The sequence below is a fragment of the Trichechus manatus genome, unplaced genomic scaffold (assembly GCF_000243295.1).
Source record: "Trichechus manatus latirostris isolate Lorelei unplaced genomic scaffold, TriManLat1.0 scaffold00114, whole genome shotgun sequence".
NCBI classification, from domain to species: domain Eukaryota; kingdom Metazoa; phylum Chordata; class Mammalia; order Sirenia; family Trichechidae; genus Trichechus; species Trichechus manatus.
The window spans coordinates 1091040-1163128 of NW_004444050.1; positions in this window are offsets into that span (position 1 = coordinate 1091040).

A 72089-nucleotide genomic window follows, 5' to 3' on the forward strand; every position below is an offset into this window, starting at 1 on the left:
TGCCTCTCCTGTGTGTGGCAAGTGGCCATCAAAGCACCCGAGTATCCACTATACACAGGGCCCTGTACCAAGCACTGATATGTTAGAGATGAATTTACTTGAAGACAGCGAAATTATGCCCTGATATTTGCATGGATATTATGTATTTATTTGTTTACATTTATTATACACCTACACATTAAGGATGTATGAGCAATGTTGAATACTAATTAGATTACCTTTAAATAGACTTGATTATGTGGACTGAAGAAGAAATTGTTGGTGAGCAGTAGGTGGGTGGGAGGTGGAACACGTCCCGTGCATTCTGGTACCATTCATGAAGAACAAAACGCCTAATTGTCCACACATGCTGCTTTGCCTTGTGGTTTGCTTTCGTGCTATTAAGCGATGCCCACACTCAGCAAGTTGCTTCCCGAGAATGTCATGAACATTAGAGGAGACATCTAAGACCACTCACAGAAAAGGACAATGCAATACAAGCCACAGTGGCTCGAAATGAGAAGAACTGGCTCTGGCTTTAGTATGCAATGATTTCTCAGCCTCTGATATTTGGCTGGCTGTCACCAAGTCCAATATGAAACATAGCTAGTACCTAAATTTCCATTTGCAGTGTTATTCTGAAGAGCCCCACATGACAAACCATATAATAATACCAAATCCACTATAAAGAAGTTATGAAAAGTAGTTGCAATGTGTCTTACTTTGGCAGTTTTTCAAACCTCCATGTCTCTGAGGCTTCAGACTTTTTATTTGAAATACCTGGAGAAGCCCGTTCTGCAGTACATTATCCTTGAAGCAGGCGTCACTGAGGCACTGGGGTTGTGGATTAAACTGCAAGCACATGGATGAGGAGTATGACTAGTATACTGCGCATTTAAGAGATACTGTCAATGGAATAAAGCATTGTCAGAGGATAATGGTTTCCAGCTGCCACATAAATGTCAAAGCAAAGCCAAGGCATTTATTTTCAAAGCATAAGGCAGGGAAGTAATGTGATCCCCAGTTTGCACATAATAAGGCTGTAAATCTATCAGGGCTTTTGATGGCATCTAGCAGTGTGTCTACACTAGGGTGTGCAAGCTGGATTAGATTCCAAGCCAGCTACAAGAGTTGGCAAAAGTGACTAGCCCTTTTGCAAGATGGCTGCCTCTAGAATGGCACTGATGCCTAAGTGAGGAAAGGACCGTGGTTGAAATTCCTCTCAACCACACACCTATAGTAAAGAATGAGAGGGAACCGGGCTCATTTGTTCATCTTTCCTCTGGAATCAAAATAAAGAAGACTTCTCTATCTGTGGAGGTGAATGTGTAAAGGGGGCAGGTATTGAAAATACAGAAATAGAAAATGGTCCCCAATTCCCCTCAGCCCACTGTTTAGGGAGTGGAGAGCTAGCACTCTCCAAGAAAGGCCTGTCTTCTCTTCTGTGTATAATTGCTGCAGGGCAGACTACCAATGAGAGGTCACAGTTATTATTTCTCAGCCTCTCTAGGGAAAAGCTAAACCTCATTTCCTTCCATCAACTGTGCACAAAGATTGATTGATCGATTCCACACATACTTACTAAGCATCTGCTATTTGCCAGGCACTGTGGTAGGCACTGGGATCTACAATCTAGTTAGGAGGATATTGCAGTAACCCAGGGGAGAAAGATCCTGGTGGCAGTGATGAAGAGCAAGGGTCTGATTTAGGAGACATTAAGAAGATGGGTTTGATAGGACTTGATGGTGGATTAAACATGGTGGGATGGGAGGAAAGACAGGGGGATTTTTAGTTCTATTTGACATGATCTGTTCAGTTTCCTGTGAACTATTTAAATGGAAATACTAGTAGACAGTTGGAAATACAGGGTTTGGAACAGAGAACGGGATTTGTGCTGGAGATCCTGACGTAGAAACCATCAACATATATGACAGAAGCCAGGAAGGGAAGAAATTTCTGGGGGAGAAGAGGTTAGGGAAGGTACATCACAATACAAGCCATGAAAGGGGAAGAGGTAGTCTCATCAGAGACTGGGAGAGAGTTTCCAACATATTATTCCCCCTAGAACATGTAGAGGGTAGAAATGACAGTTCCTCAAGGGACTTATTGCCTCCTCACTTATTCCACTCCAGGTTATGCTGGGGCTTCTGTGTTTGAATTCTCGTTCGTTAGACATAATCTACTCATTCACGTTGGAGCTTGTGACTGTTGTTTTACCCTTATATATCCAGAGTGCAACAAGAAGGAGCCAAAAAAAAAAAAAAATGTATCTGCTAGTTTGATATTTACCTTCTAAGGACATGCCAAGTTTCCAAGTATAAAGAAGCTATTTTAAGATCTTGTACATAAAAGCTTCAACAGTGTTTGCTCTTTTGCTGAAAAGCAACTCAATTGATTTAAATCTATTATTTAAAAATGTAGTTGTAGCCTTAAAAATCTCAGAATGAAAATATTTGAGTCCTTTTTCTTTTTCCTTGCTTCTTTTGAAAGCACGTTTGGGGTCATGCCTACCTTAGCTGTCTATGGCAGTGGAAACAGCTTTGTGATGCTTGGCTCTGGTGTTTTGTAAAAGCTCTTGTTTAAATAATATAGTTTTCATTTTTTTTTAATGTTTTACCTTGGAAAATTATATCTTATTGTAAGCAAAATCAGTCTCTGAAGAACTTTGATTCCACGTTGACCTTTTCGTTCAGTGTCATATTCTCCCAAATTATATCAACTGTACTAACCAAGTTTATAGCCAAAATTAAAAACATACATAGTATGTGTGCTGTTTGTCACATTTTTATGCATCTCAGTTCCCCTGTGTGTCATTATTTTAGCAATTCTGAGCAGAACATATATATATTCAACATTTGACATAAGATAATTTGAGCCTGCCGTGTTTGGAAAATAACTCACGTGGGAGAAAGTTGCATTAAATAAATAATAGAGATAAAATTTATACTTCCATATATTTCAAAGCTAATACCGTAACTTACAATGGAATGGTAACATGAAGACACAGTGCTATAATTTGATTGATTTGTTTTGACAGCAGCCAAATAATTGAGAGTGAAAGGTGTCAGCACAGATGAAATATTGGATAAGCCACATTCAGAAGGCAACCCCAGCAGCAACAGCAACTGGAGTTTTATTTCCTTTGATTTTGTACCGTTACTCACTTCCAGTTTATTAGGAAACCATGAAAGGTGCACAACTTCCCCAACTAGAGACACTTTTATGGAGAGGATAGAAGTACAAGTTTGTCAAATACTGGAACAATGGATACAGACAGAAGGACCTGAGATGGCTACAGCATATTGAGCTATTATCTCAACCTTTCCCTTTCTTTGGCAAGTTGTTGCTCTCATGCATTTTACCGCATTTTGAAGTGATTCTGAGTCAGAGAAAATACTAGATTCCATACTCCAGCCCCTTGACTAGAGTTGGGCAAAAGAAGGCCATGCTTAGCACCATCTCTGGACTCAGATAAGGTGTTTAGCCAACTGAAAACCCAAGTGCCAGCAAACCAGATTATTTTCGATTTTGTCTGGTAAGAGTAAGATTCGGGGTGTTCAGTTAACACAGAGGCTAAATGGTCAGGAGAGGAACAATTAGGAGAAAGCTCCTGCCTGTAGGCAGCCACTGAGCGTGAGGATTCACAGAGTGGGCACTGCAATCGCATTGAAATCCTACTGCCATTGAGTCGATTTCAACTCACGGCGGCCTTATAGGACAGAGTAGAGCTGCCCCATAGGTTTTCCAAGGCTGTAAATCTTTACAGAAGCAGACTGCCACATCTTTCTCCTGTAGGGTGGCTGGGTGGGTTCAAACCACCAACCTTTTGGTTAGCAGCTAAGCACTTTAACCCTTGTGCCACCAGGAATTACATTGACCAGGTTTAATTCCAACCCAGAGTCCCTGGGTGGTGCAAATGGTTAACATGCTCGACTGCCAAACAAGGTTGGAGGTTTGAGTTCACCCAGAGGTGCCTTGGAAGAAAGGCCTGGCGATCTACTTCCAAAAAAATCAGTCACTGAAAACCCTAGTGTGCACAGTTCTACTCCGACACACATGGGGTCGCCATGCATCAGAGTGGATTCATTGGCAACTGGTAATTCCAGCCCTACTGCTTGCTAGCTATGTGGCCTTGGGCTAGGCACTCTGATATCTGAGAGTTGCTTCCCTCAGCTGTTTTATAGGTTTATTTTAAGGATTAAATATGGTAATGTGTGGAATATTTAGTGCCCAACACACAGTAAGTGCTACATGAAATGATAGCTGTTTTTATTACCAAAAGCTGCAAAGTTCAGTGTGGTAGCCATAAGCCACATGTGGCTATTGAGCATTTGAAATGTGGCTAGTCTGAACTAAGATATACTGTCAGTGTAAAGCCCACACCAGATTTCGAAGGCTTAGTATTAAAAAAATAAAAACATACAAAGTAGCTCATCAGTATTTTTATACTGATTACATGTTGGAATGATACTTTGAATGCATTGCATTCAATATGTTATTAAAACAAATTTCACCTATTTCTTTTTACTTTATTAAAAATGGATACTAGGAAATTTTAGATTACCTGTGGTAAACGGCTATGTTCATTAAAAATAAAAATAACAATTAGCATACATTTAAATTTGCGCTCTCAAAAAGAAAATCACAAAGGATCCTTTTTGCTAATAAAAAGTGGAGAGTGTATTTTGTGGATTCTCTGCGGTAGTGTAGGAAATGTTTGGGATTGTTATCCATACAGAGAGAAAAAGGATGTAGCATTTATGAGCAATTTCCATCGACCAAATATAAACTCTCTCCTTTTTTTTTAAATGATTATACTCTTTACTTTGACATATTTGAAACAAAGAGAAATGTATAATAGCATGATCTAGAATTAACAGATATTAATATTTTGCAACATTTGCTTTAGGATCTTTTATTTTGAAAATGAGAATATGATGAATTATGCTAAAATCCACCTCTGCTTCTCCCCACGGTTGTTCCATAGCCTTTCTCTCTCCTGGAGGTAACCACTACCCCACTGTGCATGGGTCTATACATTTACTATGTAGGAGCCTGATATATGTAGTATTGTTCGGGATGTATTAAAATTTTACATAATGGTTGTTGTTGTGGTTAGCTGCTGTCGAGTCGCTTCTGATTCAGCAACCTACGTACAACAGAATGAAACACTGCCCGGTCCTGCACCATCCTCACAATCGTTGCTGTGCTTGAGTCCATCGTTGCAGCCACGGTGTCAGTCCATCTCATTGAGGGTCTTCCTCTCTTTTGCTGACCCTCTCCTTTACCATGCATCATGTCCTTCTCCAGGGACTGATTCCTCCTCATCACACGTTCAGAGTATGTGAGACATAGTCTCACCATCCTTGCTTCTAAGGAGCATTCTGGCTGTACTTCTTCCAAGAAAGCTTTTTTTTGTTCTTCCGGCAGTCCATGGTATAGTCAATATTCTTCGCCAACACCATAATTCAAAGGCGTCAATTCTTCAGTCTTCCCTATTCGTTGTCCAGCTTTCACATGCATATGAGGGGATTGAAAACACCAGGGCTTGGATCAAATGCCCCTTAGTCTTCATGGTGACATCTTTGCTTTTTAATACTTTAAAGAGGTCTTCTGTAGCTGGTTTCTCCCAGTGCAATACAGTGTTTGATTTCTTGACTGCTGCTTCCATGGGTGTTGATTGTGGATTTCCATAATGGTAGAGCACTCTATAAATATATTTTTGTACCTTGCCTTTTTTCTCTCAACATTTTACCTTTGAGATTTATCCAGGTTGAGACATGTAGATAATGATATATTTGGATTTATTTTGATCATCTTGTTTTGTGAGTTTGGTTTTTTTTAACCATGCGTTTCTGCTCTTTTTCTCTTTCCTTGCATTCCAATGAATGAATCAAGTTTTCTTTTTCCCATCAACTGGATTAGAAGTTAAATATCCTATTTTTATTCTTTTAGTGGTAACTCTTATATTTTGAACATGTGCTTGAGTTAACAATTCTCATCAGTATTTTCGTCTTTCCTTCCAAATAATAAATGGAATTTAGAATCCTTTAATATTGATCATCCTTCTTCTATCTCCTTCTATTATTATTGCCTAGGATCAGTTATTCTTACTATTGTTGTGTTTATAAGCTCACTTAGCTTTAATTGTTGTTCTTAGTTGCTGTCTAGTTGGCCCCAACTCATGGCGACCCCGCGTACAACAGAACGGAATGTTGCCCGGAACTGTGCCATCTTCACAATGTTGGTATCCTCGAGTCCATTGTTGCAACCACTGTGCATTTTCAGAGCCTTCCAATCTTGGGGACTCATCTTCCAGCACTATATTGAACAATATACTGTTATAATCCATAAGGTTCTCATGGGCTATTTTTTGAAGGTAGATTACTAGGCTTTTCTTCTTAAGTCTTTCTTAGTCTTGAAGCTGTGCTAAAATCGGTGATGGTTATTTGAAATACCAGTGGCATAGCTTCTGGCATCACAGCAGCACACAAGCCACCACGGTACAACAAACTGACAAACGGGTCCTATTCCTTCCTTCTAGAGCCTTTTGATTCTTTTAGTGAAGATATCTTAGTCACAAACAGTTTCATTTGTTTGAAAGTGCTCCTTGTGTTCTTATTTTTTATTGTTTATCTGGGCTTAGAATTCTAGATTAATAGCTATGTTTAGCAATTGAAATTATTCCATTTCACCTGTCCTCTGCTTTTTGTTGACGATAAATGTAATGTCATTCCTTCATAGATAAAATGCCTTTTTTTGTTGTTGTGGTAGATTCTGTTTTTTCTTTGTCCTTGGGATTCTCCAGTTTTACTATGAAAGACCTCAGTATGGATTTATTTTTATTTATCCTGTTTGGGCCTTGTGATTCCTTACATCTTAGTCATTATCTCTTCTCTCCCATTCTCTCAATTGTCTCCACCAAGAACTCCTGTGATGTACTCTGGGTCCGCTTATTCTATCGTCCACGTCTCGGCCTCCGTCACATATTTTCTTTCTCTTTATATTTTGCGCTGCATTTGTGTTATTCCCCTTAGGCCTATCATGCCATTTCCTAAGTCTCTCTGCAGTTGTGCTGAATCTCTGTTTAACCTTAAGGTTTTCATTTAAAGACTACATTTTTTTATTTCTAGATGTTCTATTTGGTTCTTCTTTATGGTTTCGATTCTTATTTAGTTACCTTTTATTATTTTAAATACGCTTATTTTATAATCTCTTTCCGTCTGCCTTTTAGCTTAAGTACTTGAGAAACTAAGCCTTGTTGTCTCTCTCTCCCTGATGGTGGATTATTTCCTTGTGCGGTAAATAATTTTTTTTTTTTTATTTTGAACTCACCTTAAGCAGAGATTGTTTTTCTATGAAATCCTTTAACCTTTGGGTTGTGTTAACTATTGCTAATAAGAGGCTTTGCCTCTGCCTTTGCCAAATGCCCAACAAGTTTCACAGAACAATTTCTCTGCTTAGAGGTATCTGTACTATGTACACTATATAAATTTAGATTCTATGCCATGAAATATTCTGACCTGGGTGTCAATTTTCCACAAACGTTTTTCCCTACCTAGAGCCTTTAAGGTCCCTGGATGGTGCAAATGGTTAAGTGCTCAACTACTAACCAGAAGGCTGGTGCTTCCAGCCCACCCAGAAGTGCCTCCAAAAAACGACCCCGTGATCTGCTTCCTAGAGGTCACAGCCTTGAAAACCTTGTGGAGCACAGTTCTACTCTGCAACACATGGGGTCGCCATGACAGAATCGATTCCACCCAACTGGTTACTGGTTAGAGCCTTTAACAGAGACAGACATCTTTATGAATACCCTTAGCTAGTGAAAGGGGTTTGTCTAATCCCCTTTCACTGATGGGGCGGCCCTTTCAGGGTTCTGGATTTCTATATAGGGATCAGTGTAAACACTCTTCCTTGCCTCCTTGTCCAAGGCCATATATCCTGTCCTTGTGTTAGTGCCCAAATATCAGCCCCAAGCTGTCCAGGCCTGTATCCATGTCCACTTTTAAGGTGCCAGGTGTCAGTTGATAGGATTGCTGCTCAGGTTTTACCCCTCTTGATTTCTGATGCCTGAAAATTTTCCTTTCTGCCTGTATATTTAAATTTTTGACATTTTCCCCACAATGTCTGCATATTGGAAACAGGAAAGATATCCATACTGCATCAGTTCAACATGTTACCGGGAAAAGTCTCTTTCTGCTCCCTTTGTTAATTTCTTTAGGTAGGTCAATAGTTTGAATAATCCTTAGCAGATAGATAATGCCTAAAAATATCAAGCATTCAGTTGAATTGGATAATGCATTTAAATCGAATGTTTTCTGGATCTTACAGAAATTCACCTGAACGCTTTGCAAACAACCTCTGCAAAATTATTGGAAAATTATAGTAAGAAAGCAACAGGCCCATTACAACTCTGTCTGATATTGTGTTCTAGCATTCCCTTCTGGGATATTCTTGAATGATACGTATGCCTATGGTTCTTATTAAACAAACTGAAATCTGTGTAAGCGCCAAAGGGTTTTTTTTTCAGGTAACTTTGTTCTTGAAAATAAATAACTGACAGGGATTACCAAGGAGTTAAGACATTTCTTAATTTTGGGAAAAACATACTGCATATTTTTAATTTATTAAGGATTTAGAAACATACTTCTGAAGGAGAATTTTTGAGAGAGAAATTAATTACCCACTGGCTTCCGATATTGCTTAATCATATTTACGTATAATTCCAAATTTTTAAACAATCATAAGGAGAATGCACACTTTAGAAGGCGTCATATGTCTGCTTCATGCTCTTCACATGGACCAGTAAATATTATAGTTACAGTATTTGTATAATTGTTAGATTTACCTTTTCAGGTGTATACAAATGTGTTGTATACGCAGGTTAAATACCAGCAATATTTGCCATGAAAGAAATTCTTGCAATGCAAATCTTCCATCACAATTAAAGATTTCATTGCACACACACACAAAAGCAACCTATAGATAAAATGAACAATTTCCTTGAAGAAGATTTTCAGAGAGTGCCCTGTTCATTAGAATGCTGACTGGTAGAATTCAACTGAGGTGTTCTTGGGAGAGATTCAGGTTCTCTTTTCCTTTGCAGGATATCTTTTTCCCCCAATCTTGAAATCTTCCATACTTTTGAGAGCTATCTAAGTTTCTTCCTGAATTGTAAGAATTTCTTCCATGCCAAGGTATTGCCTTTTTTCCTGCTTTGAATTCCAAGGATGTTTCTACCATGTTCATGCTTCGGTTTAGTGGGAACTACTGGAGTATGATATGTACTTTTCTAATAAATACTCTTCTCTAGTCCCTGTTTTACTGTAGCCTAAATTTTTATCATTATAAAGGCTTCAAGTTAGATTAACAAAAGCTGATTCTCTTCCTCAGCATTTCTATCCAATCCCATGCAGTTAATATATTTATTACACATTTCTGGTACCTTTTAAAGTTTTAATATGCAATGCAGAGTTTTAAGTCAAGTGTGAACTCAAGTTAGCAGAGCTATACTTGCCTAGCAAGTTTTTTACATTTTCATAATCTACACAGTCTGCCCCATATTCTGGTGGAGAACAGAGTACAGGATAAGGCAGCCAGATCACCTCAAAAGAATGGAGCCCGTGTACAAAGGCCCTCAAAAATCATGAAGGCATTGGTGCTCATAAAACCGTATTGCATACTTTCAGGAGATTAATGAGGGGGTCATAAAATAGCATTAATTTTTTGGCCAACTTCCAGTCAAAAAGTGGTGTGCTTCTCCAATTGCAAAAGCCCCGGTCTGGGAATATGTGTAGTTCAGAACACTAATGCTGTTACATTTCTTTACTTAAAAAGAATAAGTAAATAAAAACAGGAAAAGTAGCTATTGAAATCCATAATTTATCCAGCTGCAATCTAACCTATCCAGCATAGGTTCCCAGGTTCATACCCAGTTATGTCTTTTAGCTAAACTGCAGCTACTCATGAGGAGTAAAGGTGAAGTGGTAAGGATAGAACGCTAATGAGACTCCCCGTCAACACCCCCCAATGGACACATCCAAGAACTACAGATGGCTGCCTTACCTCACCCCAACTAGCAAACTTGAAAATAGAATTTGTTGGTCACAAGAATGATACTACTATGAAATACAGAGGAAAAAGTAATAAAAATCACTGCTACTGGGGAAAAAGAATAATAATAACGCAAGCCAGGTGATCAGCCCCAGACTGTCTGTAATGACTGACCGCCATTCACTTGGGGAGTGAACACAGACAAAGGACATGTCAGTTCTCAGTCACAGCCTTTCAGAAATCCTGGACACCCTCAGTCAATACGGCTGATTCCATAAGTGCAGTTTTCTGTACGAAAGCAGGGACAATACTCCATGTCTGTGCCTGCCTTCTGAATGTTCCAGAATATTATGTGACCATATGATTTACTGATTTACAATCTTCTGTCAACTGTAGTTTGAAAATGAGAACTCAGAGCACTTCTCACCTGAAATATTTCAATATTGTGTTCAAATAGAAATACCATTTGTGAATTTTTTTTAAAAATCTAAACATTTTGACACGATGAATGTAATCAATGTCACTGAGTTGTACATGTAAAAATTTTTGAATTGGCAAATGTTTTCTTATATATATTTTTACCACAATAAACAAAAATGTAAACACTTTGAATTTGGGAAACTGAGTATGATCAAACATAAAACTCTGTTCAATTCAGAATGCCATTACGATCATAGGCTTTTAATTAAGGAGCTGAAACTTGAAATGAGGCCTGGTTTATAAAGATTTTTTTTTGGTCCTTAACTGCTCAACCCTGTCACAAACGAAAGTTGTTTTGATCAGGATATTTCACATTTGCGTAACAAAAGCATAAGATCGTCTTTTCTGTCTGAATATTTCTGAGAGGCCCTCAGTATATTTACGATTTAAATGACTGAGGTTGAAATCCTTCATCTTCCACTGAATGGAAATCTGGGATTCCAAAGCATTTATTTGTTATTTTAAGGCAAAATTTCCACAGTCACAATATTCACAGAATTGTCAGGTATAAAAGAGACACTTATCTAAATCTTGATCTGTAATTCTAGTTGAAAAACTGGACCAAGAAACCCAATACCTGCATGTGTAATATGTATTTGTGTGTGTGTGCGTTTGTCCTTTCTGCTGGTGTGAAATGTTGCCATATTAGAGAATTTTGTCATGACAAATGTTTGACTGCATGTGATTTCATGCCTTAAAAATACATCTGCATTTTAGGCGGGAACTAGGAGGCCTCAGGTCTCGTGCCAGACTTTAATGTAAAATTAATTCCTTTAAAAAAAAAAAAAGATTTTTTAGAAAAACAACATTTTTTCTAATGTACATTAAGGATGTTGGAGAGTTCACTGAAGCATAGGCTCGGAGCTTTCAGGAACAATCTGTAGTCAGGCATTTTAAATGAAAATTGATTTGTGATTTACATGGTCAGTGGAAAGAAAATTAACTTATGGAAGGTTGTAATGAAATATTAGACAAGTAAAAAAGTAGATGGTGATCTGGTGGAACTAAAAGTCCCATCTGGAAGAATTCTGTGACATTTTTACATTTATCTGTGTTCTGCATGAGTTGTAATGTTAGTAGTAATTTTATGGGACTGAACTGAAATGAAAAGGGTGTTATCACAGATTGCCTACAATATAGGATTGTGTTCAGTGGAGAGTCCTGTATCCTTTTCTCCATTTTCTTATAATATGACTCATTGCACTTTTTTCAGCTACTGTTGTTGAATTCATTCAGCCTTTTACTTGAGGTTATTAAAGAAGAACATCAAACGCTCACAAATACAATCTAACAGCACATTTAAAACCCACACTGCCACTTCCTTTGCTCCTGCATTGTTTAGGTAATGTCCAAGAAAGAACCTTCAAAATGTACACGAAAGGACCGAGTATACTGAATGTAAAGCTTTTACCTTCGACCATTTTATTCTTGTCTCAAAAGTATGATTAACAGCTCACGACCTCCCAGAACAGGTTAGCAGAATGGTAAATTCGTATCTTCCTAGAAACTGGCCATTCAGAAGTGGTCCATTTTTCTCCCCTTTTGTTCCAGTTCTGTAAAAACAATGACAATTGTTTCTGTGGCCAGAGGAGTAGGTTGTAGTAAACAAAGGCTAAGACTCTTTTCTATTTGATAAAAGAGAAATGTCAGCCATAAAGAGAAAGGAAGTCCTGATACACGCTGCCATGTGGATGAATCTCGAAAACATGGCACTGAGAGAAGTCAGTCAGTCACCAAAAGACAAGTGTTATAGAATCTCACTCACATGAAATATCTGGAATAGGCAAATGTATAGAGACCAAATTTATTAGTCTTTAGCCGGGGTGGCAGGGAGGGGGAAAGGGGGGAGACTTGTGTAGGAAGCAGGAGTTTCTGTTTATGGTGATGGAAAATCTCACAATGGATATTGGTGATGATTGAACAATATGATTAATGTAATTAGTGTCACTAAATTGTACAGGTCAAAAATCTTGAACTGGCAACTGTGTGTTACATACGTCTTTACAACAATAAAAAAAAGTAAATGGTAAAATTTAAAAAAAAAGAAATGCCCATCTTACTTCAGTATTAATGGGCAGATGTGAATGTTAGAAAAGGGAAATGAGCAGTGGGTTTCATTCCATATACTGTTCTTTTTCCCTTTATATTTATTATATTTGGCAGATGGTCATGACTTTTCGAAGCATATAATTTCTGAATTACTGTACCTTCAACATTTGATATAATTTAAATACTTGGACCCCTATGCTAAAGCATAAGCCATGAAATTATTTGCCTTAGAATTTCAAAATCCATTTTCTGTATCTCTTTTCTTTTCTCTCTTTTCATCTCTTTCTCTGTGAACCACAGCTGAATATAAGTAAAGCTTCTAAAAAATTCTAACGATTATGGCCTTTGGCTAAATTAATACTTAACTTGTTCTGTATTTCAATAAATCCACAAAATATGAGAACTCTTACTTTTATGATTGTAGGTTTGGATTGTCCCATTTTATTGTAACTTTTCATGAAGTATTTTTCATTTCTGAAATTTTCTCACTCCTATTTTTCTCACTATTTTCTCTAATAAGAAAATAGTTATTTTAATAAATTAAAAAATATATCACATTTATTTCCACTAGAATGATAACTTTCTAACTCTGTAACTACAGTGGTGGTTCTTAAGCAGGACTGCTCCTTAGAATCATCCAGGGAGTTCTGCAAAAATATCAGTTCCCAGCCCCATCTTAGAATTCTGATTTAATGGGCCTAGGGTACTCTGGAATCCCTGGGTGGTGAAAATGGCTAACGCACACGGCTACTAACCAAAAGGTTAGAGGTTCAAGACCACCTGGAGGCACCTTGGAAGAAAGACCTGGTGATCTACTTCTGAAACACTGGTCATTGAAAACCCTATGGAGCACAGTTCTACTCTGACATACACGGGGTCACCATGAGCTGGAATCGACTCAGCAGCAACTGTTTTATCTTTTTAGGGTACCTTCTGACATCAAACCAAAAAAACCAAACCCTTTGCCATCGAGTCGATTCTGTCTCATAGCAACCCTGAAGGACAGAGTAGAACTGCCCTATAGGGTTTCCAAGGAGTGGCTGGGGGATTCAAACTACCAACCTTTTGGTTAGCAGCCGAGCTCTTAATCAGTGTGCCACCAGGGCATCAGTCCCTTTTAAAACTCCCTGGTTGAATCAACTGCACAGCCAGCTCTATAAGAACGGGTCGCAGGGAAATCTTTGTAAAATTACTCTATTGTAGGCGTGGGAGGAGAGGAGCGAGTTCTGGGAGTGTGGGCCTGGATTCACCCCTGCTATATAGACAGGCACAACTCCATCTAATTTTCCTGCATGCAGTTTTTACGTTCCAGGAATAATTATTTGATCCACAGTATTTGGATATGCATATTTGATCTAAATACACATACAATCAGGTTATAAGAGAATTCTGCATCGTTTATTTACATGTGTTTTCGGTTGTATCCTCAAAATATACTTTGAATCAGTTGTTTACTATGTTTGAGGACTTAAGATGAGATTTATGTCCTGATTTAAAATAAAATGTTAAAAACCTTACAACTTGCTCCTGAGAGGTGGCTAACTAACAGTGTCTGTTTTTGCCGGCAGAGAGGCTAGCTTACTGCTTTCATTCTTTAGCTTGATTTGTAGTTGTTTCGTTTAAGCTGAAAGCAAATAGCCCCCGACCATGATGTCCTCTCACGTCAGAACCCAAGACGGTGGCTCTGGGTGCTGACGTAATTTAAACAACCATTTGACATCCATCCCTCCTGTCACTTCTGCGGTGCATTCAGTTCATAACATTTCTAGGGGAAAGGTCACAGATCTGTCACCGGCAGTGTTTCTGCCACTCAGAAAATAAAACGGGGTAGTTAATGATTGCTGGGGCAGCCCATGTAATCACAGGACGCTGCCAAGGTCAATATTCCATATTGGTTTTTCATCCTGTCCATCCGAAACAGTATCCTGGAGTAAATGTAATCAGTAAGTGGTTGAAAATGAATCTTAGGGACAAAGGCATTACAGAAACAAGAGATTCAAGAAGAGATGCTAAGTGGATCTTTTGGTTTGTAATTGCAGCCCTGGGAATAATTACCCTAATTAATAGCTGCTAAACCTGGGACCCTCGCTCCCAGGCTCACAGGTGAATTAGCGATTGCTGTTCCAGGAATGTCTTTTGGATTCTGCAGAAAGTGTCGGTGGGGTAAATGGGCCTCGGGGACCAGGCTCAGGCTCTGAGAAGCCTGTGACCCCCATCTTTTACTAACCACAAGTACATCCCTGGTGAGCAGATAACTGTCTCCACAGCCCACAGAGTGGTGAACGGTGGTTATGCAATCGGGTGAGGAGGTCCATTTCAGCCCTAAGTTCCTGTTTAGTAAAGAGAGCCTTAAATATATGCAGCTTCTGGCTGATTGATAGCTCTGGTTAGAAGACAGCAGTCCTCTTGACATTTGCCTGTGAATATATAAAGAGCTAGAGAGACAGAGAAAATAATAGGACAGATTTTGCTTGTGGATCCTCTTAGCCCTACTTTAATAGACTGTCTTTAAGAGCTGGCAGAACTCTTCAGGTCTGAAGGATCAGCCATAGGCAAAACTGTGAACAAGGCCAAGTTTGTTCCAGATCCTCAATTTTCTTTTCCCTCCCCATGACGCTCACTCCCTCTTCCCTCCTCAACTGGAGTCAGCTGTCCAATACTCTGCATCCCTCTTCCTCCTCTTCTATGTCAAAAACCCTGTCAGGAAAGGACCCAACAAACTTGCTCATTTTGAGGTATTGTTTCCCGATAATGCTTCCAGAAACATTTATATTTTATGGGAACACAAAGGCTTGAGCAGGCATCAGTTAACGGGATTTGGGAGTTGTTTTGAAAGGAAGAAAAAACCTTCTCCACATTATGTACTCAATCTGTGGCTTCACTGACTTAATTCAAGGCTTTGGCTACTGAAGCCCTGGTATTGTTGTCAATACATTGAGTGATTTGCTCACTGTGTAAGCTGATGCATGAAGAACTGCTGCTCATCAAAGTTTCCTCAGCAATGATCCAAATATGAGCTACACAAAAGATGTCATTCAAGGAAAGTGTATGTGTTTGAGGACCAGGCAGGCATTTCATAACAGCAGTGTTTCTCCATTTACCTCGCAATCTTCTCTCTAAACAAAGATCCTGGACGTTGTGAGGAAAGGGGAACTATTAACCCAAGCAGTCACAGTTTGAGGATCTTAATGAAGTATTAATGGTAGCACACTGACTCAAATCCAGTTCACATTTAGTGAGCACACACTAAATGGGGAACACTTTCAACACTCATCTGACTTAGTTCTTGTCACAGCACTCTGTGAAATGTGCATTATTCTCCTCACCAGTCAGAGTAGCTAACCAGGACACAATATGATTAAGAGATTTTTTTTCCCAAATAATGCAACTAGGAAGCCACAGAGTCAGAGTTTGAACTTGAGTTTTCTGGTTGTGACATGCCTTGGGGAGTCATGTTTACCTGCCCTTGATCTGGGTGATTTAAAGCTGCTCCACAAATCCTATAAAAATTCAAGATAGCAAGATGTCCTTTCTTTCAGAAGGACAAGGTTGTCCTCTACTGCTTAGACTTAGAGAAGATATGGATATGGCAGGTTGAGAACTATGGATGCATATCTTTTTTTCTAATCTGCTCTTTTTATAACTCATAAGTGATTAGATTTAGAACTTGCTCTACTTAGGTAGGAGCCCTGGTGGTGCAGTGGTTAAGAGCTCAGCTGCTAACCGAAAGGTCGGCAGTTCGAATCCACCAGCCACTCTTTGGAAACCCTGTGGGACAGTTCTACTCTATCCTATAGGGTAACTATGCATGGGAATCAACTAGATGGCAATGGGTTTTCTACTGAGGTAAAAAATCTAATTAACATAACAAAAAACCACAGGTATAGGAGGTATGATCCCAACACATATTTTGGGGGAACACAATGTAATCCATAACAACGTAGTTTGATTATGTAATTCTTGCATGCTAAAACTAATCGTAAACATTTCATAGCACCCCCCTGAGATAACCAAGACATCCAAAGTGTCTCAAAACCAAGGGTTGTGACCACAGTTGAAGCCTAAGTCTCATCTGAAAGCTGTAGTTGGGGCATCTTCACCCAGGAATTTGTTTAATCCATAGTTCTCAACCTGCCATATCTTCTCTGTCTAAGCGTAGATGACAAGCTCGTCGTTCTGAAAGAAAGAATGCCATTAGAGAAGACACCATTTGTTTGATCCTGAGTCAGCCCATCTTTGTGATTAAGAGCAAGGATGATTCAAAACATCAAGACTTGGGTTTGAAATCCAAAGGTAGTCCCCAAGCAAGTCATTAAGTCTTTCTGAGCATTGATTCTTTCATCTGTCAACTGGAGATAATAAATACACCCCCTCCATGGTTGTTGAGTGGAAGAAGCAATAATGCTTGCAAAGTGCTTAACACGGTGCCTGACACAGTTAAACCTCTTGCTGTCGAGTCGATTCTGACTCAGCGACCCTATAGGACAGAGAAGAACTGCCCCATAGGGTTTCCAAGGAGCGGCTGGTGGATTCGAACTGCCAGCCTTTCTGTTAGCAGTAAATGCTTAACGACTGCTCCACTAAGGCTCCTTTGACACAGTCAGTTCCCCAAAAATGCTACAAAGTGGTTTCTTTATTTTATTCTCAGAGAAACTTACCACATTTTAAAACTAGAATTAGACCAAAAAGTAGTCCACAGTGTTGAGATTTAACTTTCGAGCATATCAGAAGGCGAGCCGGTTTCTTCCACTCACTTTTTCCTGCTCAGCACATCACCAACTCCCAGTTCCTCTTATAGAGCCCAGGTGACAATAGGTGCTCAATAAAACTTGCTGAATTGAATTGATTAACTGCAGCAACCACATGCCTCTTCATACAGCATTTCTCCTTCCCACGACAATGGAAAAAAATTGCAAGTAAATCCAGAACGGAGAAGATCATTAGGGGTCCAACAAGGAGTATCGGAACTGATTCAAATGTTTCTGCCATTCTTAAAATTAAATTAACAACTAAAGGGACAATGCCCGTCAATACTGGTCAGTATCCTTAATGTTGCTTTGTGTGTGTGTCTAATGAATATTATTGCTAAACTTTTAAAATTAGAATTTAAGCCAAAAAAAGTAGATCTGTATGCTAATGGGGTAAAAAGAAGACGTTAGACAAAAGATTAGAGCAGGGGTTTTCAACTGGAGGCAATTGTGCTACTCCCCCCACCCCCACCCAAGGACATTTGGCAATGTTTGGAGACACTTTTTTTTTTTTTGGTCACAACTGAGGGTGGTGGTGCTGTGACATCTAGTGGATAGAGACCATGGATGCTGCCAAACACCCTACAAGGCACCGTACAGCCCCCCACAACAAAGATTTACCCAGCCCAAAATGCCCACTGTGCCAAGGCTGGGAAACCCTGGATTAGAGCTTTATGTCAGAAAAAGGAAAACAAATGACAAAGGCTAAAAAAGGTCTGATTGAATTCACAATCTCAAAGTGAAAGTGTCTTCTGGGTAGAAATTGAGATAAGAAAGAGTCTTAATATTGTTAGCTTGATTGAAAAATTATTTCAGTGTCCTTCATATTTTAATGGGATTAGCTTCAAAAGAAACTTCAATCAGAGATGGAAAACAGCAATGATAATAGGTAGCATTTTTGGACCACGTACTGTATTCCAGCCATTTACTTCAAGCTTTCTACACGTATTATTTAATCATCACAACTCTATGAAATATATATAATTATACCCTTTTAAAGAGTCCCTGTGTGGCACAAACAGTTAAGCTCTAGGCTACTCACTGAAACATTGATCGTTCAAACCCACCCAGAGGCAGCTCGGAAGAAAAGCCTGGTGATCTACTTCCAAAAGGTCACAGCCTTGAAAACCCTGTGGAGTGCCATTCTACTCTGTAGCACATGGCGTTGCCATAAGTCTGAATCGACTCCATGGCAACTAGTAGGCAGCATTTGGTTCTTCTAGTCTAGAAACCTCTCCTATCTTAATCGCTCCTTTTTTTTTTTTCGGTGAAATCTTTATAATCTACCTTTGATTTGTGGTTGGAAAGAAAAACAGCTAGTAAGCGTTTAGTTACTATCTGGAGAACATGACAAGAATAGTGTGTATTCACAAGGTAATCATAAAATCATACATTTTTATCTGCTACTAAAATTTTTGAAAATATATACACTCCAAGGATGTATTTGTATCAATTTATAAATCTTCATAATGAGGAAATTCAATGACAGTTGTATACTTTAACTTTTCTATCCAGAAGAAACACAGAGAAAATTATAGACATCTTTTTACATCTATTTCTGAAAAAGAATTTGTACTCTTTTGACAAGATAAATAATCATTTATCTATAGCATAATACAGTAATTATGAACAGGGGCTTTGGGTTCAGAAAAACTTGGGTTCAAATTCTAGCTTTCTTACAAGCCGCTTGTATGAATTAGGGCATGCATACTGCTCTAAGAAACAACCCCAGCATCTTAGAGGTTAAACATGATAAAGATTTGTTTGTCTTTCACGTCAAGGTCCAGTGAACATCAGTGGGGCTCTGCTCCACACAGTCATTCAGGGATCCAGGCCATTCCCTAGGGCCCTGAGTCCGCCAGTGGATCCTCTGCATCTGACCAGCAGCTCAGGGAAAAAGGAGCCTGCTGGGGACTACACGAGAGACCTTTTTAGGAACTAATCCTGGAAGAGCATACACTACTTCATCACTTGGCCAGGATCAGTCACAGAGCCCCACTTAACTGCAAGAGAGGATGGAAAATATGGTCTAGTTTTGTGTCCAGGAGGAAGAGGAAATGGGGTTTGGTGAACATAACACTGTCTTTGCCACACCACTCAATCTCTTACAGCCAGAATTTCATCATATAAAAAAAGATATGTTTTGTTGTTAGTTGCAGTTGAGTTGATTTTGACTCATGGTGACCCCATGTGTGCACAGTAGAACTGCTCTCTATAGGGTTTTCAAAGCTGTGACTTTTTGGAAGCAGATTACCAGGCGTTACTTCCAAGGCACCTCTGGGTAGGTTTGAACCGCCAACCTTTTGTTTAGTAGTGGAGTGCTTAACTATTTGCACCATCTAGGGACTCCTTAAAAGGGTATAATTATACATATTTCATAAGAGTGGTGCTGATTAATTAAGATGTGTAGAATGCCTTTCGGTTAGTAGCGAATGCTTAACCGTTTGTACCAGGGACTCTAAATGCTGCCTACTCTTCCTACTGCCAATCAAAATAAAATACTGACTGTAGATGATGATCAAGGCCATCAAGCAGGAAGACAAGTCACTGCATTTCCAAGCAAGAAAACAAAGGAGAATGCCTATGAGAAGACTATGACCCATGGTCCTTAGATTAAGCACTCCTTAAGAGAAAAGATGTGATTTTATAACCATACTTACAGCTCCCTCTGGCACATGGTGAGTACTCAAATACTTCTTGAAAGAATTTGAATTTTAGTACGTTATTACCATTAGAAGGTCTAATCATATGGAACGCATACTGAAATTGCTGGTAGGTGTTATGGATTGAATTGTGTCTCCCAAAAATGTGTGTCAACTTGACTAGGCCATGATTACCAGTATTGTGTGATTGTCCACCATTTTGTCATCTAATGTGATTTTCCTGTGTGTTGCAAATCCTACCTCTACAATGTTAATGAGGTGGGATTAGCAGCAGTTATGTTAATGAGGCAGGACTCAATCTACAAATTTAGGTTGTATTTTAAGTCAATCTCTTTTGAGATATAAAAGAGAGAAGTGAGCAGAGAGACAGGGGGACCTCACACCACCAAGAAACAAGAGCTAGGAGAATACCACATCCTTTGGACCCAGGATCCCTCCACTGAGAAGCTTCTCGACCGGGGAAGATTGATGACAAGGACCTTCCCCCAGAGGCAACAGAGAGAGAAAGACTTCCCCTGGAGCTAGCACCCTGAACTTGGACTTCTAGTCTCCTAGACTGTGAGAGAATAAATTTCTCTTTTTTAAAGCCATCCACTTGTGGTATTTCTGTTACAGCACTAGGTAACTTAGACAGTAGGTTTCCTTTACCTTCTTGCTGCCAACAACTTGAGTTCAACATACTGAGCAAATATGGCAGTGACAATAATTTTATGTTGCCATGACATGCTAAGATCAAAAGTAATGGCCCATGGCATTTGCCTGAAATGATGTACATACAAAAGACAAGGAATCTTCTGGTGTGGCATCAATTTCCATGGCATTACACTAAGGACTTGCCCATGAAATGACGTTTTGTGCTCTCTCAGGGACATCTACAAAATTTCTTGACTCTGCATGTAATTATTTTCATTCTTTCTCGGAGTATATTTTGATTTTTTTAAGCTTTCAAGTGTATTGTTGATAATATTTTAGCTCATTGTAGACCATATTGGAGCTGATTGTATATTTAAGATGTTTTCTTGCAAATTATGTGCAATTCATTCATTTATTCATCAGACATTTTATTAATTACCTACTCCATGCGCTGCTCAGGGGATAACCGTTATCTGGCATCTTGACCCAAATTCTCAATATTACAATATTCTCACATGAGTAATACAGAGATCACAGTTTGGTGGGAAAGGTAGACGTATAAACAGATAATTTACAAAATAATTTGATAGAAAAATGAGCATAAAATGGGAACTGAGAAAATGATGGTTTTATCTGTCTTATCAGAAAGATATTTATATTAAGCTGTATCTAATCTGAATTTAACATCTCAATGTTATCATGAACTGCTTTCTTAATTAAGTTGCCAATATTGTCAATAATTTATTAATAATTATTTCAGAAATTTACTACTGAAAAGCTTCTTGCTCTACTACCTTGGGCCTGCCCAAGGATGGTCTCCTTTCCGACCTTGCCTCATGGAAGGGTTGGGTGAGGTGCTGGCAAGCCAGGATGAGGCCCTGGGTCACTTCTTCCCTTCTCGGGCTCTGGCCATGGTATTAATGCCAGTGGCCAGTATTCTGCGGCCATTAGACCTTCCCCAGAAGAAAACAAGCATGTGAGTGTCACCCGAACAATATGGTTCCTCTGTTGAATGTCTTGATGACTCATTTGCTCCTCCACAAAACAAAACAATAACTTTAATTATATCAATCCATCTGCTTGGTTGTCCCCATTTGTGTTCTCCAGACTCCCGGTTGTAAAATCAGAGCGTGCAGATATTTCCTCGGAGAGTTTTCATTAAATGGTATTCAGTACAGACGAAAGTAGTGTCGAATCTTTAATATTCTGCTACCCATACATAGGGGGGGCCTCCTGTCCTGCTTGTTTTAGCCTAAATTTTATAGAAACAACATCTTTAGATGATGCTAAGCATACAGCACCCTAAGAGCCCCCTCCTGTGGACAATAAGCCAAGGACACTGTAATTTTCTTTACTAGACAAAATGCATATTTCCCTTTTAAAGATAAATTAGTCCGCTCAAATATTGAATAGAATGGTACTCTGAGGACTCCGTATGATTAAAAGTTGATTACAGAGGAAGAAAGAGGCAGGATGGAAATATTTTCTGTTCCTCTGATTATTGCTTGGGTACTGTTGGTACTGCCCTGTAAGCACTGTTCTCACTGTGTTTAAATGAATCGCAGTGTGCACAGTGCCCCGTGGAGTTGTGCAGTGCTGTGGCCCTGGGCCCTCTTAAGCCTTTTGTTGCTGTTAGCGGCCGTCAGTTTGGCTCCGATTCATGACAACTTTATGTCTAACAGAGTAAAACACGCGGGGTCCCGTATCATCTCCACCATCATCCGCAGGTTTGAGTCCGTTGTTGCAGCTGTTGGGTCAGTCCGGCTCCCTGAGGGTTTCTCTTGTTTTCACTGACCCTCTAATTTCAGATGTTACTTCTCATTTTGAATTGTGCCACATCCAAAAATGAAGGTCCCAAACACTTTAATCTGTCCGCATCATTCAAGTTGACTTTAATTTGAGGAGGCAGCTCTTTCTCAGTTGTGTTTTGAGTGCCCTGCAGCCAGAAGGGCTCATCTTCCAGCACTATGTTGGGCAATGTTCTCCTGTGAGCCATAGTTTTTCATTGACTGATTTTTGGAAATAGATCACCAGGCCTTTCTTCCTAGTCTGTCGTAGTCTCTGCCTCTATTAATTCCGCTGTGCAAGAGATTAATTTTGATCATTTATTGGATTTAGTGATATTCTCAGGTGAAGACAAAATGTAGCCATGTTGCTGTGTGTTCGTCTCTGGGAAGGAGACTGACAGTAAAGAACAAGATCACAGTGTGATGCTTTTGGGAACTCACTTCTTTTTTTTTTTAATTGTGCTTTAGATGAAGAAAACCCATTGCCATCGAATCAATTCTGACTCACAGTGACCCTGTAGGACAGAGTAGAACTGTCCCATAGGATTTCCAAGGACTGCCTGGTGGATTCCAACTGCTGACCTTTTGGTTAACAGCTGAACTCTTAATCACTGCGCCACCAGGGCTCCATAAAACCAAATCCATTGCCACCCAGTTGATTCTGACTCAAGCCCTGGTGGCACAGTGGTTAAGAGCTATGGCTGCTAACCGAAAGATTAGCAGTTCGAATCCACCAGCTGCTCCTTGGAAACCCTACGCGGCAGTTCTTCTCTGTCCTATAGGGTCGCTATGAGTTGGAATTCACTCTACAGCAATGGGTTTGGTTTTTTGTTTGTTTAGATGAAAGTTTACAGAGCAAATTAGTTTCTCGTTGAACATTTAATACACATATTGTTTTGTGACATTGGTTGCCAACACCGTGATGTGTCAACACTCTTCCCTTCTCGATTTTGGGTTCCCCATTCCATTCATCCAGCTTTCCTGTCGCTTCCTGCCTTCTCATCCTTGCCCCTGGGCTGGTGTGCCCGCTTCGTCTGGCATACATTGTTGAGCTATGTGTGTTATTGTTTGTTTTATGGGCCTGTCTAATCTTTGGCTGAAGAGTGAACCTCGGGAGTGACTTCAGTACTGAGTTAAAACGGCTTCCAGGGGGCCATACTCTCAGGGTTTCTCCAGTGTCTGTCAGACTAGTAAATCTGGTCTTTTTTGTGAGTGGAAACTCATTTTTCCTTTATGTTTTTGCTGTTGTCTGCTTCATACTCAACCTCCCTCTAGTTGAAAAAACATCTTTTGTTCCAGTGGCACCATTCATTCCCTTTTCATATGAACAAAACTATGATTTAATCGATACTTTTCTAGGCATTTGTTTTGTACTAATGTCCGTTTTCTTGCCAACACATTGAATTTCCCATGCATCGTCAATGCCATTGTTCCTGTCTGTTTCTCTTTCACATAATGTTTGTCTAAAAGTAAAACTATCCCGATAGGGCATCGGCCAACAAAATAACTTTCTTTGCCAAACGGCTGAGTATCAGCTGTCTTCCACTTTACTCCCTAGGGCCTGGCTTTCTCACTGTGTTCAGAAGCGGATTCCTTCCCATTGTAATCCAACAAAACATCCGCCTTCTTACTTTTAGTTCACGGATTTCTAATGCCTTGTAGATCTCTACTCTGCTGTTTCTACACTACGCCATCTAGGCAGTGATTCTGCTTCACCCCCTTGCATTCTATTACTTGTTACTTTGACCTCCCTAATTAATATTACACCATCACTTCCTTTCTTCACTGTATGAATGCCTGCTGCTCATGTACTCGCCTCTCTTACAGCCTGCCTTTATCTGACCCAGGTCTACAGCCACTCTGTTTCGCAAACAAAGGAGAAAGCAACAAAAATATTGTAATAGACGTATCTGGGTAGATCATAACACAAATAGCTTCCATTTCTTGAGTGTTTGCCTTGTGTCAAGTACTGTGCTAAGGACTTTGCATATATTATCTCATTCATACAAATAATAATTTTGTGAGCTGAATCTCCAGGTAACTTGTCCAAGGTCACATAGCTGTTAGGTGGTGGTGGTGAGATTTAAACCAAGGTCTCCCTGCCATGACCACCATACCACACTGCCCCTGCTCCTTCTAGTTCACTCGGCTTTCTCCCTGGAGTCAAATTCTTAGCCTGTTCCCTCTCTGAGGTCCTTGGTGTTGACAAGTCCTCAGTCTAGATCAGATTACGTTGTATCCCTTTACTCCCCAGGCACTGTCTCATTGTGCGTTTTAACATACATGGAGCCCTTCCTTCAGAATAGCTGTCACCTGGGCCCATTGTAATTTATACCTATTGACACTACACTGCAGGTAATTCACCCTTGCAGACTGTCGCTTTCCACTGTCACCAGAAGTAGCTAGCAAAGGGAAATTGTATGCATGGTACCTATCAACAGAGGACCTTGGTGTCACCAGATGCAAAGATACTGGAAGAAAATGAGCCTGTAACTCTTGGATGGCATAGATGTCTTGTTCTGGGCGGGAGCATCCTTTGATGACTTTGAGGGAGTCAGAAAGATTAACTCCTACCATATGATCATTATTGAAATAAAATATTGGGCAAACTCATCTACATTTTCTGGAACTTCTCTTCATTAGATCATTCATTTTTTTGTGTTAAGTAGCAAAATGCAATTGCAATATTCTCCACAGAAACTATTAATATAAAATGTGTTGAAAAACAAACCACTCTGACCATTTCTTTATGATGCTCAAAGATAAGAATCAGAGAACCGTGGAATTATTTTTTAAATGAAAGAGACTTTAGAAATTATCTGTTCCCACTTCCTATTTAGCAACTAAGGAAATTGAGGTGCAGAAATATTAAGGGACTCGCTCAAGGTTAAACATGGTGAAAAACTTCTCAAAGGATATAACTAAAATGTCTCTCTCTAAAATTACTATTGTGGCAGTTATATAAATTTCCATGCCCTTTACTTCCCACTGCTCCAGTGATACCAATGATAAAAATAATTTATCAATTCGATAATAATGGAAACTTATGCCTGCCTTCCAAGTGTTTGCATTTTTTTCGAATCCTTGTGGTTTGAAACAGTTAAAGCATCAGCCCCAACCAATATGCAGTTAAATTTGAAATTTGCTGTATGATGCACCTGCTTTTCATTTTTTACCATTTCACACCTTGTCCACGTCTTGAGCAAGCTTGTAAGTTTCCAGCGCATACATTTCTTGTGATGATATATTGTCCTGGTGGAAAATTTCATTTACTGGCTGTGCCCTTTGCTGAACCTGTTGCTAGACAGGGAACATGATAAGCGTATAAGTAGCATGCTACTTCATTTATCATACATCGTTTTAGACACTCAAATATCTCATATACAATTCTGCATTCTGCACAGAAGGGAACTACCCAACTCTCGGAAAAAAAGGATCCTCAAATAAATTGTCAGTTTATGACATATAAATGTATCCTTTTAATAAAAATTAATCATAGTTTATACTAAATCTGTAAGCGCTCCTTATTTTTTTTATAAGCCTGGTTACCACACGCTATCAAATACTAATAGGAAGCATCTGACTTTTGTGACTGGGTGTATAAGGGAAGGGGAAGATATAAAAATGCTGTCTATTTTCAATAATTGAATTACATTGTGAAATAAATCAGCGCGTTGAGAACCTCAGCAGTGTTTTAAGGGTTCTGTCCTGCCACACTTCTCACCAGGGGTAGCACTTCAAAATTTTCTTCCCGTTACGTTGAGTGAAAACTGCCCTATGTCAGAGACAACACTTTGAAAAGTTTGAATTAGGCTGGATTGGGGAGGTGTGCATCGGTGAATAGAAAGAAAGAAAACCAAAGCTCTGCCTTAAAAAGTCTTGTTTTTAAAGAGTTGTTTTCCAAGGAGGCTCCAGGAGGTCAGGCCTATCTAGCTTCAGTAGCTTTTCATCTATTGATTTCTTCTCTGCCTGTCCTTAAAATGTTTTACTAGCACCCATGTTGTCTGTCTAGCATTAAAAAAAAAAAAAAATCTACATTTTGTTCAGAATGGGGCCCTGGAAATTTTGAAAGTGAAACTTGAATTACATTAAACACTGCTTAGACTAATTAGGATTTTGTCAGAGGGATTGTGAACATGAAATACAGCTAACAATTACACGGCTGCTGTCTCCCTGTTCTATGCAGGGAGGAAGTGCTTTAGCTGAACAGAACCACACAGACAGACGAGGGCTATTGGCCCTTATATAGAGGTATAAGTACAGACAGATGCCCAAGTGATCTTGTTTATATAGGAGTATTGTTCTCAAGGTCCCTGGGTAACACAAACGGTTTGCACTTGTCTACTAACCTAAAGGTTGGCGGTTTGAACCTACCCAGCAGCACCACAGAAAGCAGGCCTGGTGAACGGCTTCGTTGACATTACAGCCAAGAAAACCCTATAGAGCTGTAAAACATGGGGTCTCCATGAGTGGGAATTGACTCGATGGCAACGGGTTTGGTTTTCTTTTTTTTTTTTTTTTTTTAATGTCCTTCAGCAATGTGTATTTCAGCCGGAGCTCAGTTATCTACGCACAAATATGACTCAGCTGGACCCTGCCTTGCAGGGCATACTCACACCAAAGAAGAAATGCCTCTCAGATAAAAATTCATTTATTGTTTTATAAAGAAGGATGTCCCTTCTGAAATATAGGATTAGGATGCAGAATTTAAATGTAATATCATTTCTGGCCACTGAGAAAACATCTAGACTAGATATACAACAACAAACCATTTGATTTTCTCCATTTCAAATGTTAATAAAACTCGCTAGACCTTGGTTCTTCCTGTTCTTTGGATCACAAAGTCTTTGAGATGCTAATGAAAGCAATGGATCTTCTGCACAGAAAAAATGCACATGCTGAAAAACCCACGAACTTCTGCATATAACTTCAGGGGATACTCCGAGCTTCACCCATGGAGCCCTGAAGTCAGTAGAAAGAGCACCAGATTCAAATCCCTAGCTACCAACTTGGGCAGGTGATTAAGTCTCTGAACTCAGTTTGGGCATCTGTAAAAGGAACCCAATATTTGTACTTGTCTGAGTGGGTTGCTGTAGAGATTAAATGAGACAATCATGGACAAAGCCAAACTCTGCTTGGCACATGCTAGTTACTTAGTCAGTGTCTGTTTCCTTTCCTTTCTTAGACTGAATTACCAGGAGCCGAAGTCATTCACTCTAAAGGAGGGATTGGCCAACTATAATCCTCTGATCAAATTTGACCCACCACTTGTTTTTGTAAATAAAGTTTTATTGAAACACAGCCATTTCGCTGCAGTTACATTGCACAGTAACTGTAACATTGGACTCGACGTTGGATTCAGGCATACTAATGATGGTGAAGACGTTGTAGGACTGGGCAACATTTCGTTCCATTTTACATGGAATCACCATGAGTCTACTCAAAGGCAACTAACAACAATATGGCTGCTTTTGTGCTACAACATCAGTATTGAGTAGTTGTAATAGAAAATGTATGGCTCACAGAGCCAAAAATATTTACTGTCTGGTCCCTTAGAGAAAAGTTTGCCAACCCCTGCTCTAAACCAATGAACAAAAATCAAAATCACTTGCTGACCCAGCTTCCTTCATCCTGATTGGAGAAATCTATTTATCTCTATAGTTACCCTACCCTGTTGGAAGTTGGATCTGGGGTGGATGCTGAAGGCTAGTGGTAGTGAGGTCTGAGAGTTAAGTCTGCATGCTCAGCATAATAGCTCCAAACTCAATCAACTCAAAAGACCATCAAGAGGAAAATGGATGAATAAATTATGACATATTCATACAGCGAAATAGTGCACAGCAATAAAAGGAACAAATAACTGCTACTCACAGTAACACGAATCGAGCGAAAGAAGCCGGACACAAAAGAGTACATACTGTATGGTTGCCTTCATATGAACATTCAAAACGAATTCATGGTGATGCAAACCAGAATATGGGGAGCAGAGAGTCCCTGAGAAAGGGTCCAATGGAAACTTTGTGGGATGCTGCATACTCTGGACCTTGATAACTTAGATCAAGATGGTAGTTACACACGTAAAAATCGGTTGAGCTGTATGTTTTAGATCAGTGCACTTCCTGCACTTGGTTTGTTATAGTTGAATTCAAACAAGATTAAAGAAAGAGAGAATGTCCTGAACTGAGACTGTCAGGGTTCAAATCCCAATTCCACCACCACTAGTTATGGGACTTCGGGAAGCTGTCTTGGCATTGACTCTGTTTTCTCAGCTCTAAAATGGCCAAATAGTTGCGTAGATCTAAAGTCCCTCATCTACAATTCCAAAATCCAAAAACCTCTGAAAAGCAAAAGCATTTGCATAATTCATTGGGCAGCAAATTTGACCTTAACAGATATCAGGATATTTCTAGTTTTTCTTTATCCCACTTAGTGTGAAATGAATAGGTTTTGCTGCAGAAGTATTAATGTGTTTGATTATCAAATGCTGCCCCACACTGTGCTGGGGTGTTACATCTGGTATATGTATTTCTATACTAACTTTTTAAAATAAAAAAAATGACCCAAAGGTGTCAGATAAGGAATTGTAGACTTATACATTCTTCATGGGGTTTATGAAAATGACATAAAGTAACACTTGAAGAGCACTTAGGACAATGCCTATCCCTTGGAAAGAACTAAAAAGCATATTAATTGTGGGCTGTGCTCCTATTCCAAGGAAGCTTGTGCCCATTGTTCTCCTTAGGGTCTGTTCACCCCAATTTTGAAAAACTATCATGTGCTCAATCTCAAAGGCCTGGTCTATAAACTTTTACTTGATCAAACTTTAAGGGAAAGAAGTAGAAAACCATAGGCCTCATAAAAGAGAAAGAAGCCCTGAATTATCAGCCAGGAAGCTTCACGAATGTGACTCTCTCAAGAGAGGCTGTTTTATACCACATCGCCAAGTGAATATTTCTTCCACTAAGACCAGAAATTGCTAAGTGTTCTTGAACAGGGTATAAGGGTTTCTCTGAAGGACCAAAAGAGTGGTTTTATCTTGTGCTGATTCTGCCTGAGTTTAAAAAATACACCATTTACAAAGTTCCTGCTGGGAAGTGAGTATTTGAAGCACTCCACTGAAAGGACTCCACTGTCCCTGCATCCTTGCTTGTGCTGGGATTAAGATGGCGGTGAGCAGGGAAATCCCCCCAACTCAGAACATGAGAAGGAAAAATTAATAGGAGAAGCCAACTGCATCAGTGATCGTTCGAAACGATTTTCAGTTCCTGAAAGTAATCAAAAGAAGAGGCATCTGCTTTAGTGGAATGGATCATGGCTCTGAGTACCAAATTCTGGTTCTTGCTTTGGCCACTACTAGCTGGGTGACCTTGGACAAGCCGCATAAACCCTTTGTGCCTCAGCTTCCTCATTTGCAAATTGACAAAAGCATGTAAATCAAAATTGATCTCTAATATTCCTGCCAGTTCTGTGCTTTCTCATTGTCCCAGTTTTGGAAAGCCGGAAACCAGTTCTTCACTAACACTTCAAAGCCTTACAGGTGACATGACCAGGGATCTATGACATGAGGAATTTTACAAAATAGCTGTTTTAAAATACGACTTTGTTTTGTTCACTGCAGCATCCCCGGCATCTAAAGAAGCGCCTGGCACGGAGTAGCCACTCAGAAAATATTGTTGAATGAATGAATGATTACTTTAGTGGTAGATCTGTTATTGAGTCAGCAATAGTTACTTTGATAAATAAACACTAATGAAGACGATGTTATTTAACAACTCTAGTAAATAACCAAAAACCAAACCCGTTACCGTCAAGTCGATTTCAGCTCATGGCGACCCCAAATGTTAGAGTAGAACTGCTCTGTAGACTTTTCTTGATTGTGATCTTTATGGAAGAAGATCACCAGGCCTTTCTTCCAAAGTGCCACTGGATGAGTTCATATCACCTACCTTTAGGTTAGTGGTCAAGAGAAAACCATTTGTACCACCCAAGGACCTCTTGCAAATAACAGATAGGATATATTCAGTCCTACAGAAAACCCCAACCCTAAATGAGTTACAAGGAAAATGTTTTATCTCGTATAACTAGAGGTCAAGGGTAGATAGCATCTTTACTGGCCAATTCAGGGCTCAAGAGTGTCATCAAAGCCCCTGCTTCTTCCATTTTCTGCTCGGCCATCTTTGGTATGCTGCCCTTCTCCTGAGCTGGCTCACCCTGTGGTTGAAAAGCAGCTGCTGCATTTCTAGGTGTCACCTTTTCCAGAAGACCCCAACCAACTCCCTGTCATTTCTTATTGGACACAGTTAGGTCTCATGCCCACCCCTAACCTGTCACTGGCAAGAGATGTGAGATTGACAGTTGTCTTAGATAATTTAGGGGAGATGGTTATCTTCCCTGAACAAAATCGGGGTTCTCTCATCAAGAAGGAAGTAGAAGAACAGATTTAGGTAGCCAGCCAATAGTGATCACCACAGTGTTAAATAAATATCTGTTAAATATATAAAGAATAAATGAATGGATGGGAAAACAAATGACATCAAGAAATAAGGCCAAATGCTAAGATACCAATCAAGTGGTCTGAAGAATAAGTGCCAGAGGAATTTTTTAGAGCTATCACTGAGCAAGAAGGGGCCACCGAGATAATGGCATATGTCCTGGATGGACATGGATGATTTGGATGTGGGTCAAGGGCTGGCAAAGGCATTTCATTTGTGGGGTAGTTTGATCCAATGTAGGGAAGCAGAAACACATACAACGTGTACTGGTGGTGAGGGGCACGTGGAATGAACAGAGGGGAGATCAATAGGGGACAGTAGTTAAAGATTAGTGTGGAAGAATAGATTTTATTGCTAGGCTAATTGGCTTGACTTTATTCTGTTGGTAATGAGAAGGATTTTTTTTTTAAGTCAGGTTTATTGAGCTATACTTTATGTAAAGTAAAATTTATCCTCTTTTTTTTTTTAATACTGTTCCAGGAGGTTTTAGTATACAGCCCTGTGACTGATGGCCACTACAATCAACACAGAGAATAGTTTTCAAAAAACTTCCTTCATGCCCTTTCCTCTGAAATTAACCACTTCCTGACTCCCACCTCTGGCAATCACTGCTCTGTTTCTAGCCCCTATAGTTTTGCCTTTTCCTCAATGTCATATAATATATATAACCTTCTGAGCCTGGCTACTCTCACTTAGCATATACATTTGAGATTTATCCATGTTGTATGTAGCAACAAGCGTTTTTTTTTTTTTTTTTTTGGTACTTCTAAGTGGGATTTCGTTGTATGGCTATACCACAGATTGTTTATCCTGTCACCAAATGAAGGCTGTTTGGGTTTTTTCCTGGTTTTTGGCAATGATGAATAAAGCCACAATAGACATTTGCATACAGGTTTTTCTGTGAACATAATTTGTTCTCTTGGATAAATACCTACATGTGGGATTGCTGGGTTTTACGGAAAGTGTATGTTTAACTTTATAAGAGACTGACAGACTGTTTTCTAAGGGTGGCTGTTTTACTTTTTAAAAAAATTTTTTTTATTGTACTTCAGAGGAAGGTTTAGAGAACAAATAGTTTCTCATTAAACAGTCAGTACACATATTGTTTTATGACATTGGTTAACAACCCCACGACATGTCAACACTCTCCTTTCTCGACCTTGGAGGACCTTTTTTTTTGGTGAAAATATACTTAGCCAAGATACACCATTTTAAAAATTTCTACATGTACAATTCAGTGACATCAATTACATTCTTCCAGTTGTGCTGCTATTCTCACTATCCTTTTCCAAATTATTCCATCACCATTATCTTCAACTCACTGTCCCCTAGGCTTCCCATCAAACATTTTGAGTTGCTGTTGTCAGTTTGATCTCACATAGATAGGTTTTTTGTTTTTTTTTTTTTTGGTACTTTAGATGAAGGTTTACAGAACAAATAGTTTCTCATTAAACAGTTAGTACACATATTTCCCTATGACAATGGTTAACAACCCCACAACATGTCAACACTGTCCCTTCTCAGCCTTGGGTTCCCTTTCACCAGCTTTCCTGTTCCCTCTTGCCTTCTAGTCCTTGTCCCTGGACTGCTGTGCCTCATTAGTCCCGTTTTGTTTTATGGGGCTGTCCAATCCCTGGCTGAATGGTGAACCTCAGGAGTGACTTCACCACTGAGCTAAAAGGGTGTCCGGAGGACATACTCTCAGGGTTTCTCCAGTCTGTCAGGCCAGTAAATCTGGTCTTTTTTTGTGAGTTAGAATTTTGTTCTACATCCTTCTCCAGCTCTGTCCAGGACCCTCTGTTGTGATCCCGGTCAGAGCAGTCAGTGGTGGTAGCCGGGCACCATCTAGCTGTACTGGACTCAGTCTGGTGGAGGCCGTGGCAGTTGTGGTCCATTAGTCCTTTGGACTAATCATTTCCTTGTATCTTGTTTTCTTCATTCTCCCTTGCTCCCAAAGGAGTGAGACCAGTGGAGTATCTTAGATGGCTGCTCACAGGCTTTTAAGACCCCAGGTGCTACTCACCAAGGTAGAATGTAGACCCTTGTCTTTATAAACTGTGCTATGCCAATTGAGCTAGATGTTCCCTGAGACCATGGTCCCCACAGTGGCTGTTTTACTTTATATTCCCACCAGGCAGATATGAGTGTCTCCCTTATTCCTGCCAGCACTTGGTATTGTCAGATTTTTTTTTCTTTCTTTTCCAGCTTTCCTTTTTTAGTTTTGCCATTGTAACAGGTATGTAGTGGTGTCTCATTGTGTTTTAACTGTCATTTCCCTAATGATTAATCTTTAATCTTTTTTTGTGCTTATTTGTCTTCCATATGTCTTCTTTGGTAAAGCATCTAATGAGAAAGGTTTCAATTTTTTTTCTTTTCTGTATCATATCCAATACCCACTGCCATCAAGTTGATTCCAACTCATAGACTAAGTATTGGACAAAGAAGAACTGCCCCATAGGGCTTCCAAGGCTGTAGTCTTTATAGAAGCAGATTGCCACATCTTTCTCCCACAGAGTGGCTGGTGGGTTTGAAGTGCCGACCTTTCGGTTAGCAGCCGAGTGCTTAACCACTGCACCACCAGGGCTCCTTTTTTGAATCATAGTATTGTAAAATTAAAGCTTTAAAAGATTTATCTGGGTCTGGAATGAGGGGAATGGGGACACGGAGATCAGATGGGGGCTACTTCTTGAGCCAAATACAAGGTGATAAGAGGGGCAGCGTGTCTATAATGGAGCCCTGGTGGTGCAGTAGTTAAACATTTGGCTGCTAACCTAAAGGTCAGCCGTTCGAGTCCACTAGCTGCTCCTTGGAAACCCTATGAGGCAGTTCTACCCTGTCCTATAGGGTTGCTATGAGTTGGAATCGATTCGACGGCAACGGGTATATGTCTATAACTAACTAGTGCACAGTAACAAATGGATATCAAACATTTGAAAGCATCTTGCACTGTGCCTAACAGTATAGCAAAAATAATCATTGCTATCACTTACTAAGCGCTAGACATATGCACACAAGTACATTTGAATGTATTAACTCATTCAATCTTCACAACACCACCATGGCGTTCTGTTTCTTTCCCTGGTTTTGCATATGAGAAAACTGAGAGGTACAGAGAGCAAAATATCACCTAATATCATACAGCTAGTGAGTGGCAGCTGTTGGGATTTGAACACTGGTAGTCTACCTAAAAGGAGACCTGGTAGCACAGTGGTTAAGCGCTCGGCTGCTAACCGAAAGGCCAATGGTTCAAACCCACCAGCTGCTCAGGTGGAGAAAGATGTGGCAGTCTGCTTCTGTAAAGATTACAGTCTTGGAAACTCTATGGGGCAGTTCTACGCTGAACTATATGGTCACTATGTATTGGAATTGACTTGATGGCAACAGGTTTTTTTTGTTGTTGTTTGTTTTTTTATGGGTTAGTCTGCCTCCATACCCATATTTGTAACCACCAGATAACACTGCTCTCTTAGAAGCAGCTCGATTATTGTTTGCTGAATTAACCAATTAATAAACCATAAGAAATCACAAAAACCAAAAAAATACGTAAATAAACCTGTTGCCATCGAGTGGATTCTGACTCCTAGTAACGCTACAGGACAGAGTAGAACTGCCCCATAAGGTTTCCAAGGAGCAGCTGGTGGATTCGAACTGCAGACCTTTTGGTTAGCAGCCGAGAGCTCTTAACCACTGTGCCACCAGAGCTCCAGTTATACCTAATTTATAGTTCTGGTTCTTAGAATCAAAACTGGTTTGACAAAGACATCAAATGTGACTCTTCTAGATAATATACAGCACATATGCTGTGCTGTTTGGACAAGGATAAAATAACACTGCTCTTCCTTATTTAGCCAACTGAATCAAGAGTGGTGATCCCCAAACTTAGAAGACTTCAGGGTGCTTTATCTATTTGCTGTGATTCTTTTTCAAATCTGTCCTCCTGCTGAAGGAAATGGGAGGCACTTCTTGGCGAGGCAGCCGCAAGACAGTCTGCTTTGCAGAGATGCCCGCCTACCCCTGGCCCCTACTTACCAGCAAACCAGTTGCCATTGAGTTGATTCCAACTCACAGCAACAGTACATGTGTCAGAGTAGAACAGTGCTCCATAGGGTTTTCAGTGGCTTATTTTTCAGAAGTGGTTTGCCAGGCCTTTCTTCTGAGGCCCCTCTGGGTAGACTTAAACCTCCAACCTTTCAGTCAGCAGCCGAGAGTGTTAACTGGTTGCACCACCCAGGGACTCTGGCCCCCACTTTGTTATTGTTGTTGTTAAGTGCCGTCGAGTTGGTTCTGACTCCTAGCGACCCCGTAGGGCAGAGCATATTTGCGCTGTTTCCTCACCTGGCCACATGCACACTCTCTCCACGCCACACTGCAGTGCTGGTGTGGCACCTCTACTTGGGAACACTTACGCCCCTCAAAGGCATGGCAGCACCCACCTGGAAATCTCTTCTGCAGAGCCAGGACGATGAGGGAAAACAAACAAAAACTACAACAAAAGCTCTTTGATCCTTTGTCGTTTCTTGGCTCAACCATAGGAGAGTTATACTGCTGAGTCTCCCAAGAAGAGATAAGACGTGCTAATTGTAGTATCAATAATTTAGTCTAGGGACCAAGGCAATTTGTGCTACTAGATCAAAATGGACACATTTTTAGAGATTTTATATTGTAGGAGTGTGAAAAGCTCAGCTTTGTCAGGATAGGACACTATCCCCAGAAACAAAGTCTCCGGAATCCACCTGATTTGTCTCTCAGTCAGTCAGGAAACCGAGACTTTTCTTTTCTTACTGGAACCTTCTCTGAAACAGGTATTTGATATGGTACTTTAGCAAAGACTTGTATGTGAACACTGAAGGGGTAGGGGATGACACAAAAGTGTCAGGACTATTTTTGGTGCCAGAAAGTTCTGAAGTCTTTGACAGATCAGGACCCACAATTTCAGTCTTCGGCTTCTTAAAACAAGGAGATGCTTGTTGAGAGAGGAGACTTGAGGAAACTTTTGATCAAAAGGGTAATAACATCTGATAAATCTATTAATTGATTTAATTTTTTCCCAGTAATGTCCGTTATGAGATTGGAGGGAGATATGTTCTCTCAAGGGAAAACAATTTTTTTCTGTATTTCCAGTTGAAGCAGAAAAACAGAAACCCCTTAAAAGTTCACATGAAAAAACAAATTTGTGATAAGGCATTATAATCAGTCCGAACTATTGTGGTTAACTTTAATCGTGCTGTATATTTCCGAAACAGCATGTCATAAATTGCTTCTAAAAGGAAGATAGAGAACAACATTCCATCCTCAATAGATGCCCACGTTACAGACAATCTCACACACATACCTCTTGGTTAACTGTGGAAAACAGTTTGATTCTGGGGCAAGAGCTTTTGTGACCATAGTGAATTTCCTTCTCTGAGACTGAATACCCTCATCTATAAAACTGGCATAAGAATACTTATACTTAGGGTTGTTGTGAGGATTAAAAACAATGACATGTGCAAAATATCTCACACAGAGTAGTCACTAATTAATTAATAGTTCCTTTTCCTAAAATCATAGTATCATAAAATCCCAAGAAATGTAAACTGATGATTCATTCCTACACACACACACGTACACATACACTTCAAACACGCTGCATAATGTTAATATAGAAAGTCATTGCCCAAAATATTGTCTCCGTAGCAATATCTACCACTCTGAGGAAAAAAAAAAAAAAAAAACTTTCCTTATGACTTGGCTTTTGATCGATTTTCACCTTCCCCTTAAACTTGTTAACAAAAGACTGCTATCCCTGGCCACCATGCGGGTTTTTTTGGCAGTCTTTTAATTCTGCCTGCTGGATTAGGATTGAACATTAATTCAAGTCTCTGTCCGTTTAAGAGAAGCCCCCTTTTTTTTTTTTTTTTGCAGGAAATCAGGTTCTCATCCCCAGTAAAAATCTATGGACTGCCCATAGTTCCAGCTAGATTTTCAGTAGAGGGCACCAATGGGGAAATTTTTAAAAAATTCCTTAAACGTTAGAAGGAAGACCAAACGACTTGACCAAGCAGATCATGGCTCTTACGCCTCTTTGTTGCTGACTTCAGCTCTATTTCCAACCCTTTTTTACAAACACGGTGAAGAGAACAAAGTTCAGATGGCACTTTGAGATGAGCAATAGGTGTACATAAGAAGAATTTAAATGTTATTCATGATTCAGCTTCTTCTATTTTCTCCCTCTGGCTTTTTCAGGATGCTACATACCAGTGAGTCTTGGAGTAATGGCTAAGAGAGAAAGAAACAAACAGACTTTAACATGACTAAAATTGAACTGAAGACTTTAATATTGTCTCGGTGGATTAATTTAGTAGACCTTAAGGAACAGACTGTTCACAATCAATGAAATCATGTTTTCATTTCATTAGCAAATATAACTGTGACTCTCTTATGCCAGGCATGGTGGTCACACTGGGATTACAATGGAGACCAAGAAAGGTCTGGTTTCCAAGGGCACATTCTACTGGGAGGGCAGTCATTTAGCCAAAGAAGTGCATAAAAGGCAGCAATGAATTACAAATTGTGTAAGTACCATGAAGGAAAAAAAAACAGAGTATCAAGACAGAGAAAACAGGGGGACATAGTTTAGTTTAAGTTGACCCCCTACCTGACAGTGACGTTTAAGGAACATTAAGGGATGGTGATATGACAAAGTGGTTGAGGCAGGTTGATGGGTGTCAAGTCTCAACTCCAGCACCAGTTTTTTGTTTTTTTTAAATTTTTTTTTAACCTAAGGCAAATTAACCTTTCTGAGCCTCAGTTCCTTCATGTGTAAAATGGAGATGACAAAACGATCTATCTAGCTCATGAAATTGGTGGGTTGATTATCTGAGAATGAGCTACTTCTTATAAATGGTTTAGTAAATATCAATCATCATCATCATCGATGGTGTTGTTGCTAGTAGCCATAGTAGTAGGAAGCTTAGACCCAAAGAATCTCAGGAATCAGGACTTTTTTGTTTTCACTCAGCTTTTCCTTAATCATTTGTCCATAAATATTTCTAGCCAGAAAGAGAAAGAGATTGGAAGTCTTCTCTTTGCTCGGTTTTGAGACACATTCCTGCTCACCCCAAATGCCGGATGGCTTCTTTAGCTGGTAATCACTCTGACTGAACAGAATTAAAGAACAAACATTTCTTCAGTGCCTCCTAGTATTTCAAGCTCTGTGTTAAACACATTGTCTTAAGAGTGTTACCATTAAATTCACAACCACATTGTTGGTTAGGGATTATTATCTCCACTGTATAGATGAGGAAACAGGGACCCAAAGAGTTTCAAGAAGTTTGCTTAGTGTCACACAAGTAATAAATGGCAGGATTCAGATCCAGAACTTCTGACCTCAAGTCTAATGCTCTTTATATTCTAACTTAGTCATTGAGGCATTGTCTGTCCGTTGATATACCAGATACTCATCAACATCTATTTTATGAACAATCTCCTTCTTATTAGAGACCAGAAAGAAATTCCAGAAACTATCCACTTCTTCAGGCTAGTCCTTATTTCAACCAAAATCAAACATGCACAAACTTTAAATTAACGGTCATTTGTAACTCAATATTCCAGGACATCTAAGAGGTAGTATCACTGTCAGAGCCTGGAAGTCCTCTGTTGTTTGGTTTCTGAGCACCTCTAGAATCTTTCTATTTTCCACAGCTATTTCTGAGAAGAGGTTAGCCCTCTTTCCTGACAGTCTCAAATGGATCCTTTTTCTACGAGATTATAAGACACATTTAATTCCTTAGTACGTGTCCCATATGGAAGCCTCAAAATATACCGATATTACAGATAGGACTTAGTGTGATGATTTTGATAGACCTCACACGAGCGTTCGCTTTTCCAGGATAAGAAGCACAGTAGCATTACTGCTCTGGGAGAAGTGGAAATACTGACTTATTAAAAAATATTGTTGACATTTCAAGTGCCAGAAAGACGTTTAACAGGATATGGGATTGAAATAGTATTTTTGGCCCATGCGCTCGCTCTCAGACTAAGCATCCACAGAGGGAAAGTTGCTAAAATAGTATCTTCCCAATTAAAACAACAACAACAATGAAACAACCTTGTAAAGAATCCTTACCAAGGAGCTAATACTATGAGGCACGTTCAGGAAAGCAGCGAGACAGAAAGATTATTGATGCTGCTGTCGTTGCCTGTCCCATCCCCGGCCCATCCCAGAACTCTGGCATAAAGATGCTCCTAGTGTTGGCCAGATGTCTGTGCCTCTTTACTGCAGCATGTCATTGTTGTTGCTGGGTGCCTTTGAGTCGATTTTGATTCCTAGAGACCCCACATGACAGAGTAGAACTGCCCCATAGTGTTTCCAAGGCTGTAATCTTTACGGAAGCAGATTGCCACATCTCTCTCTCACGGAATGGCTCGTGGGTTCAAACTGCCGACTTTTAGGTTGGCAGCTGAGCTCTTCACCACTGCGCCACCAGGACTGCTTTTACCACAACATAATGGTCCAGTCAGTGATCTTGGAAATCCATCCTGGATTGAATTTTTAAGCCTCAAAGGCCCTTCTCAGTGCACACACGGATAAAATTCTTTTGTGGGTAATTTTCGTGAAATACACCCACAGTCAGTGTATATTCACATTTTAAATCCTTATCATCAGAATAACCATCGTGCTTCCAGCAGTTTTCGGCAATTCTGTTGTTTACTCTTTGGAACACAGACATATTGGAACTTCCATGCCATTAATTTAGAAGCTGAGCTCCCTGCTTTGGCTGCCCCAGAGTAGTTATCTGTCACGTGGGCGGAGAGGACAGGTTAGCTTTGTTAGTCAGCGTGCATGACGTCGCCTGTCCCCACTGAGCTGACTTTGGCCATCTTGCTCAGACGGTTTTCAGAGTTGGAAACAACAGCGTTTCCCACCCTCCTCTTGACTGAGAACACATAAGCACTTTTTTTTCATGGCTCACCAAGAAGGAGCTTCTTCAAGCCACAGTTTAACTTCCAGATCCTTATCCCAGTGACTCATTTTGTCCTGTGACTGTTCTTTTTCTACCTGCTGTGTATTTGTTTCCCAGGCAGCCTCTGTATTCTACCTGCCCCTCTGACACCTGGGGCCCAACACAGCTGTAAAATCTTCATTGCAATGGGGTTTGAAGAATAAGAGGAAATCTTACCCGTGTGGTTGCTGACTGCTACTTAATGTACTGTCCCAACGTGTCTTTGAGTTCCTTTCTGACTGAATCAATTTCAAGGACTGTTTTTGGTGTTTTTTTGCTTCATCATTAAATTCCAACTTGTCAGCCTCCCTGCAGCTCCACTTAACAGATGCTACTAGCACTCTGAACCAGGGTTTGGACCCAGTCGCTCTGTGACTTCTGCAGCACCCTTGGAGACTGCGTTCCTCCCGTGGAACCACAAACGTCGTTATGTGTCTCCTTTAAAACATACAGCACCCGCTCCATTTCTGCTCTTTCTAAAATCACATCCGGGGAAACTGAGAAGCTCCTTTTGAAGGATTACATTACGGCTTTGATTTTTATTTATAAAACATAAAGGACTAATATATATCAGTGAGGACATTTTGCCTCCAAAGTGCATTGTAGCAAAATAATTGGAAGGCAGTTGCGGTGCGAAATATATGACAGCTTTACGGGACATAAAAAGCAGCTTTTTCTTTATAATAGTGTAATTGCCTTAAACCCCACAATCATAATTGTTATCAAAAAATAATCCCAAGGAAAGGCTAATATAAGGTGAGCAGACTATTATAAGAGCTTTAATACCCTCGATTCCTTGAACAGCAAATGCAGCCCTCCATCTCCCGGTGCTTTTAGTGTCAGTCAGAAAGCACTCAGTCATTTCTGTGCATCAAGCCTGCAGTATTGATTTTTCTACCGACTGAAACAGCAATATAAGCATAAATTTTGCATGAGCCTTTCACTTTGTAGACTCTCCTTTGGTCAGATGACACATGATGTGAACATGAAGACTGTATAATAACAATGCATGGTCAAGCTGCAGGCATTAAAGCATGGGCTTGCGCAGCTCTGAAGGACAAAAGCTGGGATGGTGGGAGAGCTGCCTCGCCGGCGCTCTGCAAAACAAATATCGTCTCCATCTTGACAGCCGGAGTGCAATTTTATTTTCTACTTTGCTTCTGTATTTTCATGACTCCTTTTCAGAAAAGCCCACAACACACATACTCACTCACTCACTCACTCACTCGCTCCCTCCTTCCCTCACTCACTCACTCACTCACAGGCATCTTATCATCTCTACCCACTCCAGGTAAAGCTCAGCTTTATGGAAAAGAATCACTGTGATAATGGCTGTGTATCCAACTTGAACTCTCTTGCTGCACCTCTTCCAGTTTTCTCCATATTGTTTTGTTCCATCGCTGATGTCATTTCTTTTATGTCGGCCCTTGAGATTCAACAGTGTGTAACAACATTTGATAAGATCTGGTATTATGCTGAAAAAAAGCCTTATCTAAAGATGTGGCTCATTGATACACAGGTACAAGAAAATCCCACACTCCTTAATAGCCACATTCCATTTAACCTAGTCTGGCCCTGTTTGAGAGCTCCTTATTCATTAATAGTTCTTGATCTCATCTCTTTATGATTTAAAATGTTCTGTTGGGAGGGCAATCATTCTGTTAAGAGATTTTCCCAGTAGAAATGAGAGGAGAGTATAATCCTACCTCCACAAGTCTGATACCACCCTAATCCCATGGATCATAATTGCTTGGTCACGACTACCCCTCTGCAGTCACATTAACTTAGGCCATTGGGTGTGATTAATTTCTATTATGATACCAAGAACTCTCAAGGTTAAGTTGAATTGGCCTGGGGGAAGAATTATGTATAAACAAAAAATCCCTGTTGGTCAGCTAGAATCAACCAGAGGAGAATACCATTTTCTTTCTTTCTTTTTTCTTTTTTTATTGTTTTATTGTAGTAAAAATATATATAACAAAACATTTGGCAATTTAATACTTTTTTACATGTAAAATCCAGTAACATTGGTCCCATTCATCATGTTGTGCAACCATCACCACTACCCATTTCAAAATTATTCCACCACCATTAATAGAATAGAAACTCAGGGCTCCCTAAGCTAAGACTCCCTTTCTCCCTCTCCTCCACCCCTGGTAACCACTAATAAACTTTGGTCTGTATACATTTGCCTATTTTATATAAGTGGAGAACACCATTTTCTTTTCAATAAAAATCATGGCACAAAATAAGGACTTGCTCTAATGGATCATTGCAAATGCACTCACTTTTTGCCTTCGTGTAACCGTTTGGAATCATTTGGAATAACAATAACAACATTCGTCTTGAAGCTTGCTAACCTGGAGGAAGAGAGGGGTTTAACTCGGAATAAAGCACTTTAAACTTCTGTAGCATCTAATTAAGGGTATAAACTTCACGCATAGGTGGTATTAGCTTTTGGTAAATGTAAACACTATCTGATTTATTTTTAGAGAGACGCAGACCTAGATTCATCTGGAAGCTCTCCATTGCTCAGAAAGGAGAAAGGGACTCTATCATTTTTAATTCTTTGAATATTTCCCCTTTCCAGAGGAGGCTGCCTGCTTTTTGTGACTGGTTTCATCAATAATGGTCATTGTTTGAAAAGAGTCTTGAAAATTATTCTTTTTGTTTCTAGCTGATGGCATCACAGGAGATATTTCTACTTAAAACCAAAGTTATTATAGCAAATGATGTTCTCTGAAATGAGCTTTTGCCAAGGTCAATGAGCAGAATGGTGCCGTGAGCCTCAGCTTGGAGAAGAGCTTGTTCTAAAGGACAGAGTGTGAGGAAGGCCTGGTTCATGCGTTCTTTGCAGGAAACTAAAAATCTGTGGAGAGAATGCCTTCCCATTAAAGTAGGCTGAAGTACCAACTAGTCAAAATAAAGACATGCAAGGATTTCATGTTAAATAAAAAGAAGAAAATGGCTCCTCGGCCCAGCTGAGCTCACAGTCCTGCATCTCCTCCCCTTACTTAGGGAATGCAGCCTTAGCTCTGAAATCCTGTAAGATGTCATACAGAGACACTGGCGCCCACGAGATGGGCAAAGATTGTCTACACCAGAAACCAGGATCTGCCTGCAAGGCCACCACCACTGGGGTAGCGTGAGGGAGTTGTGGCGGGTTCTTTTCTTCCTTTTTCTTTTTTTCTCTCTCTTTCTTTTGTTTTTCTTCCTTTCTTTTTTTTTGCTCCTTTCACTGCCCACCCTCCCCACTGCCCGCCCTGAAATTTGATACTAACTGAGGGAGAAAAACAGGGAGGCTCGGAGAAATGAAAGGGCTGGGAGCAGAGTCTGCAGTGGTTCATTTCAGTGCTTGCTGTCTCCAACCCAGCCCTGGGTCTAAGAACTGGTTCTGTCCGCTCAATGGCCTGTCTGCAATGTGATGGCCATCTCTGTATCCTTCCGAGTGCGTAGCTGTCCTTGACATTTCTCTCATTCTCTTCAAGTCTCCATGGAGAGATCAGCACTTAATGGGAACAGAGACTAAATGACTTGAGGGCAGAGTCTGTCCCTAGAGTACCAGGAGGATTTCTCATCACTGGGGCAGAGATAGCAATGTGCTTTCCTTTACCTGTTCCTACCTCAAGTTCTGACTTATTCCACCACCAAAGAGGACCCTGAGGAGGTTTAGATCCATAAGTTATACAGCTTCTCTACAATCACCAGAAGCACACACACACACACACACACTTGGAATTCTGAGTGGTCCTGGCACTTTGCTTGCTCCTATGGAGGTTAAGGAATGGGCGTTTTGGATGTGGAGTCCCTGGGTGATGCAGATGGTTAAGTGCTTGGCTACTAACCAGAAGGTTGCAGGTCTGCGTTCACTCTGAGGCACGTTGATTTACTTCCAAAAAGTCAGCCACTGAAAATCCTGTGGAGCACAGTTCTACTCCAAGAGTCAGAACTGACGCCACAGCAACAGTTTTTTGTCCTGTTTTGGTTTTATTGGATACTGCCAAAACACAGCTTCCCTGAGTCTCTTCTGAACCCAGACCTAGCGGGATGGCAGAGACGGTGCTGCTGGTGGGGTGTGTGTGTGTGTCTGTGTCAGAGAGAGAGAAAGACCATGACAGAGACAGAAAGAAGGAGGAAGAAGAGAAGGAAATGATTGCTTATTAAGTGCCAGGCACCAATTGCAGTCGAGTCTATTCCGACTCATGGCCACCCTGTCTATGTGCCCCACAGAGTTTTCAATGGCTGATTTTTTGGAATTAGATTGCCAGGTCTTTCTTTCAAGGCACCTGTAGGTAGACTCAAACCACCAGCCTTTTTGTTAGCAGCCAAGTGTGTTAACCTTTGCACCACCTGGGGACTGTGGCATGGAGTTAGGGATTTACAAATGCTTTCTAATTTAATCTCCATAATGGGCTTTCTGAGTAAATAGGAGTCTCTTCATTTTACGGGTGAAGAAAACCAGGCTTGGAGGAAATAAATGACACGGTGGGAATTTGCTTGGCCTCTGACTCATGCTCTTTCCACTGTCGCACAGAGAAGCCCCGTCGTTGGCATTAGCAGCTGCGTCATGATACACTTGCTGGTGCCAGCTTGGAGAAAAGAAGAATGAGGAGGAAGAGGCTGTCTCTGCAGGCTGAGCTGGGGGCGTGAGTGGTAAAGGTGTCACTGGCTCTGGTGTAAGTGCTGTAGACTCTGAAAAACTAGTGACTGACACCTTGAAATAGGGACATCTTTACCAGTATGAAATGAAAAAGCATTAACTCAAAACATGTTTTGGAATCCTCACAGCTTTCTCTCCCATGGAAATGGTCTTTATATCATAGTTATGAATGAGCTTTGTGATAATAGAGGTTGGCCACTTGTGTTTGGAGAAACTTACAACTCGGGCTTGTGTTCACGCAAGCTCAGAGTCTTTGCGCTTGCTGTTCACTTTCCTTGGCATGCCTTTCCCCCCTATATCCACATGGCTTGCTTGTCTGCTCCCTCAGGATTCTGCTTATGGCACCTTATCTGTGAGTCCTTCTTGAAACATTCTGTATAAAACAGCACCCTCGCCTGCCACTATACTGGTACACAGAGCTCGCAACACCATGTGACAGACCATGTATTGCCCTGAGAATTTGTTCATTTTCTGCTTCCCTCACGGAATGTAAGCTCCAGGAGGGCAGTGATTGTGTCCGGTCTTTGCTGGATCCCAGCTCCTGAGATCTGCTCATAGTGAGTGTTGCATGAATATCTGTGCCCTGAGCACTGGGACCAACCAGTACCAAATGCTGTCAAGTGGATTCCAACTCAAGGCAACGCCGTATGTGTCAGAGTAGGACTGTGCTCCATAGGGTTTTCAATGGCTGACTTTTCAGAAATAGATTGCCAGACCTTTCTTCTAAGGCACCTTGTGTGGACTCGAACCTCCAACCTTTCGGTTAGCAGCTGAGCGTGTTAACCATTTGCACCACCCAGGGACTTCTCTGTGTACTGAAGGGTGCATAGATGGTTCTCTATGTTTCCTCATCCAACAAAGAGGAAAGAACCATCTAGAAACACAAAGGTCCCTTCGGTTTCCTGGAGGCTGCTTCAGGGAGTTTAAGCTCAGCACAAAGACTCCAGGGAGCTACTTGGAAAGGTGGGATGGAGGCCAGAGAATTTTCTAGAAGATGCAAGACTGTAGCCCTCTGTACCACCTTCTTTGCCTTGGATAGAGAAGGCCCGTGCACTGACAAAGGCAGAACAAAGGGTAGGTACACAGTTTGTTGATTGAAGTGCCGGGGAACATCTGGTTAACAGAGCTTCTATTCTATAAATGTACACAGTGGCTTGTGATAGACAAGCTTTATAAAATAACAGCAATAATAGCCTTTATTTAATTTTGATATTTCTATATTTTTTTGTACATTGCCTTTGGGCAGCGTGCAGCTTTAATAAATAAACACACAGCTTCTAATGAGGGAATGAAATTACAGAATTGCTACCAACCCCAGAACAACGGCGGATTGCTACTGCCCCTTGCCTAAATGAGAAGCATACAATGTAGGTCACAGGATGGAGAAGCCAGGGACCCCAGTGTCATGCAAAGTGGTGGAGTGGGTGCCTTGGTTATCTAGTGCCTCTATGATAGAAATACCACAAGTGGATGGCTTCGACAAACAGAAATTTATTCTCTTACAGTCTAGGAGGCTAGAAGTCCAAATTCAGGGCGTCAGCTCCAGGGGGAAGGCTTTCTCTGTCAGCTCTAGGGGAAAATCCTTGTTGTCAATCTTCCCCTGGTCTAAGAGCTTCTCAGGGGCAGTGACCCTGGGTCCAAAGGATGCACTCTGCTCCTGGCACTGCCTTCTTGGTGGTATGAGGCCCCCCTGTCTCTCTGTTCGCCTCTCTCTTTTATATCTCAAAAGAGATTGATTTAAGACACAACCCAATCTTGTAGATTGAGTCCTGCCTCATTAACATAACTGCTGCAAATCCTGCCTCATTAGCATCATAGAGGTAGGATTTACAACACATAGGAAAATCACATCAGATGACAAAATGGTGGACAATCACACAATACTAGGAATCATGGCCTAGCCAAGTTGACACATATTTTGGGAGGACACAATTCAATCCATGACAGTGGGTGAAAGGAAGGATGGAGGGGGGCAGTTAGGAGGCATGTAGATGCCTAGAGCAACCATTGAAAATGGGGCACTGAGAAGAAACTTTTATTTCCTTTCTCTTCTAAGCTTATTATGAAGTTATTTAACTATTTGTTTCTATAGGGTCGCTATGAGTCAGAATTGACTGGATGGCAGTAAGTTTGGTTTGGGTTTTGGTATTCTTCTTCCTTAAGGTAACCAGACCATTATTTTTTTTTTTTCCTCTTAGAATTTACTTATTATCAAAATCCTACCTCTTTATATCTGTGCTCATCTCCATTCATGTGTCAAAATGCATGTTGCCTAGAAGGCATGTTTGTAAATAACTGACAGTAAAATTCCAGGAGTTAACATGATCCCATTCAAAAGGCACAACACACTTTATGGTCATTGGAAAATTAGTGCAAGAGAAGACGTCATTGAGTCGTGCTTCCTTCTGTCGCTGCTCATGCTGTGTTTTGCTGTAATTTTCACATTCAATGCAACCTCCCTAACCCCTCCTCAGAGGCTGCACACTGCCAGGACAGGCACTGGCTTGTTCATCTTGGGGATGGTGGCCCCTCGCACAGACCCTAGCACATAATTGTTATTAGCTGCTGTGGAGTCAGCCCCTGACTCATGCAGACCCCATGCACAATGGACCAAAATGCTGCCCCATCCTGTGCCATGATGGGTTGGAGATGGACCGTTGTGATCATAGGGTTTTCACTGACTGATTTTCAGAAGTAGATCATCAGGCTTTTCTTTCTAGTCTGTCTTAGTCTGGAAGCTTTGCTGAAACCTGTTCAGCATCATAGCAACACACAAGCCTCCACTGACGGACAAGTGGTGGCTGCACATGAAGTTCATTCACTGGGAATCAAACCCAAGTCTCACACATGGAAGACAAGAATTCTACCATCGAACCACCAAAGCCTCTTGCACATAAGGTTCTAAAAATATTTGTAGAAAAGGTGGAAGCCTGAATAATTTGGAGGCTAATGACAATGAGATTAGTTTCCTTTTTTCTTTCTTTCTTTCTTTTTTTTTTGCTAAAATATTTCCAACAGCCTGCTAGCCATCAAGCCACAATCTCCTTTGTACTATATCTTCAAAAATGGAGGCCAGCTCTTGCATTACCAAAAGGGACCCAGTGGGAGAACTGAAGTTTGGAAAATGAATCAGCTTGTTGGGTCCACCCCACTTCCATGTTAATCTGACTTTTTCAGTGCGAAGCAGAATTACATCAAGAAAGGGGGAGTCCATTATAAATGTTAATGAGGATCTCCTGAGAATCTAAGAAAGAAATCACAGGAAAGTTGAGTCCCAGGGAACCAACCTTGAGAAGCCATTGGGAGACCACATCGCTCTTGCAGGGGCCTGCATGGTCTTTCTTACAGCATCTCGGTTTCCCCCTGCATCTGTCTCTTTCCCTCCCTCTACAAATGGTAGGACTCTGGTCATTCATAATTTTTCTTACAACTTTGGCTTCCACGGTGTGATGATTAAGGCTGTGTGTCAACGTGTCTAAGCCATGATTCTCAGTGGTTTGGCAGTTATGTAATGATGTAGTTTGGCAGTTATGTAGCGATGTAGTTATCCTCCGTTTTGTGATATAATGTAATACCTTCATGATGTGATCAGCCAATCAGTTGTAAGGAGAGTTTCCTCACAGGTATGGCCTGCATCTAATATATATGGACATTCTGGCAAAGCTTGTTAGAATTGCTCACTCTGAGTCCTGCATCCGGCTGATCATCAGCTGACCTCCGGTTCTTGGGACTTGAGCCAGCAGCCTGCCGTACTGCCTGCCGATCATGGGTTCATCAGCCCCTGCAGCTACATGAGTCAGGTGAAGCCTCCAGTTTGATGCCTGACCCACAGACTTGGGAGTTGCCAGAATCTACAATCGTGTGAGTCATTTCCTTGGTATAAATTTTTCTCTCTCTCTTCCTGTATGTACATATATACATGCATACATATATATAAATATACATACACACACACACACACACACACAGAGACTTCACTGATTTTGCTTCTCTAGAGCACCCGGCATAAGACACCATTTTGACCATCCTGAGTCTGGTTTCTGGCTCCTTACTGTCTCTTCAGCTTCAGTGACCATTGCTAAAGGTCTCTTAGCTCTAGATTTCAAATTTTATAGACAGAAATACGATTGGCCCTGCTCATTCATTTGAGCCACAGCACATACATCTTCTAAGAGAGAATTAATTGTGAGCTAGAATATCAGGGTAGCTTCACAATGTAAGTGAGCACAGTCAGGGCCTCAGCAGGGACATAATCTCTAGATATGTTACTGTTGTTAGTTGCTGTCAAGTAAGCTCCAATTCGTGTGGACCGTATGTATAACAAAACAAAACACTGTTGGGTCTTGTGCTGTCTTCATGATCATTGGTATGTTTCAGTCCATTGTTGAGACTATTGTGTCAATACACCTCTTTGAGGTTTCCCTCATTTTTTCTGACCCTTTGCTTTACCAAATATGATATCCTTTTCTGTTAAGGGAATTTCAAATTCTACCTGACTCATCAAGGTCATTTTGCAGCCCAAGAATAATTATACAGATTAATCTACAGAGAATATCAATAATATGGTAGGTTTATAAAGTGCTTAGGCAGTTTTGAGAGTATGAAGCTATCCTTTGACTAATCATTGAGTATACAAACAGAAAAGTTAGTTTGAAACACTCCTAAACAAATGAAACATTTCAATTTTAAAAAATTATCACAAGTTTGATAAGCTAATATGGCTTCTTCATACTGAAGTGCAAGTGAACTTTTCACTGAATGATAAATATTTACTGTTGTTAAAATGATTTAATTGGGAGTAATGCATTGGGATAAGAAACTCACAACTATTCAACTAGAGAAAAGTACAAAAAAGAGGAAAGTCTTAAAAGGACTAGATAGAAAAAAACTAAATTATAAAAGTATATCTTTACAGAGTTGATTAGAATATGCTCCACTAAATTATTATATATGCCTCATGGAAAGAAAACACTTTAGCCACAGTGTTATAATTCAGCACAAAGAAGCATGTCTTTTTCATCTTTGTATCCCCAGTGTTGAGCACAGAATCTGACACATGTTTGGTGGTCAATAAATGTTTGAGGAATTAATAATTAATAATTCTAGTCTTAACATTTTAGGAAATGGAGCAGAATATAAACTACTTTGGGAAGTAAAAAGGCTTTAACTCAAGTTATTTAAAAAGTAAACCAGCTAACCCATGAGTATCGCTCAGCTTTAGAAATTACGAGACCAAATGGTCAACAATTACTCTAAAGCAAAGACAGGAGGGTAAGCAGACAGGGAAATCAGATTACTAGAAACAAAACATCCAGAATGGAATTAATGAGAATGTCGCCACATTTGAAAAATGTAACGAATGTCACTGAACAATTTGTGTAGTAATTGTTAAAAACGAAAACCATTGCTGTCAAGTCGATTCCGACTCATAGCGACCCTGTGGGACAGAGTAGAACTGCCCCATAAGGTTTCCAAGGAGCAGCTAGTGGAATCGAACTGCCTATCTTTTGATTAGCAGCCTAATTTGCTGTGTAAATTTTCACCAAAAACACAATAAAATATTGTTTAAAAAAATTAAATTAGCTAAATGTCTGGTTTGGATTATCCAATAGCCAAATAAATCATGGTTATCCTGTAACTTTATAGGTAACAATAATGGTACTGGACAAGAAAAGGAATTTCCAGCTGTTTGTCCAAAGCTGAGGGTACTCTGAGAGATTCCAGATGACTTCCTTTGAGGAAGTTTGTGTGTATAATCTGTCTCCTCCTTCCCCTTCCCTTTTACAAATACACTCCCATCTTCCTCCCTCTCAAATTCAGGACTGTGAGCTCCTTCAGGGGAAGAACTGTATCTTTCTGCTTTTCCAGCATCAAGTACAGTATCCGGGCATAAGAAAGCTCAGTACACGTTTGCTGAATGAATGGATTGGTCCCTACAGAGACAAAATTTAAAAACACCTAGGAGTGTAGAATAGGGTCTCAATGTATCCTTACCAACTGGTTGAGGATTTGAGAGGACTACAAGTATAAGACTGATTTCTTCCTTTCCCATCTAGGTTCCTTGAATTCCTCACTGATGTTTCTTCATCCCATAGTGAGATCTGATTCGCTGTTCTCTTCGGAGCTCTATCATTTTCTCTCTTCCTTCTCATAGCTGCTTTCATCACTCTTGCTTTGTTATTTGTTTACATCTACTTCTCTTTCATAAAGCACATGGCCTAGCACATAGTGGGCCCTCAACAAGTACTCAATACAAGAAGAATGGAATCTGATGGAGCAAGTAAAAACCAACATGCTCTAAGGCTAGTGAGCAAAGGAAGACCTGGGTACTGAAATCCCCAAGAGAGCATGTCATTGGGCTAAGGGAAAAGAGAGAGAAGCTACTAATCTTTAGGGGGAAAGAAATCAGTCAGAAAGATCAGGGTAGAATTTACTCCACATTAACTTCTCTCTTCATGTGGTAGGCAGAATAATGGCTCCCCAAAGATAATCACTGTCTAATCCCTGGAACCTGTGAATATGCTACGTTACATGGCAAAGGGGAATTAAGGCTGCAGATGGAATTAAGGTTGCTAATCAGCTGACCTTATAATAGTGAAATTAGCCTGGATTGTCCAGGTGGACCTAATATAATCACAAGGTTCTTAAAAGTGGAAGAGGAAGGGAGACAAGGAGTCAGGATCAAAGAAGGAGACGTGATAACGAAAGCAAGTCAGAGAGATTCAATGTGAGCAGGAATTGTTGGCTTTGAAGATGGAGGAAGGGACCACAAGCCAAGGTATGCAGGCAGCCTCTAGAAGCTTGAAAAGACAAGGAAACAGATTCTCCCCTAGGGCCTCCAGAGAGGAACGCAGCCCTGCTAAACCTTAATTTTAGCCCAGTAAAACACATTTCAGACTTTAGACTTCCAGAAATTTAGGATAATAAATGTGTGTTGTTTAAGCCACTAAGTTTGTGGTAATTTGTTACAGCAGCAACAGGAAAGTAATACAGTCCATGAGAGTCTATTATTCAATGGCACATTTGCACCTGAAAATTTCCCAGCCCTCTTATGAGGAATTCCCACCAGCCCTCATGGAAAAAGGTCGTCACATATGTTTGTCTCCACAAGGCAAAACTATGCTCACCAACCACATATATTTGTATATTGGGAAACTTAGCCTAGATAACAAGGGAGAATGGGAACTCGAGGGAAGCAAAAGGGTAGACCTTCCACTTTTTTGTATCTTGACATACTTCCTAATACTTTGGGGAGAATGCATGTGCCTGGAGTGAGGAAATATATTTCTGGAAAACCTTGATATTATTTAGCCATTATAAGACTAGTTAAATTTCAAATCATTTAATATGCTTTAGATATGACTTTCAACTGTTGAAGGGGGAAAAAAATCTTACACAGTGACATTTTAAATTTCTATTTATATATATATTTTTCCTGTTGCCCATCTGAAAACCATTATGTGTTATCCAGTAACAAAAACTATAATCAACCTTCTTTCAAGTGCCTAACTCGTGTCTGCGTACGATTATACACCCACAAGCCAGCTCTGGGTGTGAAAGGCACAATACTGCGTTCCTTATGTGCCGATCAAGCTTTGGGAAGATGCCTACTGGGAAATAAAGAGCAAAACTAAGAAGGTGAGAGAAGTGGAATTAAAAATAGAGCCTTAAACTGCAACTTCAAGCCGAAAGCATCTAAAGTAAAAATATATCACTTGCGCATTTGAATAAAAAATCACATACAGCCTCACAAATATCACAGAGAAAATGCATGCTACCAAAGCTTTGTGTGTCTGTAAGGCTGAGGAAGCACAGGGGAAATTTATACATGCACTGCACCCCCATGCTTATTCTATTTTTATTCTTTTCCATAGATATGTTGACGTGTATATAAAAGCTTCCAGACATCTATAACTTTTATCTAAAGGCGACAAATTTTTTTTAAAAGAAAGTATCAATACTTAATACTATTTACATCCACAATTTGGAAACTAAATTATTAGGTCCACCCTTGTTTTTCTTTTCTCATATTAGTGCCAGATTTGCAATGGAGAAGAAATTTAATGTAAGTTGAGGCTATACATAGGTAAGGACATCAAAAATGTTTAGTTCTCATGTGCTCGAGTGGTAGAATTAACTTTCAGATGATGCTATGTAGATGACTTGGTTGTGATTGTAACTCACGACAGAAACTCAGTGTTCCTAGTTAGATTTTTTTTTTTTTTATTTATCTGTCTCCAAAAATAGAAAAAACACCCAGAGGCAACGGTACTACACTGTACTTTGAAGATTTGAAGGGGGCAGTTCTGCCTTTCACTTTTGCGGACTATTTGCTGGGTGTAAATGAGAAAAATAGGAGTATTAAGAATCCCTTTGTTCTGAAGCTTTGGATTAATCCAGCAATTTTTACATATTGGTTTTATCTTGTGCTTCACGCCATTCTGTTCTCATTGGAGCTGGCATGAGCCCCAAGTTTCACATTTAAAGAATCTTATCCTACTACTTGTGTCTAATAAATTAATCAGCCTATCTTTTTCCTTGTGGCTGGATTCCATAGTTGCTCATTCTTTCTGGTTCAAATTATGGTTAACAACTTTTTGACATTTCAGGTGTAAAAACTGCCAATAGTCACAAATTGTGTTCTAGTTGCTTTGTGTATCTTTGGAGTCCCTAGTTAGTGCAAAAGTTTAATGCACTCAGCTGCTAACCAAAAGGTTGGAGGTTGCAGTCTACCCAGAAGTATTGCAGAAGAAAGGCCTGGCAATCTAGTTCTGAACAATCAGCCATGGAAACCCTATGGAACAAAGTTCTATTCTGACACACATAAGCTCACCATGAGTTAGAGTTGAGTTGACAGCAATTGGTTTTGTGTATCTTCACGCTAGATGGTAAAAAAAAAAAAAAAAAAAATAGGAATGAGGGTACTTGTGATATTGTAAAGTGGTCTACCAGGTGGACAAAAAAGAAAGCATTCACATGACAGAGAATGCAAAAGGTAAATGGAAAAGAACGAGGCCGAAAAGTAAGAAAGCTAATTGTAGGCTCTTTGTTCCTGTTAGGAATAGGTAAACATTATACTTCTCCCAGTATAACATGCTGTTCTGAGTGAGTTGCACCTAATTTTTTCTTATTATGCCAACTGAAGGACAAACTCATTCTTCACAGAAATTGCTTCAGGGCCTGAGGGCTCATGTAACTTGTTTAATCATGATTGTTATTTGATAGCATTACCTGGTAATCACTCTATCAAAAGTTGGATGATTATCTAGAAGCCACATTGAGTAAAGACATTTAAAAGACTATAGATTGATAAAAAACCCTGCTCTGCCTTCTTAACAATACCATCTACAAATTTCAGTACCTGCTAATTTTTGTTTCCGAGTTGCAATGCTGTCTTGGGTTGAGAAAAAATAAAACAGTGGACAGCTTTTTAAGCCAATTAACAATTCAGATGTAATCCTAGATAAGTTCTTTAGCCTGACTTTGTGTTAAGAAATTTCTCAGCTCTTGAAAGTAGACCATTCTCCTAAAATATGCACAAAACACAGTGTGCCCTTGAGACAGAAAAACGAAATGGCCTCTTTGGGCCACAGCAGTTCAGAGCAGGAGGGAAGCACAGAGAATGGGACAGGGGGTGGCCCAGTTGTATGCAGCAAGGACAGTGACATGCCCAGCCCTGCACTCCTGGAGCCAAATGCCTCCATGAGCACTTTCCAAGAACAGTGTTTCTCTTCTGAAGAAATCAGGCGATGATCAGGCGCTGGGGACACACAGGTGGCCTTGGTCTGTGTGTTCCTGACTTCCCCAGGGCCTTGAGAGCAGAACTGTGGGATCAGAGAAGCTGGTCAGAGTGCTGCCTTAGCTCTGCACAGTTCCCCCTGGTTTCTCTCAGTGAAGACTTCTTCCTCCTATCCAAGCACTTCCTCCCTTCCACACTGTATTTCTGGCATTTCTCTGCCATAGGCATACCTCTGTATGCACTAAACATTTCTATTCAAAGCCCTTCGTCAGGCTGTGCCAGATTACATCCCCCTGCTGGCCACCTCTTACTCTCCAGCAGCCTCCTCTGCTCCTGAGGGAAATTTGTGCCATGCTCATTTCCGACGGTTTGCCCACCCCCAGCTCCCGGCTTTGTTATAAACTATGCAAAGCCCAGGCGCCCAGGGCTTCCCCAGTTTGTAGCTTAACTGCAGCCTCAGGCCCTGTGGGATACCGGTGAGGCTGGGAGCCAGTGTGCATGCACACGTGTGAGCGTGCACACACACATACGCACTTCATACACACACACTCCACATATATACACCACACTCACACACATACCACATCCACACACATACCGCACTCCACATATACACCACACTCATACGCACACACATACTTCATACACACTCCACATACATACAACAAACACCTATACCACTCACCACATCCACACACACTCCACTCCACACACACACACCACACTCACACAGACACACACACATACTTCATCTACACGCGTACTCCACATAGACACCAGATACACATATAGCACACACACCTCGCACAAGCACACCCACTCCACATACAATACATTCACACAAAACATTCACACACATACTCCACACATTCCACTCTCACACATGCCACACTCATATACACCATAGTCACACATATCACACTCACATCCTTCACATACACACACACTACACACACTTCACAAATCTGTCTCACAAATCAGCCAACAACAAAAGCTACTGTTGAGACTAACTCAAAGGTTCTGGAACCACTAATTCCACAACCAGTCAGGGCCCAACCAGGTTGTCTGTCCTCCAAGAAACATGTTATACCTGGGACGCCCTTCCTGCTCCACCGGCTCTTTCCCCTTCAGTCAGGCATCTCCAAAAATTTTAATTCCTCCCTAACACCTTCCCGATAACTCCTGTGCCACTTTATTGAAGCATATGTATTTATATATAATTCCAGTGACTACCTTTTAGTACTTACCCAAGCCATATATATAGTGTTTCTCTATTTGCTCAGAACTAACTTCCCATTTTGGGCCCTCTTGAGGCTTCCACATTTCTGGACCTCTCTTTTACAAGACATTGTTCTCATCACTTTACCTAAGGTATCTTATTTAATCTTCCCTACAGTCCTCAAGTGGGTACTATTATTAATCCTGCTTTATAGATAAGAAAATGGAGGCACAGAATGTTTAAGTAACTTGCTCAAGACCACACAGCCAGTAAGTGGCAGAGGCAGGATTTGAATTCAGACCTGACCACACCATATTGTGTTATAATTTCTCAACTAAGAAAAGACAACATGGAGCTAGTAATCCCTAAGACCCTTTTCATCTTGATAGTTCTGTCATTTGTTTCATACTATGCTGCTTGGGTAAATGAGTTTTTCTTTTTGGCATTTTTATGCAGATTGGCTTAAACAGGAAATTCACCAATACTTATGTCTTTAAGAAGCCAGAGTAGACATAAAGGTAATGAGCCTGTAAATCTAAAACACCTTCAATGTTTTCTCTCATCTTGATTTTAGGTCTCATGGGAATCGGTATGAGAGAGAGAGAGAGAGAGAGAGAGAGCTTGAAATTTGTTTTCTGAGTTGACTGCTGCAAAGGGGTGGAGTAACACTGGAAAAAGTGGTCTGGACAAAAAAAAAAAAAGTCATTCAACAGGTGCCAGTTTGGGGAGACCTCTAAAAGTTCTAAATCTTTCATATAAAACCGGTTCATAACCAAATATGAGTTTCCTACTTTACATAAATAATTCATTGAAAACAGTGGTTCAGGAGATCCCTGTTTATGTTAGGAACATAGGGTTGTTGTCAGGCCGCAGTGGATATCAAGTAGAAGTGAACCAATGGCCAACAGTCAATTTTGAGGGGAGGACGACCTTCCTAGACAGGGCTGAATGGCCTGCTGATCTGCCTCAATGTGGCTGTGTCCACAGTCAGTCACAAGGGCTAGAGAAGCCCAAGTCCAAACAGGTGCTTGATTGGGGCTCAATTTTAGATCCATTTTCTTTTGCCCAGTATACATTGATATTCAACCCATTATCCAGTTGCCGTCAAGTCAGTTCTGACTGATAGCAACCCTATAGGACGGGGTAGAACTGCCCTATAGGGCTTCCAAGGAGCGGCTGATGGATTCGTACTGTTGACCTGCTGGTTAGCAGCCGAACTCTTAACCACGGCACCGTCAGGGCTCCACCTTGATATTAGTCAGTTTTATTGATGGGATCCACATTGGATCACTGTTTAACTCTTTACCCAAAAATGCCAAATCCACATCAGCTGCTATGCTGCTGAATACAGCAATGCTCTGCTCCCTCTTTTTACAAATAACTAGGTCTTTTTAATATTTTAGAAAAGCATAATTATATACCAACCAACACCACACTGGGAAACCTTTACTTAGTTATCAGCCCAGAGATTTATAGAATTCTCATCAGAACATAAACTTCTTTGCTTTCAAGTCTTATCATATGCATGTTATTTATACCATAGCTGTAGTTTTTTTTTTTTTTTTTTCCCATCCAACCTACATGAATCATGGAGTCAGATTTTTTTTAAAAAATATAAAATGCATTGGAACCTATAACATATACTTAACAAAATTACCCAGTGCATTTTCTGTGAATAGTACCCCACTCCCTTTCCCTTCTCTTCTGACAACAAGAGTGCTATTGCTCAGAAAATCACATTTCCCTGCACTTGTATTTAACCGAAAACAGCCAAGTTTCTATGGGTTTCCTAAGGTATGGTGTTTGGCTCATCGGCTATGAGATCTCGTTAAAGATGATTGTGGCAATTTGTTTCCTCTTGTTGTAAAACCACATGCTGTCTCCAGAAATTCAAGTCACATTTTTAGAGACTTCTTTTGTGTGCTTTTTACTATTATAAAAGACACATATATGCATTTGGAAAATTCCAAAAATATAGAAAAATACTGAAAAGAAAATTAGAATCACCTTAACTTGTCTTGAGAGTAAGAGAGATTTTGTTTCCTTCTTTCCCTTTTCGGTGCTATTAAAATAAAAAATTTGTTTTGAAATTATTCAGCATCTCGTTTAACTACTGGTAATGTTTTAGTGGTTTTCCTTCCGGTGTTCTATCTAATCATACATATTGTATCTACCTTTTTTTTTTAAGTTTAAAATATACTGTATGTAGTAATCAGAATCCCTGCGTGGCACAAATGATTACACACGAAGCTACTAATTGAAAGGTTGGTGGTTCAAATCCACCCAAAGGCACCTCAGAAGAAAGGCCTGGAGATCTGCTTCTGAAAGATTGCAGCCATGGGAAACCCTATAGAGTGCAGTTCTACTCTGCAATACAGTGGGTCGCCATGAGTCGGAATCAACTCAAGACAACTAGTTTGATTTTTTTGGTTCCACATAGTATTCAGGGGTTTTTTTCATTTAACATTATATTCTGATTGTATTCCTCAATCTGCACCTCTAGCTTTGAACTTCAGAAAACATTTGAAGATCAGAGGTTTGTAGATTTAATTAAGGCATATATGGTTATATAATGTGGCTATTTCTTGGTTACAGTGTACTCAGTAAAGAAAAATAGGAAAAGGCAAAAGCAGAAACTGTAATATTTTACAGATATCAAGCATATATGTGTGTGTATACATATGTGTGTATATATACACATATATGCACACAAGTATATATTATATATATAAAGGATATATATATACATACACATATATATGTGCATACACACACACGTATATATATACATATATATATATATATATATATACTTTGCATCCCACATAGAAATGTTTAAAGAATAAATCTGATAAGATATCCAAAATTGATTGGGAAAAGGGCAAATGGCTATACAACCATAAAGTATTTGTTCTTACTGTCTGGCGTGGTCAGAGAAGGTTTATTAGAGGAGCTTGTTAGGCCTTAAGCTGAACTTTGAAGGAAAGGTAAAGTTTGGCCAGGCAGAGAGAAGCCAGCCTGGTGAAATAAAGCGAAAAGGTCACAATGTGTACCACGGGCAATTCTTGATTTGCTGTTTTATAGAAAAAGAGAAAGATACCTTCTGCCCCTCCCCCTGCCTTGTAAGAATGCTAGAGCCTCTGGTTCTGAGTAGGGGAGATAGGAAATGCAGGCCTGTGAGGATAGACCGCCCCCCTGTCCTCACCTGAGAGTCGGGGTATTTAAACAGTTGAGCTGTGCCACCTCACATACTATCCACCCAGAACCAACGCTGCCTGCTGTGGGCTTTAGGGGCCAGGCAGCCTCGGGGAAAGGCTTAACAGGGTGTTTCTGCCCTCCCAACCCTGACTTCCTTCGGGAGAAACCCAGAGCATCACAAAATCTCAACTTCATGGCATTTCTTCATCAAATTATTAGTTCATTTGAAAGTAAAGTACATATATTTATGTTTGTTTACATGTGCATTTCAAGAGGAGAATGTGGTTTTAAATAAGTTATCAATATTGTCACAATTGAAAGACTGCACATTTTAAAACTATTAACGAAGATTAAAAATACTAATTCATTTTAATTGGCAGTGTTTCTTATTTAACTCGATACTCCCAGAGCTCGGTTTTATACTGGAAGACGGCATCTCTGGCTAGTGGTGAGATTTCCATCTCACTTTGACTCCATTAAAGTAAGCCTCTATAAACAGACATCAATTACAACCAGTTTTAAGGGTTTTAAAATGTAATCCAACAGCGCTGCTTAACTAAATGAATCCCAGGAAGTGATCTCCAGTGAATTAATAGAGCAGTGTGCAGATGACTCACTATGAGTCTGAGTTAATGACTGAAGAAGATCAAATTAATTGCAAGTGTCTCCAAGGAGTTTCCAGGAAGAATTCTCCCCTTTATCAGTGATAGTTGGTTTAACCCCTTGTGTCCAAAGTCCGTACATTTTTTAATTGTTAAAATATCAAGTAATAAAGGGAAGAGAAGGGCCGGTCGGCCTGCTCCTTCCAAATGTAGGTTTTTCAGATGTATCAAAGCGTCTAATCCCACGGGGAAGGAAGAATTCCTGTGAAGACACTGTGATCACTGGCCCCTTTTATGGATTGGACTCCAGCTGCGTTTGTGCTTGACCCATCAGCTGAGTTCCTTTGGCAAGGATCCGTAGCATATTTTAATGAAGTTTTCTGTGGTTAAAGAGTGTCCAAGAAAGATAGATTTAACTGGGGTATGGGACATATCCGTGTAAGCAGGGTCCAATAAAAGCTGATTTTTCCCCAGGAAAGCACAGACGGGGAAACGCTCAGGCCCTGCTCTTCCATGCTGTTTATCGGGCCTTCAGAGACTGCCCTCAGCCACACCCTTGGGCTTTGGCCCCCGAGTTTCCATGTAGAGTGATTTTGAAATGAATATTCCCTCCTTCATAAACGAACTGTTTTGTATTGCATTATTGTGGCTAAGAATTATTTCGGCAGGTGCCAGAGGTGGTGTGCTGGCTTTAAGAGTGTAACTGAAGAGTAAAATGGCAGAAGTATAGAAGACTAAGGAAGAGGCAAGTCAAAAATGAGAGATGAACAGCAGTGTGTGAGGAGAATGAGGAGTAAGAAAGAGAACACAGAAAAAAAAAGTATATTATAGAAAAAAACAGCAGGAATTAGACTCTTAGATTGTCTGCCTTTTGGATATACAAATGGCATTTTCTGTAGTTTTCATATCCTTTGTGTATCCCTGATTTTTTATTGTTGATGAATGAATTAATTGTACACATCAGTACATGCTCACTGAGTACCTCCTCTGAGCAAAGCACATGCTAGGCCGTGGGGAGGCAGCAGGGAGCAGGGAGCCCCGTATATGTTGCTTGTCACCACGTATCCTGTGTTATTGTTAGTTGCCATTGAGTCAGCTCTTACTCATAACAACCCCATGTACAACAGAACAAAAGATTGCCCTGTCCTGTGTCATCTTCTTGATCTTTGGTACGCTTGAGTCCATTGTTACAGACACTGTCTGTTTACAGTATCTTCCAACTTAGGGGATTCATCTTCTAGCATTGTATTGGACAATAGTCTGTTGTGATCCACAGGGTTTTCATTGGCTAATTTTCAGAAGTAGATTACCAGTCCTTTCTTCCTAGTCTTGCTTAGTCTGGAAGCTCCACTGAGACCTGCCCACCATGGGTGACTCTGCTGGTATTTGAAATACTGCTGGCATAACTTCCAGAATCATAGTAGCACACAAGCCACCACAGTACAACAAACTGACAGACGAATGGTGGACATACCCTATAAAGGTTCAATTTGCGGCCAGTCTGACACAAGGAGAATTCTGGTCACTTTCTGTAATTTGCATGATTTAGGAAAGGTAGTACTAGCGGTTCACTTTTCATATAAAAATTTAAAATTTAATTGCGCACATACTATTAACCATAATTAGCCAGTGTGCTGACCCTCTAATTCCTCCTGTTTGATGTATTCAGTATTTAATTTAGTCATAATCATGAGGCTTACTCAGCAGCATCACACACTCCTGTCCCAGCCCCTGGTCTAACTGGCAGGTCTTTGAATAATGTGACTAATAAGAGGGCTGGCTTGTGAGTAGAGTTTGGATAGAAGGTGCATCCTACAGCAATGTTTCTCTTTAGAATATACGAATTCCAGAGATGCCTTAGCTATTGGTGACTTTCCCAATTTCAGCCTCAGAGATAACACGCCCTGAGTTTTATGTGTTGTCTGCACAGGGAGATGTGGCAATAGAGTGTGAAAGTCATGGAGTCACATGCCCATATTGGGGGTGATTTTGTTACTGCTGTAAAGTCCATCAAAGATAATGGAAAGCAGATAAAATAAAATCACATCGCCCCATTCCACACCCACCTGAGCTGGAATTTCAGTGCGGGGACACTAATTGTTGCCACTTTCGATCTGCCTGATGGTATCTTTATGAGTCTTCGTACTTGTGGGACAATTGCACCCAACGTGTCAGGGTGACGGCTCATACCGGCAAGGGGATGGGAGTCCATAAAGCACGGAAGGAAAAGGCGCTTGATTATTTTCAATGGAGCTTTTTAAGCAGAGAGATGGAACTGTTGTTCAGTTGCTCAAACAGAAGTGTCTACAAAGCGCTCCAAATGGCAGTGTTTAAAAAGAGCCCCGTCGCTTTGCATTCCGTAGAATAGTAGGTGAGGGACAGCGACGCTAACATCCTACAACGTGTGGGCCAGTCTTGCACAACGAAGAATGCCCCTGCATCCAGCATGACCCTCAAACATCCTGCCAGACGCCCATCTTCATGAAAATCCCTTTTATAATTATCTGAGCTGAGACCCTTAGCTTCTTTTTACACAGAAATCCAAATAATTTTTTGTACAGTTAATACACATGGAATTTTCCAGGACTTGCAGTTACTATTGACAACAGGGAGGGACTGAACTCCGTTTTGTTCAGATCTGCCACCAAATTTACCAAGACTTTTCACCACTTTTGGAAAGTCTTCGATTCAAATGTCACTTGGGTGCCTAAATTGCTAATACCATGCTCCTGTATCATTCTGATTATTCCCTATAATCCTCATGAAATTCTATATATAGGTGTACAAATCAGACTACTTCACTGCCTTTTCATATGGTCATGCCCAAGCATTTACATGTGGAAATATTTTATTAAAATTATTTTTGATTTTTCCTTTATATTATAGTTGAGGGATTATATTGATTTTTTTTTTTTTAGAAATTATGTGCGTAGACAGGTTATACTGTTTCATTTTAGGATGGGCCAGTTGCCATAGAGTCAACTCTGACTCATGGCAACCCCACGTGTGTCAGAGTAGAACTGTACTCCATAGGGTTTTCAACGACAGATTTCTTGGAAGTAGATCACCAGGCCTTTCTTTCGAGGCACCTCTGCATGGATTCGAATCGCCAGCCTTTCAGTTAGCAGCCAAGAGTGTTAACCATTTGCACCACACAGGGACTCCTCAGGGTAGTATGGAAGTGTTAAAAAATGTTTGTTATAAACAAGTGGACATTCGGTAGGTCTGACGTGGTTGAAAACTACTGGCCGAGAGCAAGGGAAGGAAGCTCTAGGGCCAGCAATGATTCAGCATTCACTGTGAACCATGTATGGTGCTGGTCATCTTGGCAGGTCATCTCATTTCAGTGTGATATTGGATTTTCCTGGATGACTCCTCCTAGGACAGGGAAAGCACTTGCTTTCAGGAATCAGGAGGAAGGCCTTGATTTCCCAAGGTTCTCCCTGGGACAATGCCCTGGCCCCAGGACAGAGCTTTCCTGCCAGAAGCAAGTGGTCTGGAGGCCTGGCATGGCCTGAAGAAGCCAGAGGGCCAAGCACAAGTTGTTCCCTTTAATTCACTGCGAATCTTCCCTCCGGTTAAATGAGTCTCCTTTTTTTATCAACACCTTTTAACTTAGGATGTAGAATCTGCCTTCCCAAGCTGCCTCGTCTTTTAGAGCTTAAGGCAGAGGTTGGTTGCCTGCTACATCTTCTCCTTGGGAAACTCCTCCTGGCCTGTTGGAACAGCCTGCTTGGGCTTTATGTTCAGCCCTTGGTGCAGACTAAGAGCTTGGGATATGCTGTTGTATGCATTGTTTACATAGAAAGATGTTGCTAAAGCGTATGGCAATCATACAGCCATGGCTATATTGACTGTATTTTTGTTGTTGTACAGTCCTTCAAAGATAAAAGAAAGTCGATAAATAAAGTCGCCTTGCCCCATTCTATGAGCCTAGGCGGTACAAGCAGTTTGCAATCAACTGCTAATCTAAAGGTTGCAATTCAAATCCACCCAGTGGCTTCAGGGAGGAAAGGCCTGGTGAACTGCTTCCATAAAGATTACAGACAAGAAAACCCTATTTTGTTCTATTCTGTAACACATGGGTTGTCGTGAGTCAGGGGCCAACTCCATGGCATCTAACACTCCCATTCTATATCCACAAAAGCTGGAAATTTCAATGCCTGGACCAAGCCAGGATAAACTCTCAACATTTTTTCAAAAACAGGAAGGATTTTTATCAGTATTGTAGTTAAAAGAATAATCCCCCAACTGTGTACAGGAGAGCCCTTGCAGTACTCCACGATAGTCCCTGTATATCCCTGGATGGAAGACAAGGTAGCATCATAGTTAAGAAGGTGTGCAGACCTAGGTTCGAATTCCAGTGGCAGGACCTTGGACAAGACTTGATGTACTTATATGTGACAAATAATAATGCCTGCTTTTAAGGGTCGTTCCTAGGATAATGTGAGACAGCAGAGACCTACTTGTGTGCCAAGTAAAATCTTGAGCACCTTCATTAGGTGTAAGTTCACTTGATCTTCATAATAAGCTTATCTTAGCAATGCGAAAACTCAGACAGAGAGGTAAAAGAAATTGCCTTGGTCTCATAGGTTTATGATGTCATAGAGATGGGGTTTGAACCCAGGCACAGTGGTTAAGCTCTTGGCTGCTAACAGAAAGGTCGCCACACTAGCCACTCAGTGGGAGAAAGATGTGGCAGTCTGCTTCCGTAAAGATGAAAACTTTTTGGGAGCTCTGTGGGGTAGTTCTACTCTGTCCTATAGGGTCACTATGAGTAGGAATCACTCAACAGTACATAACAACAAGGACGGCAAGAGGCAATACAGTATATGTGTTAAAAGCATGACTTCTGAAGTCGAATTTCAAACCCACTGCTGTCGAGTCGATTCTGACTCATAGCAACCCTATAGGATAGGGTAGAACTGTCCCACAGGGTTTCCAAGGAGCAGCTGGTGGATTCAGACTGCCGACCCTTTTGATTAACAGCCTAAACTGTTAACCACTTTGCCACCAGGGCTCCACATTGCCTCTAGTAAATAGTAGCTATTATTATTGGAGCCCCGGTGGCACAATGGTTAAGAGGTCGGCCGCTAAACGAAAGTTAGAATCCACCAGCCGCTCCTTGGAAACCCTATGGGGCAGTTCTACTCTGTCCTATAGTGTCACTATGAGTCGGAATGGACTTGATGGCAGTGAGTGTAGGTTTTTTTGTTTAACTATTATTATTATTATTGCTATTTTCATTCTCTTCCCTTCTCCTGTGGGGTGGAAGATAGAAGGGGGACAAGCCTCTGCAGGTAATGATATGCCGGTAGAGCTTTCCCATCCTACACAGTCTATACCTGATTATTGTCATGGCTGTAATATTGATTATGGAAATGGAGACTAGATAACCGTGTGCCAGGAGGTAAGGAAGAGATAGAGGTGGAAGGGAAGTGGGTGTGGCTATAAAAGGACAACATGAGGGATCCTCGTGGTGATGGAATTGTTCTGTGTCTTAACTGCGTCAATGTCAGTATACCGGTTGTGATATGGAACTACAGTTTAGTAAGACATTATTACCATTGGGGGAAACTGGGCAAAGGGAACATAGGATCTCTGTGTACTATTTCTTACAACAGCATGCGGATCTACAATTATCTCCAAATAAAAAAGTTTAATTTAAAAATTAGCCTGCAATATGACATCCATCCTTGTTGGTCACTATGAGGCTTGAAGGTCACAGAACCACCCTGCCCCCAATGCCACTCAAACTTTATTCTCCTATTAATTACCCAACATATTTCTAAAATGTGAGATAATAGAAAGACTCCAAGATTTGAGAGTCAAAACATCAGTGTTCTGGTCACAACTGTGCCACCGACTAGCCACTTAACATCAAGTCCCCTAGTTAACTTCTCCCTGACTCGCTTTCTGCACTGGTAAAATGAAGCTGTTTTATTCACATGTGTCCAAGGCCCCCGCCTCTTAAAAGGATTCAAAGATTCTCTTTCAGAGTCCTGGGTCAGTCAGTTGACCATCACAGAGCAATCTTTTCTCCAGCTGGGGGCCCGTGTTGCCCAAGGTCAGCTGGGTCCTGACTTTATCTAAATCAAGGTTGGCAAACTACAACCTGCTGGCCAAATCCAGCCCACCACATGTTTTTGTATACCCACAAGCTAAGAATGCTTTCTGCATTTTAAAATGGTTGAAAATAAATCAAAGTAACAATAATCTTTTGTAATATCTGAAAATTATATGAAATTAAAATTTCCATGTCCATAACTAAAGTGTTCTTGGAACACAGACTTCATTTGGAACACAGACTCATTCATTGACATATCATCTATGGCTGCTTTCATGCTAAATGGCAGAGCTAAGTAGTTGGAACAGAGACCATATAGCCACAAAATCTACAATATTTCCTACCTGGTGCTTTACAGAAAAAGTTTGCCGAGCCTTAATCTAAAGGAATGGCAAGAGGAAAAATATTCAGGCTTTGTTTTTTTTTTAACAAAGAAAATCTAGGCACTGTTCTGTGTTCAGTCGGTAAAATAAATAACCCTATGACCAGGGAGCAGTCCCTATAGTCAAGAAATTACAGAAAGCCCCAAGTTCTGGCCATATGCCAAAGAAGTAGCCATGGCAGCCTCGTGAGCCGTTGGAAGCAGCCGATTACCGCTGCAGCGTGAGCTGTACAAAATTCCCTTCTCGTGGCTGAGCAAACCTGCTTGATGTGCCACAACTTTCCATCAGTAACATGCCTAAATGCTCATTTTCAAACATTATTTCTGCCAGGAGGGATAATTTGCTGTAATGTGGGGGCGAGAAATTCAGGAGCAGTTCAACCAATCATTCTCTTTATTTCATTTTTTTTTTTTTTAACTAAAAATCTTGGGAATTGAAATGTTTTTAGTAAAACCAATTTGCTGTGAAAGAAAAAACTGGGAGATTTGATTATTTCTGATCAGGAATGAGGCTGCGATGATTTTATCCATAAGGTTATGAGGAAGATGAGGAACTGGTATTTGTGAGTGTGTGTGTGTTGCTAGATCAGATTACAAAAAAGCAAGTGCTTCTGGAAAACATTTAGATGATAGATTTGGAAATGAGAATTTTAATATTACTATGTTTATATAGAAAATTTGGGGGGGAATTCCAGAGATAACCCAGGGTTAAAGGCAGGAACTATTCTGTGGTTTTTAAGAAAACATAGCACTCATTAGTTGCCAGGATAGGGATGAAGCATAAATGCCAAATAGAAATTTATTCAGAGTGAGTTACTTCATCGTTCCAGCCAACACTGCCAGGTGCAGAGTGCAGGCTAACCCCTGCCTTACTCCATCACAACTCAGATGTCAGAGTTCCCAGCCAACTTCATCCAGCCTCCTCCCACTGAGCCAGAGGTCCCTTTTCTGAGCCCCCGTAGCACCTGGGGAACACCTCTATCCAGCACTTGCCAGATTGCGTTGAAAGTCTCCGTTGATGCATTTTCCTCCCCTACCAAACTGGAAACCCCTTTGTGGACAGGGCCATGTTTGAGTCCTCAATGAATTCCAAGGACAACTCTCAATCTCAGATCCATAATACTGCTGTTGTTTTAGCTGTTGTCCAGTGGGCTCCTGACCCATGGCAATCCCGTGCACAATGGAATGAAACGCTGCCTGGTCCTGTGCCATCCTCAAGATAGGCTGTAGATCGGGCCATTGTGAGCCATAGGATTTTCACTGGTTGATTTTTTGGAAGTGGACCACCAGGCCTTTCTTCCTAGTCTGTCTTAGTCTGGAAGCTCTGCTGAAACCTGTTTAGCATCATAGCGACATCAAGTTTCCACTGACAGATGGGTAGTGGCTGCGCATGAGATGCATGGCTGGGAACGGAACCTGAGTCTCCTGCTTAGATGGAGAGAATTCTACCACTGAACCACAAGTGCCTCAGATCCACGATAAAACCAGACCAAACCACCAGTTGTCACTGAGTTGATTCCAACTCACGGTGACCCCATATGTGTGTCAGAGTAGAATGGTGTTCCACGGGATTTTCAATGGCTCATTTTTTGGAAGTAGACCACCAGGCCTTTCCTAATAAGTAAATGTTTGCTGAACAAAACCAAATACCTAGGTAGCTCAACTATGGGAGGAGGGGATACTTTGTGTTGAGCTTGGAAATTTCTGAGAATAAATATGCTAAGTATGACAGCACCAAACATTCTTTAGGCTTCAATTTCAAGACAGAATTCCTCAAACGTTGGTTAAATGTATACCAGCAAAAATATGAGTCAATTTGCTATACTGTACATTTGAATTCATAATTATATATTAGTCAAAAGACTTATTTTTAAGAAGAAAGGATAATCCTTAAAAGTTGCTGTTGGTTGTGTGCGTTGCGTGCCGTTGAGTTGATTCTGATTCATAGCAACCTGTGTGACAGCATAGAACTGCTCCATAGGGTTTCCTAGGCTGTAGTCTTAATGGGAGCAGATTGTCAGGTCTTCTCTTCCACAGAGTTGCTGACTGATTTGAACCACCAACCTTTCAGTTAGCAGCCAAGCACTTAAAGGTGGTTTATTTATTGACAAAATAGCTTTCCTTCCCCAATTTTGCCCTTCTAAAATGAGTAGGAGAGCAATTAATAAACACTTAGATTACATTACTGAGCATAGAGTAATTCAACTCTAGTTAAACAACAAGCAGTGAGAAAGAGCCAGTAACTTCCTTCTACAATTTCTTGATGAGGAGGAAAAAGGTGACTTTAAGCAAACTATTAACATTTTAAGGCATCAAAGAATGGGAGATGATGAAGGAAAGTATGGGAATGTGATACTTTCAGGATATTAACTAAGAACCCTAAAGTATTAATTCAGGCAAATTAGAGATTAAAAAAAAAAAATCAAACCTACTGCTGTCGAGTTGATTCCAACTCATAGCGACCCTATAGCACAGAGTAGAATTGCTCCATAGGGTTTCCAAGGTTGTAAATGTTTACAGAAGCCGACTGCCACATCTTTCTCCCACAGAGTAGCTGGTTGAAACCGCCTACCTTTTGGTTTGCAGCCGAGCACTTTAACCATTGTGCCACTTAGGGCTCCCTAAGTTATAGATAAAAAGAAATCTCAGCTCTTCCTTAAAGAACAATTACAAATAGCATATACTGATAGCCCTCCCGCCAGAAGGCAGAGATTAATTCTGTAACCTACCTCCTTGAGTATCAGCTAGACTCAGTAATTTGATTCCAAAGTACAGAAAGGGATATATAGTAACTTTATAGTGGAGAAACCTGGCAAACATACCTTAACCAAGTGATAAAGGTTAACATCATCAGTGATGTCATGTGGATAACATGTACCCCCTGATATGATGTGATGAGAAGGCACTTCACCTTCTTTCAAAAAACCCATAACCCTATCTAATCACAGGAAAAACATCAGACAAACCTGGACTGGGGGGACATTCTACAGGATACCTGGCCAGTACTTCTCAGGACTGTCAAGGTCATGAAAAACCAGGAGAGACTGAGAAACTGTCAAAGACCAGAGAAGACTTGGGAAGCTTGACAACCAAATGCAATATGGTACCCTGGATGGGATCCTGAAACACAAAGATGACATAAACGAAAAAACTAGTGAATTCCAAATAAAGTCTGGCATTTACTTAAAAGTTTTACAAAGTAGTGGTATCTGGGGTAGAGTTGGTACTACCTAGTTCTCTCCTTCCTTTATCCCATTATATTGCAACTTATCAACTACTTCTTTAACCCTTTGCTTAAGAAAAGTTAAAGATATTCCAGTTTATAGAAGTCCATATCGGCATCAAAATTGTAGTGATAACAAGGAAAAAATGTAAATGAACAAAACATTATATAGTTCATGTGCTTTTTGGAAAATTATTTACAAAATGTAAGGAGCAAGGAGAAAGACAAAACTATAAATAATAACCATATGGATATGACAGCCATGTACACTTACTCCCAACAAATTTAATCTGCTTAATGTAAACTAACAGCTGTATTCAGGAGTTTGGTGGGCCCCTCACTTCACCTTCAAACTACCCACTCAAATACTTATTATTGCCCACTAACATTTAATTTGAACCAGCCAAATGTAAAATTTTCTTTCAAAACATAGCTAGCAGCACTGTGCTTCTGGGGGACTATGTCTTTCAATGGGAAGAAAATAACCAAGATTTAAGAAACAGTACAATTTCAAGTAAACAAAGGTAGATGGAAAGTCCTCTGCTTTTCAAATCCCCTCACTAATCAGTCAACATAATCGGAAACAACATGTAATTATGTCTCCTAGACCAGTGCCGTGATTTCAGCCCTGGGGGAGTATGGAGTATCTAATGTCTCAGAACCTTTTTCATCATCAATTGAGCCTAGGCAGTCCCAGGGAAAGGGAAAAGATGGATGCCCTGGTTAAATTTCCCTTCACAATCTTTCATGAGGGTGGGCCACCACGATGGTTGAAGAGAAATGCTCTTAGAGGAGCTGTTGAAGCCAATATAGGGAAAGGCAGGGGGACCATGGGTAAGGAACAGCTCATCTAGGTCCCATGGTGCAAGAGGAACTCTGAGAAGAAGTAGAGAAGGATATTTCAGAAAAGCACCTAAGATATGAACTACTGGGCTTTTCAGCAGTAGAGGGTGAGAAGAAACTGGGAATAAGCTGCTATGTCTCTGGGCACAAGAGGCACAAACGAAGGGCATTGAGCCTGGATACAGTTACCATGTGCAAGGTGTTGGGTGTGCAGGGAGTTTGCTCACCAGGCCTTGTTCATTCTGCACAGCAGTCACATGGAGCCCACGTGGTTCAGGTTCCAATAATCTTTAATTCTGTCCTTCATGAAAAAAAGCTACTAGAGAATGACTGAGCCCACCCTCTCTAATGAGGATGCTTTATAACTTACCATGATAAGGGGATGCAATGAAATGAAGAGTGTTCAGGGGATCTGACACTGGTTGACCAATCTTCCTCATAAGCGTTATGAGATTCTGGGTGGCCCAATCTGGACACATACCTTGCACTTGTCCCACTCTATTCCAGTGGCAGAACCCCCGCTACTGCTTCCTGATCACTTATAATCTTTTTCTTGTTCACCTCAGCAAAGTCCCTTTACTCAAGGGCTCCCTGTCTGTGTTCTTTCTTCACACCGAGCATCCAGGGGGCAGTATGGGCATGAACAACGTGAATATGTGCCTGTTATCAGGTTGAGCATGTGGCTCAGCTGTCAAGCCTTTCTGTGTATTTCACCTTGTATATTACCTTTCTCAGTCAAGGCATCACCATTCACTGTATCCCTCAGGCTGGAGAACCGAGACTCAAACCTCAACCACTTCCAACACCATACACCTCCACACTCTGGAATCTGTCTCTGAAATAGTATCCAAATTAACTTCCTGCTCTCTAGCCTCACTCTTACAGCCCTAACCCCAATCCTTGTCATTTCTAGCTGGGATTAGAAGCTACCCAGCCTCCTATTTTCTCCCCACTGGCTCTAGTCTCTCCACACCTCCTGGCATAGCATACATAGCTGTTTAGACTCAGGCTCCAACCACCCTTTCCAATCTCATCTCATGCCTCTCCCTATCATACTTCCTATATTCTAGTCATTCAGGACTTTATCACCAGAACCTTCTTCCTTCACGTCACCCTGGAATGCACGCTCTTCTCCACCCAGCAAACATCTTCTCGTGTTACAAGGCCTAACTCCAGACGCCACCAGCAAATCTTCCCAGACATCCTCCAGAAACTCCTGCCCAGGAGTTGCTGTAATATCTGTATAATTTTTGTTTCAGTACTTAGCTTTCTAAGCTGCTGTTTCCACAACTGTAAAATAGGAGGGGGGGGAAATGGTAACAGCTGTCCCATACGGTGATTGTAGAAATGCAATGAAATAATAACTACAAGTCTGTAGTAAGTTTGGTGTGTGCTAAGCCTGTGCCCCGCCAACAGTGTGGAGATCTTCTGCCTGCTCCACTCTCAGGGACGATTCTCGTGTCTACCACGTTGTTGTTGTTGGTGGTGGTGGTGGTGGCAGTCGAGTCCGCCTTTGACTCACGGTGACCCCATGCACAATGGAATGACATGCTGCCTGGTTCTATGCCATCCCCACGATCAGCTGGGGATCAGACCGTTGTGAGCCATAGAGTTTTCACGGGCTGATTTTTGGAAGTAGACCACCAAGCCTTTCTTCCTAGCCTGTCTTAGTCTGGGAGCTCTGCTGAAACGTGTTCAGCATCACAGCAACACACAAATTGACAGACAAGTGGTGACTATGCATCAGGGGCATTGGCTGGAAGCAAACTCAGGTCCCCAGCATGGAAGGCAAGAATTCTACCACTGACCCACCGAAATTGTGTGTTCACTGAAGGAATGACAATTGGATCTTGCTTCCTTCCTCCCTCTCGCCCAAGCACGCACATCTGACATTAGGGGAACCCCAGAATCTGAAATTATGCCACTAGACATAATACAAGCCCAAGGATAAAGATTGAAATGGACCATGTCTCTGGAACTTACTCGCCTTTCAATTGCGTCTGAAAATTGCTGAAGAGGCAATTACAGCTGCGTGTTGGTAATGGAAATAATTATGACTACTTTTTGAAATTATGTATTTGATATATTTCTCATAGATAATTTAAGGGGGCAGTGAAGTGGGATAGGTGGGTTCTTCCACTGAAAGCTCACACTAGATAACAACATAATGGAGGAAGAAAATTATCTAAGTATAAGATAATGCAACCAAGAGAAAAATAAGGTTAGGTAGTGATTGCTTTGAGATTTCACTAGAATCTCACAACCGAAACTCCCCGTGAGGGAGGACA